Here is a 72089-nt window from a genome sequence, read left to right as displayed (position 1 = left end):
ATAGTCTCAAAAGCTCCACAGAGATCAAACAGGATGAGAATTGAACCAAAAAATCATTAGATTTGTCCCTTGGAAGAGCATTAGTAACTTTAGAATATGTAATTTGAAAAGAATCATAAAATCAGAAGCCAGACTGTAATGGTATGAAGGAAAAAATGTTAAGGTACATCTTGTAGGGGACCTTTTCAAGGATTTTTGTGACAAAAGGAAGGAAAAATAATGAAACAATAAGAGGGAAGGACAAATCAAATCATAGTATTCTGAGGATAGGGAAGACATGAATACATTTTTAGGCTGCAGGGAAATAGACAATTAATAAGGAAAGATTGAAGATAAATGAGAGAATGGTGATCAGAGAATGGAGCATTAACTGGATAAGACAGAATGGAATGGGATCACTTGTACATGAAGAGGATTGGACTTTGGCAAGGAGAACTTCATTTTATTCTATGAGGCAGGGGTTAAGGAGGCAATAACAGTAAAAAGAATGAGTGAACTGCTAAGGAGGGGAGGAGAAAGGAAAGAAAAGAGGGAGAGTAATCTCTCTTTGACTTTCCTAAACTGATCTCCTTCCATCCTAGTCTGAGGTAGCAACACTGCCTCTTCCTCAACCTGTCTCACATTCCCAAATCTCCCCACCAGTCTCATTGTTATGTCCCCACTTTCCCTTCATCCTCTTCCACTCCTGAACCAGCCTCAACTCAGAATTAGAGTCCCTTGGTTTTTTCCTCCCTAGTTGGCTGAAAATATAATTTGTCCTGCTGCTGAATCAAATGCACAGCCTGAAATTACCTTTCTGTTAGATCCAGGGATTGGTTAGGTGTTATGATGGTGTCTTTGTTGCCAGAAGTATTTTAGTTGTAGTATAATGGGAATGATAATTGTAACTATCAGCAAAGAAATTAATATCCCAATTCTCCAAAGTGATGTTTCAACATAATCAAACCCTGTGTATGAGGAAGGACCTATGAGCTTTTGTCAAGGAGAAACATTAGATGCCTTCCCATGTCTCCAGGCAAAGAAATGTTGTTTACGATCCCTTGGCAGTCCTGGTCTGATAGGTATCTCCTTATAGGATACAATGTGCCTTAGACACCACACTCTGATTTAATAAATCCTTACTCAGAAGAGTCCCAGGCCTCAATATTTTAGGTAAGGACAGAGAAGAGGGCAGGGGAAACCTAATACTCAAGGAACTAGACACACTTAGGGATTAAAACTTTGTGAACACTAGATTTGGATTCGTTTTTTAAAAAAAGAGTGAGGAAAAATTTTGAGTCCTGGGCTGCAAAGAACAGATTAAGGGACTCACAGGTGAGAAACACTAAAGTTTGGGTCTGAAGGACAAAAACAGATTAGGCTATGTAGAACAAGGAAGGTTAAGGATTGCACAAAGACTGAGGGACACTCAGGTTCTATGCTGTTAAGGAACTGCGCAATTAAAATTTTATTATTGTTACATGACTCGATCCCATTTGTGCCCACCTCTTCTTTCTTACCTCTGCATCTGTGCCTCATCCAAAAGTTAAAAAGGGCCATTTCAATCTCCATTGTAGAAGTCAGAACAAAACTCCCACCACTCTCACTTATCTAGGGCTTTGACCTGTGAAATAGACTGACAGGAGAAGCCACCCCCCCCCAACACTGAGAACATACTTGTGATCTTGTTTTCTCTACTTTCCACTTCCCCAGCAAGATTCAAATATAACCTGGTTGTTCTCATGGATATAGTATCCTTTTGCAACTGCTCCTCACCTAGGAGAATGGATGAATGGCCCTTGTGGCCAAACCAAAATTCTTGTATATGAATGATCTGTTTATCTTTCCATTGTGCCCTTTAGAATGCTAGCTCCTTAATAACAAATGTTCCTTCATTTTAAACCTCTTTCTAGCTTCCTGCTCCTTAATTCACAAAATAGTTTTCATTTTAGACCTTTTTCTCTCTTATTCCTTCTAACTTCTGGCACTTAGTTGGACAAGTCCACCCCACAGGTATATTTCATCTTTTGAATGTCCTTTCCAATATTTATTGTACTTTTCCTCATGTCCCCCAACACCATAGCCCTTAAGAGAAACTCAGAAACCTATTCACTTCCCATAGTTGTCACTTCTACACTCCAGCTGTGTTGCCATCACTCAGTAATCCTTGCTTTCTTTGAGACTCAACTCTGTCTAAATACACAAACCTATTAGATGACAGTTTCCTATTGGCCTCCAGATTATTATTTATTTATCAAATGATGAAGTACCTGGCTCATAGTATTTGTTTCCACTTCAAATTTTGTCATACAAGAACATATCTATTTCTGTTTTGATATTCCTTCAAATACTCACTTAATCTATAGAGGTCCCATGATTTAATACTCCATTCCAATTCAGCCAGATAGTTAAACACTTGACTCTTCCAAAACCCACAAATTTCTCATTTTAGTTTTCCCTTTGACTCATTCCTTCTAAAAACCTAATCTTTTTCTTCAAAATGAATTTCTATCTTTGTAACCTTTAGTACATTTTCCAGACCATCATCTCTGACATTATTTCTCTTCCCTCTATTCCCAATATTGATCGATCTTATATTAAGCCTGTTAAATATTAAATACTAAATTACCCTCAGAGAACAGCTCTCTTTTAAATTGCCCTAATTAGGGAATGGAGCCAAGGTGGCATGAGAACAGCCTTTCCTAGGAGCTCTCTCAAAAAAATTCCCAAAACTTTGAAATTATAACTCTAACTAAATTTTCAAAACACAGAACTCATAGAAAGATCCTGTGAGGCAATTCTCCAGCCTAAGGTAACCTGGAAGATCATGGGAAAGCTCTGTTCCATGGGGGGTGGATGGAACAGCCAGAGGGAAGGAGCTCCAGTCTTCTAGGAACAGTCCACTGGGCTTCTAAGTGCCTGGGTCCCAGGGATCCTGGAAACAGAAGCAGTTCCCTGACATGGCAGCCCAGGGAACATCAAGAACAGCTTGGAAGATCAGCAGGGAAACCTCCACCAGAGTGAGTGAGAACCAGCATGGCCCTTAGTGCAGCTGAGGCCATAAGTAAGCTGTGACCATCAGCATAGCTGTGGTCCTCAGAATAACCCAGATTCCAGGGAAATGGAAGCAGGCCTGCAGAGCCTCTCAGCAGCAAGCTGCCTGGCAGCTGCTTCTAGAGTGCTCAGCCCATGGAAGGTAAGGGGGTGGGGGGAGAATGTCAAGGTCTGTCCTCTGGCCCTGGGACAGGGCTCTTGTGCTTTGTACATATTCAGACCCTGGTCGCAGTCTGGGGGCCCCCATTACCATAGAGCAGATACCCTTCTCCAGGTCAGAGGGGCATGATTGTAGTCATCCACAGAGCAGAGCACAGGCCAGGAGAGCAATCAGAGCCTCTCATAAGTCTTTGAAGAAACTGAGGTCCTTGTGGGGGTGTCCCAATAATACTCAAAAGTTCAGGAAGCACCCCAAACCAGGCACAGACTGAGGAAATGAGTAAACAGAAAAAAGGAACCTGACTATAGACAATTACTTTGATCCCATGGAGGACCAAAACCCACACTCAGAAGATGAGAAAGTTCCAGCTTCTGCATCTAAATCCTCCAAGAAATATAGAAATTGGTCTCAGGCTATTTCAGAGCTCAAAAAGGATTTTGAAAATCATGTAAGAGAGGTAGAGGAAAAAATTGGGAAGAGAAATGAAGGAGATAAGAAAAAGATGAAAACCAAGTCAACAGCTTCAAATGAAAAATGGAATTAAAGGAAGCTGATGACTTTGCAAAAAATCAGGAAGAAATAAAACTCTTCCAAAGAAGCCAAAAATTAGAAGAAAATGTGAAATATCTCATTGGAAAAACAACTGACCTTGCAAACAGAACCAGAAGAAATAATTTAAAAATTATTGGGCTATCTGAAAGCCACGACCAGGAGAAGAGCCTAGACTTCATTTTTCAAGAAATAATAACAGAAAAATTGCCCTGAGATCCTAGAAGCTGAGGGTAAAATAGAAATTGAGAGAATTCACCAGTCACCCCCTGAAAGGGATCCCAAAAGAAAAACTTCCAGGAATATTATACCAAATTCCAAAACTCCCAAATCAAAGAGAAAATTCTAAAAGCTTCCAGAAACAGACAATTCAACTACTGAGGCTCCATAGTCAGGATTACACAGGATCTGGCAGCATCTACATTAAGAGCTCGTAGGGATTGGAATATGATATTCCAGAAGGCAAAAGATCTTGGTTTACAACTGAGAATCAACTACCAAGCAAAACTGAACATCCTCTTTCAGTGGAAAAGACGGACTTTCAAAGAAACAGGGGACTTTCAAACTTTCCTATCTAGACCAGAGCTGAACAAAAAGTTTGATCTCCAAGTACAGGACTCTGGTGAACCATAGAGGGAATGGAAAAGTGGCACTAACTATGAGGAACTTGATGATGTTGAACTGTTTGTATTCCTGCATGGGAAGAAGATATTGATAACTCATATGAACTTTCTCATTTATAAGAGCTGTTAGAAGGAGCATATATAGACAAGACATAGGAAGGAGCGGAATATAATGGTATGATGTGGTAAAGGGATGGAGTCAATGGGTGATAGGGGAAAGTACTAGAAGGAAGGAAAAGGAGATGAAGAAGAAGCTAAGAGATTTCACATAAGACTCAAGAAAAAGATTTTTCAATGGAGTGGGGGAGGGAAAGCAAGGGGGAATGAGGAGCCTTCATTCTCATTAGAAATGGCTCAGGGAGGAAATGACATACACACTTAATAGGGTGAGGAAATCTGTCTTGCCCTGGAGAAGGATGGAAAGAAAGGGTTGAGATGAGGGGGAATGGGAAGAGGGAAGGTGGAATTAGGTGATAGAAGAGAGGGAAGATCGAGGGATAAGGTACTCAGATTCAACACAGTTTTGGACAGGGTCAGGATGAAAGGAGAGAGAGAATAGAATAAATGGGAGTGGGGAGAAATAGAATAGAGGTACAGTTAGTAATATCAACTGAGGGAAAAATATTGAAGCAACTTTTCTGGTAGACTTATGATAAAGAAAGCAACTCATCCCAGAGACAGAGCCATTGAAATTGGAACACAGACTGAAGAACATTCTCTCTCTCTCTCTCTCTCTCTCTCTCTCTCTCTCTCTCTCTCTCTCTCTCCTTGAGGTTTCTCATCTTCTGGGGGGAGAGGGTTGATGTTTATTCTTATGTTTACTCTTATAACATTAAATTTACATCAATGTATGGCATGGAAACAATGTAGAGACTGCCAGACGCCCTTCTGTGGGGGGGAGGAAGGGAGGGGGCGGAAATTGTAGAATTCAGAGCCTTGCAAAAAATGATGGGTACATATTACTATTGTATATAATGGGAAAAACAAGTAAAATGTTAAAATGTTAAAAATAGTTCTATCTCATTTGACTATTGTAAAATGATAAGACAGATGTTAGTACTGTGGCCATTTTATAGATAAAAAAATTAAAGGGCAGCTAGGTGGCGCAGTGAATAGAGCACCAGTCCTGGAGTCAGGAGTACCTGAGTTCAAATCCAGTCTCAGACACTTAATAATTACCTAGCTGTGTGGCATTGGGTAAGCCACTTAACCCCATTGCCTTGGCAAAACCTAAAAAAAAACCAAGAAATTAAGTCTGGAAGAAGTTAAGTGACCTATCCAGAGACTCATAGCTAGCAAGTAAAAAGCCTCTTGATTTCAAATTCAAAGTTATATCCACTATGCCATTCAACCTTTATTTTTTTAACTCTAGTTACAGTGATAGCATTACTGTTATAGTATTCAAGGTTTAATTCTTTTTTTTTTAGTTTTTTGCAAGGCAGTGGGGTTAAGTGGCTTGCCCAAGGCCACTTAGGTAATTACAAAGTGTCTGAGGCTGGATTTGAACTCAGGTACTCCTGATTCCAGGGACAGTGCTCTATCCACTACACCACCTAGCTGCCCCTCAAGGTTTAATTCTTTAGCCATTCTTTGCTTTGTTGTTTATGATTATTTGATGTGTGCTGTGAATATCTATGTTCTGTCAAGCAGTACATGTATTATATTCTGTTTATGACTTAAGTATGTTGTCATTGCAGGCTTTAGTGCCATTTTATTGAATGTATTGTTAATTCACATTGATTTTAATGAGGGTTTTCAATAAAACTGGAAGCATTCTAGGGTGTCATAGAAATTACCTTTATTGTTTAAGCACTAATATTGCATTTCTCCAGTAGAGTTATAGGTTTCCAATTTTACACTGGCTGATTTTTTTCAAATGTTAATATTAAATTTCATCCCAAGGAAGTTATCTAGCCCCTTCTGCACCATCACTACTTCAATGATGAGTTTGGCAGTCCCCAGGAGAGCAATCCTGTGGTTCTGCCTACGTAGAGAAATGTGACCCTTGATTGGTGGAATGACTTCTGAGAGAAAGAAGCAGAGAATGATGTGAGCCAGAATTAGAAGAAAGAATAATGACTGGAGACCTTCTGGAGCCTCTTGTGAGTAATGGGCTAATGGAAACTGATACATACATTGATGATACAAAGTGAAACAGAAGACACAGAGTCAAAGTGTGAGAGAGAAAAAAAAAGGTTAAAATGCAGAGGGTGAAAGCAGAAGATAGATGGTACAGGGACATAGAATAAACCAGTTTGGCTAGACTGTAAAATGTATGGAGAATAAGAGGATGTCAGACTATAATCAGGCCTTATTGATAAAGACAATTCAATACCAGTTAAAGGAGTTGACAGTCTGGTCCTTAGTCAATAACCCATCCAAAGATGACCGTAAAGTTTACTGCCTTCAATGAAGTAGGGACTCTCCTCACAGTTACAGGACAGAAAGAAGTACCTGTGGTCATCCACAGACCAAAGCATAGACCAGGAGAGCAGTCATAAGACCTGGGAAAACTGAAAACTTGCAGGTCCCTGGGGGGATCCCTGAAAGCAGCTTGAAAAACCATCAAAAGCTTGGGACCCTTGGGACCTTTCCACACTTGAAAAAGATTCCCTACTCAGCAAATAGTTAAAATCAAGTTGGGGAGATGAGCAAACAACAGAAGAAAAAATATTGACCATAGACAATTACTTTGGTCCTATGGAGGATCCAAACACACACTCAGAAGTTAACAAAGTCAAAGTTTCTGCATCTAAAGCCTCCAAGAAAAATAGGAATTGGTTTTATGTTGTGGAAGAACTCAAAAAAGAATTTGAAAATCAGAAATGGAGGTAGAGGAAAAATTGGGAAGAGAAATGAGAGTGATGCAGGAAAATCAGGAAAACCAAGTCAGTAGTTTGGTGATACAAAAGAATACCTAAGAAAATAACATCTTAAAAACCAGTTTGGGTCAAATGGGGAAAAAAAGCATTCCAAAAGATCAATGAGGAGAAAAATAACTTAAAAATCAGAACTGGTTAAATGGAAAAGTAAATATAAAAGCTCTCTGAAGAAAATAATATCTTTAAATGTAGAATGGTGCTAAGGGAAGCTGATGATTTTGTGAGAAATGAAGAAGCAATAAAACAAAACCAAAAGAATGAAAAACTAGAAAAAATTGTAAAATATGTCATTAAAAAAAATAATTGAACTGGAAAACAGATCCAGAAGAGATAATTTAAAAATTATTTAGCTACTTGAAAGTCATGACCGGGGGCGGCTAGGTGGCGTAGTGGATAAAGCACTGGCCTTGGAGTCAGGAGTACCTGGGTTCAAATCCGGTCTCAGACACTTAATAATTACCTAGCTGTGTGGCCTTGGGCAAGCCACTTAACCCCATTTGCCTTGCAAAAAAACCTAAAAAAAAGATAAAAGAAAGTCATGACCAAGAAAAAGAGTCTAGATTTCATTTTTAAAGAAATTCTCTATGAAAATTATCCCAATATCCTAGAAGCAGAGGGTAAGATAGAAATTGAGGGAACTCTGATCACTTTCTGAAAGATATCCCCAAATAAAAACTTCCAGAATATTATAAGTAAAATTCCAGAACTCTCAAGTCAAAGACAAAATATTACAAAAGCAGCTAGAAAGAAACAATTCAAATATCATGGAGCTACAGTCAGGATTACATAGGATTTAGCAAAGTCTATATTAAGGGCTTGGACTATGATATTCTGGAAGGCAAAAGACCTTGGAATACAACTGATAATCAACTACCTAGCAAAACCGAACATCCTCTTTCAGGGGGAAAAGATGGGTATTCAATGAACAGGGAAACTTCAGACTTTCCTGTTGAAACAATGAGAGCTGAACAGAAAGTTCAAAGTCTAAGTAAAGGACTCAGGTGAAGCATGTAGAGGGTATAAGGGAAGGGCAACGTATTAGGAAGGATTTAATGATGTTGAACTACTTGTATTCCTGCATGGGAAGATGACACTGATAATTCATATAAACATTCTCATTTATTAGGGCAATTAGATAAAATGATAAAATGTAGAAATCTATCTTACCCTAGAGGAAAAAGGAAAGGAAAGGGGATATAGATGGCACCAGAGAACAATAAGTTCAGACTGCTCTGTGTGCAAAACAGGAGGCTTTATCTCCTCTCCAATCAGGACAGCATTGGAAGAGCCTTCTTCAATGATTCAGACTTTCTTTAACCAATCAAAAAGATGCTGCTGCTCTTCCAATCGGCTCCTATCAAAGCTACTGTAGAACCTTCCTACCATCTTCTTATAATGAATTATCACCTCCTCTTAAGTGGTGATTTATGTTTAGCATAGGATGTAAAACTCAAAAATTCTACCTCTCTCAAGAATGACCCCTGTGGTCCTTATGCAGTCTTCCCACTGTCCACATATTTACAATTTTGTAATTTCTAAGTATCAACCTTTACTATTCAAAAGTCAAAAGTTGAAGGAGCTCCATGTTTTTTGATAATATGATCTAAATCAATTCTCTCTGATTTCAAAAAGGGTTTCTCACTCTTTTAAACTGAATGTTATCTATTTGTTCCTTAAAACAGTCTGCCTCCCTAAATCATTTTATTTGAAATGTCATTTCTTTTCTACTTGTTTTTTTAATCAGTCTTCTTTCTATAAATATTTTCCCTGCCTTTTAACCAATCAAATGTCTTCATATCAAATGTTGTTGTTGTTTGTCTTTCATTTTTTAAGAAAACCATAACATCAGGAAGATGATACTATGACATGCAAGTGAAGTCCCTAACCTCACTTTCTCCTCCCCAGTCATCTCGATCCAGTGGCCAAATAAGGATCAGGATCACTGGAGATGGCCTTTGATGTTGAGGCAATCAAAAGTGAGTGACATACTCAAAGACACACAACTAGTAAGTATCAAATGTAAAAGTCCAGTTTTGAATTCAGGTCCTCCTGACTTTCAGGGCTGATTCTCTATCCACTCTACTGTCTAACTGCCCCATATATAAAATGGAAAATAAATAGGATATAAAGAGATAGAAAAGACTTCAGATGACCCTTACTCCAGAAGTGTCAAGTATGTGGCCCCATAACATTTCCCAATATAATCAGAACCAGATTAAAGTGTAAGTGGAAAATATTCAACAAAATAAATACAAAACATAATAGATCAAGGATAATGTTAATGTATGCTGTTCTAAGTCAATATTTAGTCACAGAGATGCTTATATGTAGTTGTTTATTTTAAGTTGGACATCACTGACCTACTCCAACTGCTTAATTTTGTCATTGAGAAAACTGGAACCTTGAGAATTTTTAACCTGTCCAAGATCACCCAGGAGATATGTCAAAGACAAGATTGGAATACAGATACTCTGATCTTCCCATTCATTTCCATCTCCTTCCCTTTCCTTTAAGTCACAAATAAAAGCCCAACTTCCAAAAAAAGCCTCTCCTGTTCTAGCTTATTGATAGTGCCATCTTTCTCTTGATTATCTATAATTTAATCTGTTTATTTATTTACAGAGTGTTTATTGTCTCTCCCTTTAGACTCTGAATTCATTGAGAACAGAACTATTCTTTAACCTTTTTTGCATTTCTAGAACTTAGAAGGGCATCTGGCACAAGGCAGGTTCTTAATAAGTGTTTGATGGTTTGACTTAAATACTCTCATTTTAAATACAGTTCTCAGTCCTTTATAACATGATGCCTTCCAAACTTAGAGTCGATTTCACCAAAAAATAAGACAAATTAGCAATGCATAAAGTGAAAATTCTTTCCTTTGTTTTTGTTTGATACTTTGATCTTCATCAAGTTAAGAAATACCTAGTTCATAAACTAGGCTAATTCAATGAAATTAGAGATTGACCTGGGGCACTGAGTGGTAAAACAACCAGCCCATGGTCACATAACTAATGTGTGTGAGTATTTGAATCCAAATTTTCCTGACTCTAGTCACTATATATCATTGCTCTTTAGAATTTTTATAACATTCAGTTATACAAGAACTGAACATATCAGTTCCCAAAAACTTTTCAGTATGACAAAATTCTGTAATAAAAAACACAAAACTTAAGGGGGAAATGGAGTTAACAAAGGACATGATGCTAAAAACTTCATTAGAGAGGAATCAAATAAAAATGGCAGCAGGAATTTATATATATATATATATATATATATATAAGTGGTTAAAGGAAGTAAATACTACATTAACTATGACAGCTGCTAAAAGCACAGGTTATTCTGTTCAGGCTAAACCCTAGGTGACAGGCTAGTAAAGTACTAAGCAAGAAGGGCAAGAAGACCCTGGGGCTAGAGATCATGACTAAAAGGGGGAGAGAGTGGACCAAATCTCCTCTGTCACAGAAGATATAACCAGAAGATCTGCAATGAATATTGCACTTTGACAAGTCCAAATTTTTACTTTAAGAATCCTTGTCAGAAGGATTACAGCTTAAAAGCAATCATGAAGAATCATAGTTTCCTGAATTCTTGCTATTTCTCATGGAAAAAATCTCTTATAAACAAACACAAAATTCTTGTTATATTCAAAATGTTCCCTAATATAATCATTGCATGCAAACAAATTCACATTTTTTGAAACAGGTGTTATAGTAGAACTGTCTGTATTTTATTTTTGTCTTAAAAAGGGAGGAATGACACCTAAAATGAATAGGCATGAGTATGGAGGACCAGAGGCAATAAGAGAAGGATATAACAAATACAGTCACAGTGAGACTAGGACTGAGATTAGGAGTGCTAGTCTTAAGGTTACTATAACACAAAAAAGGGCAGTGGGAGAGAAGGTAGCACTCATTCTTAAGGGAGGCAGTTAGACATGCTTAATTCCCTTCATTATTCCAAGTTACTGGTTTGCAGTGATGGTCACAGCAGGATAGCTCACTGATTGGACAACGGTAATGAGATTTATGAGAACATTGTCCCATCCCTAGGATTGGTTTCCCTTCTCTGAAACATAGGAATGGAGAAGTTAAGCTGGATCTAGATGTATTGGCTCAAAACACAGGAATGGAGACACTTAACCCACTCTTCTATACTTATGTTTTGGGGATGAGTACAGTGCAAGTTGGTCTCTTGTGAGAGGATGATTGCTATTTTTTCCCACATACATTGCTCATTTAAAAAAAGCTTCACCCTATTTAAACAAAGACTAAAGATTATTACCCTCAATTTAAAAACAGTTGTCTTTTGTACCACACAATTTTGCTATCTCTAATATTTTTTTCCTCAACGATATGATTTTTGTCTCAACAAATTCAATTTTGATCAATGTATAACATCAGATTGTCTTCTGGAGGGAAGGGGGGAAATGTGTAAATGTGTAAAATTCAAAACCTTACCAAAAATAACAGGTAGAAAATATTATTTTATATAATTGAAAAGCAAATAAAATTTTTATATTAAAAAACCTTCACCCTGAGGGTTATAAAAAATGTGATTTTTTTTACAATTTTGTGCTCCCTTAAAGGGCAAAGTAACAAAGGTATTCTAGATACAGTATGAATCAAGAATAGGACAAGCAATTTATTCCTCCTCAAAAAAATGAATGTTAAGTTTAGACAAATCATAATATGTATTAATTAGATTCAGTATCTTATTATTACTGGTACATAATCCAGAATGCTAATATTTATTTATAATGGTTGGATTTCTTTTTAATAATAATATTAATAATAATTAATAGTATTTTATTTAATAATTTATTTAATAATAATTTAATAGTATTTATTTAATAATACTTTATTTTCCCATTTACATGTAAAGACAATTTTTAGCATTCACCTTCTTATTTAACATTTTATTTTTCCCAAAATACATACATATACATACAATTTTTTCAAATTTTGTGTACTGTATCGTCTCCCTCCCCTCTGCTTCTCCTTGAGAAAGCAAGTCATTTGATCTTATGTATGCAATCATGCAAAACAGATTTCCATGAGTCATGCTGTGAAATAAAACACAGACAAAATAAAACTTAAGAAAAATAAAGAAAAAGCATCTTTATTCTGTATTCAGTTCTCACTAGCTCTTTCTTTGAAGATGGAGATCATATTTCACTAACAATCCCTCATAACTGTTTTGAATTGTATTGCTGAATTATTCACAAAAGATCTTCATACAGTATTGCTGTTTCTATGTACAATGTTCTCCTGTTTCTGCTTATTACACTTTGCATCAGTTCATCTAAGTCTTTCCAGATTTTTCTGTGATCATCCTGCTTTGTAATTTCTAAAAGTACATAGTATTCCATCAAAATTGTACATTACAACTTGTTCAGTAATTCCCCAGTCGGTGGGCATGTCCTCAATTTCCATTTCTTTGGCATTACAAAATGAGCTTAATAGAGTTTTTTTTTTCATATAGGTCTTTTTAGTTTTTTTTAAATCTCTTTGGAACATAGACCTAGTAGTAGTATTGATTGATCAAAAGGTATGCATTATTTTGTAACCCTTTTTCATAGTTTGGCGTATGGTTCCAAATTGCTCTCCAGAATGGTCAAATTGATTCATGACTCCATTAATAGTGAATTAATGTTTTAATTTTCCCTCATCTCCCCCAATATTTGTCATTTTTATTTTCTGTTCAATTAGTCAGTCTAGTAGATGTGAGGGAGTACCTCAGACATATTTTAATTTGAATTTCTCTAATCAATCATATTTATAGCATTTTTGCATATAATTAGGTAGCTTTGGTTACTTTTTCCAAAAAATACCAGATCATATCCTTTGATCATTTATCAATAACTTACTTTCTATGCAATTTAGAGATGAGGGCTTTTTCAGAGAATCTTCCTTTAATTTTTTCACAATAATGATTAATAACTATGTGTTCCCTCCATTTTACATTTCCCTGTATATTTCTCTGTATTCTAATCTCTCTTCTTTCACCCTGTCCATCCTCAAAAGTGCTTTGTTTCTGATTTTTATTCCCCCAATCTGCCTTCCCTTTTTTGGCCTCCCATTCCTCTACATCCTCTATCTCCAAGTAGTGTATAATATTATCTCTGAGTCAAATCCGAGGAAAGTAAGTTTCATGTACTCACTTCCCCCCATTACCCAACTTTCCTCCATTGTAAAATCTCCTTTTATCCTCTTCCATGTCCTTATAGTCTCCCTATTCTCCCTATTCTACCTCTCCATTTCCCCTTCTCCCATTGCATTCTTCTTTTTACTCCCTTATTTTTAATTCTCAGATAAACATCCCAATATATTCAACTTATTCCTGTGCTTCCTCTTTATATATACTCCTTCTAACTACCCTATTAATGAGAAGTATAAAAATACTAAAAAATAGTTACAAGTATCATTTTCCAAATTAGCAAGATAAACACTTTAACTTTATTGAATTCCTCATGGTATTGCTTTCCTATATATCTTTTTATGTTTGTTGTTGGGTCTTGTTTATAAAAGTGAAATTTTCTATTCTGCTCTGGGTTTTTCATCTAGAAGTTTGAAAGTCCATCCAGTCTTCATGCTTCAAAACTAGAATGGATGAGAAAGTAAAGAAGGTCATTAGCTTGCTTTTCTTCATCCAGAGGAGTGATCAGCTCTTCTGACTCCACAGTCAGAGGACTCCCATTCTCATTTACCATAGCAAGCCCTGCAGTGATGATGAGTCAACCAAAGCTTGATGCAACATGGTTCCACGAACTTCCATGTGATCACTTAGGAACAAGAATCATTACTGAACTTGCTACATGGTGGGAGATGGGGAACCTGTGCAAACTATAGGTCTCATGTACCTTTATTCACTTCTTCTCTATATTCCAGACAAACTGAACTACAACCTGCTCTCTGGACCTGATTCAGGAAGAACCTGCTCTTCCATTGTCAAGATTTTATTTATTCTATCCACTATGGATGGAATGCACCTTTTTTCCTTCTGTGCCTCTCAGAATGCTTAGTTTTCTTTAAGTCTCAGTTCAAATAACAATACCTGTGACACTACTCTGATCCCTCCAGTGTTTACTCCTCTCCCTCTCAAATTGTTTTTTATCCATGTCATGGCAAAGAGTGTCAAGGAGTTATTCTACCTTTCTTGACCTAAGAGAAGCCCTAATAGAATAAACCTACATTTTATTATAAATAAGTAGTTACATATAATTCCAGTTTTTTTCTTTGGCAAGACTTACCAGCACATTAGGAAATCTTTATCTCCCCTGAAAAACAATAAATTACCCCAAGGTCAGTGACTAACCAAGTTTTAAGAAAACCAAAAGACAGAGCCAAGTTATCAGAGTAAAGACAGGAACTCAGCTGAACTCTTCCCCCAACCCCATCTAAATACTTTTTAAAAAGATTCTAAACAAATTCTAGAGCTACAGAATGCAAAACAAAGATGGAGTGAAACAATTTTTCAGGCCAGATCCACTTGGAATGTTTGCAGGAAGGTCTGTTGCAACAGGGAAAAATAACAACTCAGTCCAGGGCAGGTAGGTCTCACCACTGCAGACTGGCCCCAAAAAACTAGGCACAGTCCTCTGGGAGATTAATCAATGGCAGCAGTAGCAGTTTCCACACTTCTTAACCCAGAAACACAAAAGACAACTTAGAAGATCTTCAGTAATGGTCTGTAGCTCCTGGGTGAGAGAGGAACACAGTTCATTTCAGGTCAAGTCAATGTACCAACAAATCAGCACCAGGCAACCAGAAGCAGGCCCTGGGAGTCACTGAATCAACAGTGGCAGCAGTTGGTTCTGGATCTCTTAGTCCACAGATGGTAAGGGGGTCAGAAGTAGATTACACAGATCTCTTTACTAGCATTAAGGCAGGACTCTGTTGTTTTACCCATGCTCAGATCCTAGTATTGAAGGAGGAGCACCAGAATACCAGAATTTATGGCCGTAGGGGAGCAGGGCACCCTTCTCTTAGGTTCAGGGCAGAAACAAGTGTATGGAGTCTCTCACCAACCAGAACATAGGCCAGGAGAGTACTAAACACCTCTTCTTAGATCATATCAACTTGAATGAACTGTAAATTCCCTGGTCCCCAGAAATATATCTAAAAACAGCTACACCAAACCCCTGAAGTTTGAGACAATGCATCCTCCACCCTGAAAACAAGAATCCTACTTTAACAAAGTTAAAATCAAGTCATAGCGTGAGAAAAGAGAAACAAGAAAAAATCTGACCAGAGAAAGTGACTGTGGTAACAAAATATACTCAGAAGAAGATAAAGTCAAAGGAAATTCAAAGGCTCCAATAAAAATATGAATTGGTCTTAGGTCATTGAAAAGTTCAAAAAGGATTTTTGAAAGTACATTAAGAGTAAGTAGTAAGAAAAATTGGGAAGAGAAATGAGAATGATGCAAGAAAATCATGGAAAAACAAGTGAGAAAACTTGTAAAGGAGACAAAAAAATTACTGAAGAAAATAATGCCTTAAAAGTAGACTAGATCAAATAGAAAAAGAGGCTCAAAAAAGTCAATAAGTAGAATGCTTTAAAAAACAGAATTAGCAAAGGAAAAAGGAGGCACAAAAATTCACTAAAAAATGCTTTAAAAGTTAGAATGGAAAAGAAAGAGCAAAAGCTTACTGAAAGAAATAATTCCTTAAAAATTAGAATTGAATAAATGGAAGAAAATGTCTTTCAGGAAATCAAGAAACAAAAAAGAAAAATAAAAAATGAAAAATGGAATACAAAGTGAAATATCTCGTTGGAAAACAACTGACAGGGGCGGCTAGGTGGCGTAGTGGATAGAGCACCAGTCCTGGAGTCAGGAGTACCTGAGCTCAAATCTGGCCTCAGACACTTAATAATCACCTAGCTGTGTGGCCTTGGGCAAGCCACTTAACCTCATTGCCTTGCAAAAACCTAAAAAAAAAAAAAAAGGAAAAACAACTGACCAAGAAAATAGATCCAGGAGAGATAATTTAATAATTATTGAACTACATAAAAGCCATGATAAAAAAAAAACCTAGACATAACCTCTAAAAAGCCATCAAATTGCTAACATACACATTCAATTGAGTATAGAAATATATCTTATCTTACCAGAAAGTAGGAGGTATAGGGAATAAATGGAGTGATGAAAGGGAGGGGAGATTGGGGAAGATGGCAGCCTTTGAGGAGGGACAGGTTGAAAAGAGAGAAAGAATAGAATAAACAAAAGTAGGGCAATAGGATTAAAGGAAATGTAGTTAGCAATAGTAACTGTGGGAAAAAATTGGGAAATAAGTTTCTCTGATGAAGTCTTTTTTCTCATACATAGAGATCTGAGTCAAATTTATATGAGCCATTCTTCAATTGATGAATGATCAAAGGATATGAACAGTTTTCAGATGAAGTTATCAATTCTGTCTATAGCCATATAAAAATATCCTAAGTCACTATTGACTGGAAAAGTACAGATGAAAATTATTCTGAGATATGGCCTTATACATATTGAATCAGATAATAGGACAGAAAAGAAAACTGACAAATGTTGGATAGGATATCGGGAAAATTAGATACTAATGCATTATTGATGGAGTTGTAAATGTTTTCAATCATTCTGGTGAGCAATTTGGAACTATAGATAAAGGGTTATAAAAACAAGTATGCCCTTCAACCTAGCAATGACATACTAGGTCAGTGTCCCAAAAGAGTTGAAAAACAATAAGGAAAAAGATCTATATGTACCATGATATTGTGGTAACTCATTTTCTGGTGGCAAGAAAGTGAAAACTGAGGGGATGCCCATCAGGTGGGGAATAACTGAACAAATTTTGGAATGTGATTATGTCAGAAAGCTATTTCTGCTATACGGGCAGATAGGTGGCACAGTAGCTAGTCACTGACTTTGAAAGCATGAGGACTGGAGTTTGTATCTGGTCTCACACATTTGACTCTTACTAGGAGTAAGACCTTGAGCAAGTCAGTTAACCCTGATAGTCTCACAATCAGGGCTATCTTCAGTTTTCCTGATTCCATATCTGACCATTGGATCCATATGGCTTTGGAGGAAAAAGTGAGATTAATATCTTAGCACAACACTCTCTAACTCAAGTCCAGTTTAGGTATTTATCATGGCATCACCTGCCTGATGTCTTGGTCATCTCCAAAAATGAAGGACAAAAAAAATTCTTCTATAAGAGATAATGAGCACGATGCTCTAAGGAAAAACCTGGAAAGATTTATATGAGCTGATGCAAAGTGAATGTACTGTGAACAAAGTGATAGCTGTGAATAAGTTAGCTTTTCTCAACAATACAATAACCCAAGAAAACTCTGAAGGACTTCTGAAGAAAAATGCTATCCATCCCCAGAGAAAGAGTTGAGAGTTTTCAGAATACAAATTAAAGCATATTATTTTTCTTTTTTATTGAGATTTCTTTTTATGGTAGAAGATATTCTGTTTTCTTTCACAACATGAATATCATGGAAATGTTTTACATGACTATACATTTATAACCTTTATCAAATTGTTTGCTTTTAAAATGAGGGGGGATAGATAGGGAGGAAGAATGAGAACTTGGAATTTAAAGGTTTAAATAAGAAAGTTGTTATATGTAACTGGGGAAAATAAAATTAAAAAAGAAATTTTAAAAAAGAAAAAGATTGTTTTTCCAGCTGAGTGGAGGAAAGGTTGGGGAGGGGGAGTTGAAGAGAGAAGACCAACCAGCAGAATATTTTCCTAGTGTGGCCACTCCAGGATAGTAGTCTTGTCAGAGGCAAGAAAATATAATATTGGACAGATAGTATAAATGTAACATAGACAAGCCTCAACAACAAATCAGATAACATTGGTGGTTAGAAGAATGAGAGAGAGAAAAGAGATGATGACACTTGGTTTGTGAGTCTGGATGACTAAGAACTTGGTGGTACTTTCCAAAGTAATAGGGATGTTAAGGAAGGATTTTGGAGGCAAAGATAATGAGTTTAATTTTGGATGTTCTGAAATTAAGATATCTATAGGACATACACGTATTTCTGATGTTCAATATGCAATTGGAGATGAGTTACTGGGGGAGAGCTGGTTGGACTGGAAAAGCAGATTTGAGAATCATTAGCATTGAATTCAGGGGAACTAATGAGATTATCAAGTGAAATAATAAAAAAGAAGAAGAAAAGGTCAGGGTCCCAGAATAGTATCTATGGATGCTCACAATTCTCAGGCATGACCCAAATTAAGATGCAGCAATGGGAACTGACAAGGAGCTTTCTCAAAGTTAAGAGGAGAACCAGGACAGTGTGTCCTGAAAATGTAGAAAGAATAGAGTATGGGGGGGGGGGGGGTGATAGTATCCAAAACTGCAGAGAAATCAATCAAGAGGATTGAGGAAAAAATCATTAGATTTGTCCATTGAAAGAGTAACTTTAGAATAGTTTCAGTTGAGTCATTAAATCAGAAGCCAGGTAAGAAGAGAATTAAAGAAAAAGATGTGGAGGCATCTCTTGTAGGTGACCTTCTCAAGGAATTTAGTGACAAAAAGAACAGTTACTAGAAGGGATGGACAGATCAAGTGAGAGTATTTTGAATACAGAGTTAGAAGTATGTCTGTAGCAAAACATCCAATAGACAAGAAAAGATTGAAGATAAGTGAGAGAATGGTGATCTGTGAAGGTAATTCTCTGGATGTGGGCATAGAATGGGATCACTTGTACATGAAGAGGGATTGGTCTTGAAAAAGGAGGCCACTTTATTATATGAGACAGGGGTTAAAAGGAGATGTGATACAAAATGTATGTGAGCAAGTTGATAAGGAGTAGAGAATGGAAGAAAAGAGGGAGAGTGATCTCTCTTTGCCTTCCCTATACTGTCTTCCTCCCAGTTCACTCTGAGGCAGGTTCATTGTCTCCCTCAACATGTCTCATACTCCCAAGACTCCCACTATGTCCATTGTTAAGTCTCCAGTTTCCTTTCACTCCCTTCTACTCCTATACCACCCTCAATTCAGAATTAGTTTCCTTCACTCTTTGGTTGAAAATATATTTCTGTCTATCATTAAATCAAATGCAGACCGTGTATGAAATTACCTTATAGTCAGATCCAGACATTGATTGGGTGTTGTGATGGTGCCTTTGTTGACAGAAATATTTTAGGTGAAGCATAATTGGAATGATATTTACAATTATCAGCAAAAAAGATTGCCATCGTAACTTTCGATTCTTTCCAAAGTGATGTTTCATCAAAAATAAGTCCTATATATGAGAAAAGAGTTATGAGCTAATATTTAGGAGTTACAAGATATCCCTTCCTAGGTCTCCTGGGAAAGAGGGTCTGCAGCTATCTGTTTCTGGTCCTTTGGCAACCCTGGACTCTTAGGCCTCTCCATATGGGAGTACAAATATGTTTTATATTCCACAAGCTATTTTACTTAATTCTTTCTCTAGGCTTCTAGACTTTAGGTAAAGACATAGAAGAGGGCAGAGAGACCTAGCACTCAAGGTTACATAGGAACTAGCTACACTGAGGGAGTCAAAATATTTGATTACCAGGAGATTTTGATAAGTTTTTTTTTTAAGGAGTGAGGGAAAATTCAAGGTCTGGGCTGCAAAGAAAGTGGTTCACACTTAGAATAGATGGCACACTAAGAAGAATGATTATTTGTAGATTAGGGACACAAAATTATCAGAGAAGTGCAGATATTGGGGCACAATTAAGGGTCAGGGTAGTCCACAGTTGAAAAATACTCAAAACTGGAGACTGAAGAACAAATACAGATCAGGCTATACTGACCAAGGAGGGATAAGGGTTGCACAAAGACTGAGGGACATTCAGATTCTATACTGCTTAGACTGTAAAGTGGAGTTTTCTTAGCTTCCAGTGATTCAATTACATTACTGCCCACCCTACCCACTTCTTACCTCTACATCTGTGTTGTATCCACAAATAAAAAATGGTCACTTCCATTTCCAATGTAGAAACCAGAACTAAAATCCCACTAATCTCATTCATCCAGGGACTTGACCTGTGAAAATATACTGACAGAAGGTCCCAACCTGAGAGCATGACTGTGATCTTATTTTTTCTGCTGTCCCCTCCCTATAGCAAGGTTAAAGTATAACCTGGTTGATCTCATGGATATAGGTAGCATCCTTAGAAGCTGTGTCTCACCTAGGATAATAGAAATAACATGGTTCCCTATGAACAAAAATAAACTTCATGTATGTATATATATGAATAATGGTCTGTTCACCTTTCCATTATGCTCTCTAGAATTCCTTCTCCTTAGTAACAAATATTTCTTCATTTTAAACCTCTTTCTTGTTTTCTGTTCCTTAATTAATTCACAAAATTGTTTTCATTTTAGACCTTACTCTCTCTCTCTCTTACTCTATCTTCTTTCCAGCTTCTGCTACTCAACAAGACCTGGATACCTTTCAGAGATGCTTCATTCTTTGGATAGGTTTTCTAAAATTTGTTTTATCTTCCCTCATGATCCCCAGCACATTGTTCCATAAGAGGGACTAAGAAAACTACTCACTTCCATTGTCATTTCCAAACTCCAACTCTGTTGTTATCACTCATTAATTCTTTTACCCTTTGAGGCTCACTCTATCTAAATACACAACCCAATTAGTTGATAATTTTCTATTGGTCTACAGATCATTCTCCCTTTCTCAGTGATAAAGGACCTGGCTCATAATATTTCTTTCTACTCCAATCTTTTCATATAAGAACCTCAAACACATTACTTCAAAAACTGAGTCTCTTAATCTTCTCAGGTCCCATGACTTAGTTCACTACTCTTTTTCAGTCACATAGTCACACCATCGACTTGCCCAGTACGCACTAGTTTTTACTCATACTATCTTTCCCTGTGCCTCATGCTTTTGAACCTAAACTTTTTCTTCACCACCACCTCCCAACTTTCCATCTCTTGATACTTTTTAAACCAACACCCCTGGCATGATTTCACTGTTTTCTATTCTTAATATTGACTTTAGTTAACCAGTTTAAATATTAAATTGTTGTCTTCCACCCCCCAAAATACAACTCTCTTTCAAATTGCACTAATCAACTCAAGAATACTACCATTCTTCCAGTAACATAAATTCAAGATTAAACCCCCTTACTTCCTGGCTCCATAGTTAAAGTCACATTCTATTTAAGTTCAAACATTCTAAGGCCTATTCATTTCACCTTCCTATTGTTCTATCTAGTCCATTTTCCAACAATCTGCCTTACCTTTGCTGCAGTGCACTAGCTCCTAAACCTTACCTATTAGAATCCCTTGGGATTTTTTTTTCAAATATCAACTGAACTGACATCTTCCCTATGTCCTCTATTCAGATGATATCTAAAAGATTCTGGGATCATCCCTTCCTAATTATTATGTATTTGTTACTCAGATTTTTAGATGCATTTTGCCTCCATGATGGAATGAAATCTCCTTCAAAGCAAAGATTTTCCTTTATTCTTTGTATCTCCAGTACCTACTAGAGTGCCTAGCAAACTTTGAGTACTTAATAAACATTTCTTCTTTCTTGATATAAATATTTCTTTCTTGATTGATTGATTCAGGTATGATAAATTTTAGCCATAAAATACTAGTCTTTGTCTTTTCTCCTCATCCAGTCCTCTCCCCTTTCCTTACTTTACTCCCTAGGCAAGAATTATCTCTAACCAACCCCCATTTCCATCTAAATCCTTTCTTCCTTCAAGACTTTTCAGGGGCCAACTCCTCATTAGGACCTTTCTTAACTCCTTCCTATCATCAGGTAAAATTGATTTCTCTCTCTTCATATTTCTCATGGTACATTTCCCAGATCTTGTCTTTGTACTTATCTTAGTTTTATAGTGATGACTCATTGACACAGAGATTGTTAGCTCTATGAAAACAAGTACAAAGGTGTGTACCAAGTGATAAAAATGTCAACTTCATCCTTCTTTCCATACTACAAAGTAAAGCATTAGCCAGCTCATAATAATACTGATTAATGTAAACTTTTCTCAATTACTTTATAAGTTAAAGATGACCTTTATTCAGACCCTAACATATACCCTACACAGGGGCAGGAATTGGAACTGAGATAGTGGGAGGAAATAGACTTTTTGTAATTCCATAAAGTCTAGCACATGTTTTGCATGCATTAAATTGATCAACATATGATGAATGAATGGTGAAGGAAAGAAGACCATGGATAGATATGACTATTTCCTTTCAGAGGACCCCAGAAAAGTATAGAGAAGGGTTTGAGATGAGGAAGGAAATTCTAGTGATCACATATCTACAAAGTCAATTGGGAGGAGCAGAGTTTCTTGGGAGGACAAAGAGTGTCCTGAGGGAAGGATTACCCTTGGTGAGTGAATGGGGACTATGTAAAAGACTCTCTAGTCTCCAAGTTCCAAAATCCTTGTTCTCTCCCTGGTCAGATATGCATGATGAACCCAAAGGAAACCCTTGCCCCATATGGCCCGTATAATTACCTTGGAATAGCAGCACGTATTTCAAAAATATTACATACAATATAATCCAAAAAGTACTGAGGAAGAAAAAATATATTGGTGGCAACATCTTTTTCACAGTTTCTTCACCTAAAACAATTACACAAGAGTCTCAGGACCATAGAAGTAATGTACTAATCTGTGTACCATCTTCACTCCCTACCTCCCACCCTCACACCCTTATTGAACAGAGGGCAAGGCAGTCTCTATGCCCAAATTCTGGCCCCTGCTATTCCTTTCCCAACTTTATCTTCCACAAGACTCTCCCTTCCAACAATAACATCGTCATGCCTATAGCCCCATCTATTTGTGAGATACATCAATAGGCTAAATTGATTATACCATGAAATACAAGGAGGATTAGACTTCAACTTTCTATTCTTTTGAATGGTTGCAAGATCTCATGGTTTGAGGATAACTCAATGGTCCATATTGTTGAATACACATTTGAATCAGACTCTGTCTTAAGACTTCCTACAAGTGGATATACAACCTTGGTTTAAAGTTTTAAAGAGAGGGGTAGTCAGTCAGTTCATCTGTTGGTCCCTTTCATATTAGTATTGTACCAATTGTTAAAATAATTTCCATTTATCAAGTCTAAATATGTTCTTTTGAATTTGATATTCAAAGAGGACAAGCTGCTATGAAACCCAACTTCTGTGGGCATCTGAGTGGGAAGAGTGACCTTCAATTCTCTTTCACAGAGTCAGCTTGAAACTGAGAAAATATGGCCAAGTCATTACTTCTATCTCTGGTGTAGGCATTTTTTCTGTTTTCCAGTAAGGAATCTTTGCAAAAGATGGCTATGATTTTGTGAGCTTCAAGAGACAGAGAGAATCTGGGGACTGAGGACATTTGAAGGTTTAACTTATGGCCAGACAGCAAAAACTAAAGACCCAATGAACCTAAAGAATTCAGTGCAGTAGAAGTATTGAGGTGGACTCTTCCATTCACAGTTTAAGTCACATTTGGTAGTCAATTTCATTGGATCAGTACTATATAGAAATTTCTCTTGTTTTGAACCTACTTGTCCTACACTTCCCTAGGACTGGGAATATTTCCAAATCCCAAAGAGGAAATACTTGCAATGATGTTCTTCCAACATTTTAGCAAACATCTCTGTTTCAAAGCTAACATATTAATTGATTATAAAACTGGGGTAATAATGACTGATAGTTAATAATGGAGGAGGCACAATAGTATGGTTCTTCTGAAAGCCTTAGAGAAAAGTAACTCCACTGTTCCTCAAAGGTACCCTAGTCTCCCAAGAGGAGAATAGCCAGCCTCACACTGGAAGACTAAGATTAGAAAATCACTACATATTTATCCTAATATCATAGATTTAAAACTAAAAGAGGCAAACAAGGCTATAAAGTCTAACCCTCTTATATTACAGATGAGGCAATTTAGGAGCATAAAATAAAAATGATTTGACCAGATTTACACAGACAGTAAAATTGGAAAATAGATTAGACTTGCTTCATTTGTGCCTCTGGTACAAAATTAGTAACAACTAGCGAAAGCTTCAGAGAGGATGATTTAAATTTGATATCAACAAACAATTCTTAATGATTAAATTTATTCATAAATGGAAAGGGCCCCACCCACAGGGAAGCAAAAGGATTGCTCATTCGAAGTCTTTCAGCAAAGATTGGAAAATCTATCAAATGCAACAAGCATCCAATAAGTATTATCCATGTGCAAGGCACCAGTTTAGGAGCCAAGGATATAGATCAAATAAACATAGGGGTCTGCAGGACATATAGAAAGAAGTTTTTTATTTAAAGAAGTGTTGAATTATGTGAACTTTGAGCTCCCTTCCAACTAGACAATCCTATGATTCTGTTCACAACAGTGCTTGGAAGACAACTCTCCACCCCCAACACAGATGCAAACACATATCTAATCCAGGTCCCTTATACTCACCTAAGACCTTCAGTTCCATATCAGCTTCATCTTTTTGAAAACCATCTCGAAAGAGACAGTTGTACCTTCCTGCATCCAAAAGTCTCACGTCCTGGATCTTCAGGGTGACACTCCCATTTATGATACCATCTCTCACCAGTTCAGTCCTCCCTTGGTAATTAGAGTCCTGGTCTCCAAACTAATCCTTCCCATTTCGATAGAGATGAACAACCCAGGTAGATTGGAACCAGATTACCTCCATATGCTGAGCACTCTGAGGTAGGGACAAGTAACATGGTAACTCTGCCTTTCACTCAAGTGAGGCTTGGATGGATATTACAGGTCCAATCACTGAGAACTGTTCTGTTCAGGTAGGAAGAAGACAGAAGGTTAGAGAAAAGAATAGCAGAAGATGGAAGGTTATACAAGGTTTATGCAAGAAAGGTGTGAAGGAAAAATATTAAAATTGGATGGTGGAGAAGGAAAATCGAGTGTAAGTTTAGATGGGAAAATGTTAAAGAAGAAAGTAATGCAAGGGACAGTATTTCAAGACAAAGAGACCAGGAGAGTATTAAGGAATGGTACTAAGTTGAGATAGAATCTCTATATGTTCAACCCTCAATCTCTACTCCCTGAGAGTTGAAGAAAAGCAAATACTCTTACCTGAGACCAATGTTGGCACCTTGAGAAGGAGAATGAAGAAAATCACAAAATTAGAGAATAAGGAGCCTGAGAGATTGAGAATCTCCATCACACCTGAGAAAGGACACAGAAAGGGAGGAGATATTCATGATTTATGTGAATTTTGACATGTGATATTGCAAGGAAACAAGAAGTCAATGTTTAATTTTGATCAGTATTTCTGCTAGAAACAAAGAAAATAGGACTAGGTCAAGAACAATCACAGTTATGAAAAGGACAAGGAACATCAGTGTGATAATTGTCAAAAACCTCTATTTTTCCCATTCTAGCTGCAAAGACTATCTACTCCAAAGACTATCCAAAAAATCCTCTATCAACCTTGGATCTAGAATCAAAACTGTGGTCTCATTCTTCTCCCCAGAGCTTTCAACAGTGCTTCAGAGCATTTTTTCTCAGATCACATGAACCTCATATTTCCAATTCTTGCCTTCTGTATAGAATCCCCAGGTCACACCTACTGCTCTTGCCTGGTTTGAGGTAAACCTTGTGAATCTCTCAGGACTGATACTCTCACTTCTTATAAGGTTGGACTTAAAGGAAAAAGCTTAAGTGGAATCTTCTGTCTGCCTTAGCAGATTTCCCTCAAGTCACTGATACTCAGTTCAGGTTCATTTTTCAGTGATTAGCAGAATCCCACTCCCTCACTCTCTCCAGTCTAGTGATTCTGAAATCCTGTCTGCCAATATACAAACTCTATTATACATCCCTTACTTCTAACTTCCTTATTCCTATTGTCTTCAACACTCACCCCAAAATGGCATACCCCAGATCTACCTGTTCTTTCCACTCTCCTGCATAGATTTGCTCTATAGGTATTTTCTCTCCTTGATATATTTCTAATATATTATATCAATAATATAATTAATAATTAATATATTTTCTAAAATCTGAATGTCTAACTGGTTGTAAGGTTGCTCATAGCATCTCAGTGGCTACTGCACAGGTGAAAATGTTGGAAACTCTGAGAAAAAAGGAAAAGTCAAGGGAATCCACATCTGTCATTTCTAGTATATGCAATTCCACTGGGAATGATAATATATATTTACACCATCTTTGCTCATGTTTGAATAATAAGAACAGTAACCTGTTGACTTTTGTTTTATTACCTCAAATGAAAGAGGTACTGCAACTACTCAATATCAACATATCTTTTATTGAAGAGAAAAGTCAATTAGCCATGACTGCAGCTCAGAAAATGTATGAAAGAAGGAAAAGGTAGTTGATTATAAATATATTGTGAAGACCTTAAACAATAAGATGGAATTCTGTTGAGAAGTTTTGGCATCCAGGGACTCACAAGTTAGCTGACTGATAGCAACCTAACCCATATTAAGTTTTTGAGAGATTGGGCAGTTTGCCTTTTTTACAGCATAATCCCAGAAAATAGAGAAGGACCTGTCAAAACTGTTTACCACAAGTACCTATTTCCATAGGAGAGTTAATTGGATTACATTGAGCAAATGGAGACTAATGATAAACAATCATCCCAGTGACTAACTTAAAGAACCTAAGGAAATTGTTAGACATTTATTCAGATAAAAATACTAAAGAGATGCCCATGAGAAATGTGTTTTGAATATAATTGTATATATTCATTGCTACACATGTTGATTACTGCATATTTGAGTGTGCTTTTTTTCTTTAGTTGTTCTGTTCATATGACTTTTGGTTTATGTTCCTAAAAGAGCAATGCCTTCTAGTTTTGGTAATTATTCTTCATTTGCATATATATGCTAATATTTATTGTTAATATTAGTAGCAATAATAATAACTAGCATTCAGATAGAACTTTAATTTTTGGTAAGTAGTATATATATTTTTATATATGTATATATACATATATATATGTATATATATATATATATATATATATATATATATATATATATTAAACTCATTTGACTCTACTAACAATCTGGTAAGCCAGGTGCTATTATTATAGGCATTTTATAAATAAGGAAATTAAAATCAAAAAAGGCTAAATGACTTGCCCAAAGTCACATAGCTAGCAAGTGAAAATCTTCTTGATTCCAAATCCAATATTCTGTCCACTATGCCATATAATTTTTTTTTATGTAGCACTCTTGTTAAAATATGCAAGGTTTAATCTTTTAGTCATTCTTGGACTCAATGACTATGATTATTGGAGGTGCCAACATTGGTCTCCGGTAAGAGTATTTCCTTTTTTTTTGACTCTCAGGGAGTAGAGATTGAGGGTTGAACATATAGAGATTCTATCTCAACTTATTACCTTTGCAAACCATTCCCTAATACTCTCCTTTGTACATATATCACACTCTGCATATAACCTAATTATGTTGCCACTTGATGCTTTAGAGCAATTCAATTGCATGAGCAATTCACAATGATTTTCTATATAGGTTTTCAACAATATTGGAAGCATTCTTGGATGTCATGGAAATTACCCTTATAATTTCAAAGAATTGGCATTATGTTTGTTCTGAAGAGTTACAAGTTTCAAACAAACATTGGTTGACTTTTTTTTCAAAGGTTGGCATCAAATTTCCTGCCAAGGGAGATAAATAGCCCCTTCTGCACTATCACTACCTCATTTATGAGTTTGGCAGTTCCCTAAAGCATAGTCCTCTTGTGCAGCCTATGTAGAAGGATGTGACTCTATACTGGTGGACTCACTTCTGAGAGAAAGAAGCAGAGTAAAGTCCTACTTGCATGAGCCAGAATTTGAAAAGAACAGTGGCTGGAGACCTCCTAGACCCTCTTGTGGGTAAGTGACTAGTGAAAAGATCTGACACATAAGCAGATAATACAAAGTCAAGCAGAAATGACAGATAATACATAAGGGATAGAAAATAAAAAGGGCAAAAGTCACTGAAGTAGGAAAGCACAGGATACAGGATACAGGGACAGAGAATAGACCAGTTTGGGCAGACTGTAGAATGTGTGGAGAATAAAAGAATATCAGATAAGAAGGGTGTCTGATTATGGAGGACATTCAAAGTTAGATAAAGGGGCTGACATTTAGGTCCCTAGTTAATAGATTACCCAAAAATGACCTTCTAACAACTCTAGGTCATTATTTTGGTGAACTTTAGAAAGAACTTTGAGTGGCAGAAAATCACCTCTACACCATACTTGCAAAGGAAATATTTAGCATTTTCTTAAATATTTCTTGGGAGAGAGAACCTACTACCTTCAGAGCAGCCTAATATACCCTCAGATAACTCTAATTGTGAAGAAATGTCTTCCTTTCATTGACTGAACTGAAATAGCTTCTGCTACTTTTTCCCTTTGCTTCTTGTTCTAAATTTCTTGGCTTAGTGTCAAACATATATTTTAATTTCTTTTTTGATCTGGAAGTCTGGCAAATTCTTGAGGATGTGTGGGATAAATGTCACTTAAATAAATTTCAAAGATTTCTCAAGGTATGGAGGTATTATTCATTTCTGGAGAAATGGGCTACAATCAATTAGAGAGATCGAGGCAAAAGCAAAAGGCCTAAGAATCACATTTATCCTAACTCAATTCCACACCCCCCCCACAACTGACCCACCTTCCTTAATGAAGAATGTGGTCTTACAATCTAAACAGAAAACTACCCTAGGGAAAGGGGCATAGAATTCAAACAAAGCAAACTAATCTAGGGAAAAGAACATAATATTCAAACCAAAACCAGATTATCTCTTTAGTCCCAGGAAATTGAATGATTCTCCAGACATCAACAGATGAGATGAAGTCAGTTGACTCTTCAACAACATCCCAGAAGTTTGCTTTGTCAAGGGAGGAGGGACACATAGCTAACCAGATTCAATCTATAATATTTTACTGAAGAAATCTCAAAACTTTATCCCACACAAGGATATCTAACCCCACAACACAAATTTCCTTTTCTTCAGGTAAAATTTAATTCAACTCAATAAATATTTTCTCCATTTATTTACATTTAGAAACATTTAATGATTTTTATTTACCAGACACTGTGCTAAATTGTGGGATTAAAAATAGAGTTCCTGCCCTTAGAAAGATTTCATTCTATTTGCTACCCCCTATTTTGTAGGGGGAAGTATTTGCAAGCTGCTGTCCTGGCCTGGGGATAAGTAAACTGAATATTCCCACTTCCTAAATCTCTGGATTCTTCATTTATCCAGTCATTATCTGCTTTAGTTTTAACTTGACTAAGGCCCATCTGGAATATAGCACCCAGAACAATAGATAGTGTTCTATACATTGTCTGAATCAGGCAAGTTACAATGACCCAATCCTTTCCCATCCTTGAGGAACAATGCCTTCAACGTAGCCAGATTCCATTCCAACCACTCTCTTCTCTCCCCCTCCTTTATCTTTTCTGGTTACTTTATCCTGTCAATTTTATAATGTTCAGGGCACTTCGTCTAGTCCACCCCATTCATAAACCCTATCTACTCTACCCTACCACATTTAGTCTACCTCATTTAGCCTGCCCTGTCTGTGCCAGGCTACAATTATCTCATCCACTTCTGCCCCATATCTAACAAATGAGAACCAACATGACTAGAACAGTCACTTGGGCTTAGGGAATATGCAAACCTTGATTGCTTTCTGATTCCTGCCAGATTATGCCAGATTAGAAGGAAGGGACTCTCATTCCTCAGGGGCTAGGGACTGAGAAAGAGAAAGAATCAGTGGGAGCTGAGATTGATTGGGGCTGTGGGGGGGGGGGGAGAAGCAGGGATTTATAGAGGAAGAATCAGGCTAAGGATAGAAGACAGACTTACTTCCTAACCTGAGCTGAGCTAAGTACCTGTGGAGGCTGACTTGTGTGCAGAGTATCTTTGCTGAGTATCTTCACTATTCAGGTAGAGAATCCTAGATGCCCTCTGAGAGAGGTAGCCAATCCTAAAAAGGGAATAAAATCTCTTCTCCACTTCTGTCTCTTCTATATACTGCCCATGACCTCCTCCTTTCCCCCAGGCAAGGCATGTCAAGACAAATTTATTCTCTAAAGGAGAGATACCCTACAATAGATCCCAGATCTCTCCAGTTTCCACGCCACCTTCTGAAACCTGTTCTCTTCCTTTGGCATAAGTATAATGTAATGCCAACCACTTCCACCCCAAATACACAAATCCACACACACTCCTTCCAGGGCTTATGTCCTATGACTTCTACTCTCCACTATTATATCTGTCTGTTCAGGAGATATTGCATTAAACTGTGAGGTTTTTTTATCCCTAGTCCTTAGTAGGATGCCTGGTACATATTAGATACTTAATAATATGGTGCTTTCCAAATTTAGAGCAAATTTCACAAAAGAATAAAATAGGCTATTCATGCTGAATTTATTTTTTAGTTTTTGCAAGACAATGGGGTTAAGTGGCATGCCCAAGGCTACGCAGCTAGTCAATTATTAAGTGTATGAGGCCAGATTTGAACTCAGGTACTTCTGACTCCAGGGCCAGTGCTCTATCCACTGTACCACCTAGCCTCCCCAAAATAGGCTCTTCATGTATCAGGTAAGGACTTTTTCTTTTATTTTGGTCTAGAAGTACTATTTCATTGTTCAAGAAAAAACTAATATGAAAACTCCCTCTGCTAGTGTAATTACTTTAGAGAGTGGCTTGGGGCAATGAGAGGTTAAATGAATTGCCTTTGGACACATAGCAGGTATGCATCAGAGGTAGGACTTTCTGAGTCCAAGGCTTGCCTCTGGCCACTACTTTATGTTGTCTCTTTGATTTATGAATGTAATGGAATACTACTGTGTCATGAGAAATGATAAAGCTGATAATTTCAGAAGAAACTGAGTAGATCTCTATAAATTGATACATAGAACAATGAATATAACTAGGAGAATAATTCATTCCGTATTATAGAAAGGAATAACTTTTGAAAAACTTTAGAACTCTGATTAAGTCAATGATAAATCACGCATCAAAAGAATAAAAATGAAGCACACCAATCACCATATCACAAAGAAGTGAAAGACTTAAAAGGCAGGGAGTGTTGCTGATTATTAAAGATATAAAGATTGAAGACAGAAGATTTAAGGCCACTGAAAAGGTGAAGAAATTCTCAGCTCTCTGGAATATTAAAGGATGATCAGGATTTTATTATGGCAAAATATTGTTATAAAGTACATTGGGGCTCTTGCCGCGAGGCCCTGGGACAGGCCGGTCGTGCTTCTGGAGAAGGCGCCAAGGCCCAGAGGGTTAAAGTGACGTGGCCAAACACAGCCATTAAGTAGTCCCCGACCCTACCTGCAGTCGAGTAAACTTCCTGCTTTATCCCAGATTTAGTGTAGCCATGGCTCGTGGTCCCAACTAACATCTGAAACGTGTAGCAGCTCCAAAGCACTGGATGCTGGATAAGTTAACAGGAATATTTGCTCCAAGACCATCTACAGGTCCCCACAAGTTGAGAGAATGTCTCCCCCTCATCATCTTCCTGAGAAACAGGCTCAAGTATGCCCTTACTGGAGATGAAGTAAAGAAGATCTGCATGCAGCGATTCATCAAGATTGATGACAAAGTTTGCACTGATAGCACATATCCTGCTGGTTTTATGGATGTCATTAGCATTGAGAAGACAGGGGAACATTTCCGTTTGGTATATGACACAAAGGGACGCTTTGCTGTTCATCGTATCACAGCTGAGGAGGCTAAACATAAGTTATGCAAAGTGAGAAAAATCTTTGTGGGTACAAAGGGTATTCCCCATCTGGTGACCCATGATGCCCGTACTATCAGTTATCCAGATCCCCTCATCAAAGTGAATGATACAGTTCAGATTGATTCAGAAGCTGGCAAAATAACTGATTTCATCAAGTTTGATACTGGAAACCTATGTATGGTGACCGGTGGAGCCAACTTGGGTCGAATTGGTGTGATTACAAATAGGGAGAAACATCCTGGCTCTTTTGATGTTGTTCATGTAAAAGATGCCAATGGCAATAGTTTTGCCACTAAGCTTTTAAACATTTTTGTTATTGGCAAAAGTAATAAGCCTTGGATCTCTCTTCCCAGAGGAAAGGGTATCCGTCTTACAATTGCTGAGGAGAGAGATAAGAGATTGGCAGCTAAACAGAGCAGTGGCTAAATGATTGTAAATCATGAGAGAATTTGTAGGTTTTCAATCAAATTAAGAGTTTAAATTCAGTTTTTAAAATGATTATCCTACAAATACATAAATTACACCAAAAAATAAGAATCTTAAACAGCTCATTTTTATAAAACAATATTGAACAAGCCATAATGCTTTTCTCTTCTTTCCTTGAATTAGAGTACTTTGTGTATGACTGTTGCATAAAATGGAGTGGAAGTTGTACCTCTATTGGTTTTGCTTAACTTGTTACATGGGAAGTCTCACTGTGATTGAAGGATGGGGAGAGGAATATTGCAAAATGGCTGATGTTAAAACAAAAGATACTGATAAAACTTAAAGAAAAAAAAATAAAGTACATTGGCCAAAATTAGTAAGAAAAGCAGTAAGTATCCTTGAGTACAGGCCAGGTGAAGTCTGAGAGAGAGAGAGAGAGAGAGAGAGAGAGAGAGAGAGAGAGAGAGAGAGAGAGAGAGAAGCAGTCATGGGGCCTGGTTTAACCAGGCCACATAGTAAGGCCCATGGTGTTCCATATGAATTAAGGAAGAGCAAGAGAAAGCCCAACCTTCTGAATAGAAGGATGGAAGAAGCAAGAATACCCTTCCATGGTCGGTTGGACAGAGGGTAGCGCTTGGAGTGTGATCTTATACCTTAGCACAGGTATCTTCCAATGGCAAGCTACACTGCTCCTTCCTGTCCCAAGGTGCTTGACCCCCAAATTTAATATGTCATTTCCTATTGCCCCAACTTGCAGGACAGAGCTAAGTGAAATGGGGACAAGGTACAAAACAACAGGGTCAAGGGGAGATAGGATACAGTCAAGATCAGTTTACATCTCAGGGGCAAACAACTTTCTACAATTAACAAGATTTTAACATCATTAAAGCTATATTCATAATTCTCTACATCATTTCCCTGCATCAAAGGTACAATTTGAACATAGCTAATTTTGTAGTTTGTTTCACTGGACAATGTGGCTGTATATCGATGATTTTAAAAATTGTTTGGAAGGTACTGGAAAGGATAGATTAATTTTTAAAATGTCAGTTGCAAAAAAAAATTTAAGAAAGGAGGTAGAGGGAATGGGAAAAACACAAAGTAGGAGAAGGAGGGGCTAATAATGTTTACTGTTCTGGTGATGGGAGAACAGATTATTGTGATGGAGAATAATGCTTCACATAAGGATACAGTAAATCAGTGACTATTATAAGGAAGCAAGTCAGTAACATTGTGACAAGGATGGGGGTACGCCTGGTTGTAAAGAAGTGACACATGTGCATCTGAAATGGGTTTAATAATATACCCTATGATAATTCCATCAGGAGACTCTGTTCTGGAAGGAACCAACCTTAATACCAAGGTAGAGATGACATCCCAAAGTGCAGAAAGGTGCAGTCATTTTAGGGCTTATGCTCATACTGCAGAGCCTCCACTGACAACATGAAAAATAAAAAATATAAAATAAAATAAATCTTAATAATGATCTGTGTTACACATGTGATTTCTCTATGATTCCAGGCATTTTCATAGACAAAAACATCTGAATTTGCATGTTTTAGAGATAATACAGGGAATCAATTCAGGGAAAGATGTGAGGGGAGGCAGCAGCAAGCTGTGTTTCACCTCAGATTGGGCAATCCTTCACAAACTGGGTTGAATAAATACACTGATGCCTGTAGTTATTTCTCTGTAATGTTTGTTGACTCTTTTATTATATATGCTCATTTTCCATAATCTAGATGATGCATTTCACATATATGTATGAAATATTTAGTATTGCTGACCTTGATTTTAACTGCCTTAGAAACCACCTGGTGAGGTCGTCAGTACATCTGCCTCACTGAAGGGAGCATGTGTGTGTGCTACCTCTATTAGTAAATTGTGACTGATACTATTCCTGCCTCCTCAGGCATGGACCCCACCACACCTCCCTGAATGGAGGCTTCTGTCTGGGGTAGAAATGATCTGGTTGAGCTGCTTGTTTTGTTTAGAGCTCCCTTTGCTTCCTTGGCAAAGAGGTTCCTCTGAAAATGGATCCCCCTCCCTAAAGAGGGAGAAAAGGACCTCTACTTCATTTTGACATAATTTACATGAAAGTGGAAGAGCTGCCTGGGATCCAAAAACTGAAAGTGAGAGGGGATTGAGAAAGAGTCTCCTTGGGAACATGGACAGATTTTAGGGCAGGATTCCTGCCCCAAGAGTGCAGCCCCCCAAGGTCATTCTTACTTCACTTTCTCCTTTCCCAATTCCTTAGTGACTATTCCCACACCTTCTAGTAGGCTAAAACTTCTTTAACAATAAGCACAGTTCATAAAAAAGAGATGCAAAGCCTGTGTCCGTTTGTTTCTCAAATCATACAAAGTCCCCTGCAGTTTCTAATTTTCAGAATGTAGATGGCACTACAGAGTAATAGGCTCAGAAGGCTCTGCACACAGCAGGTTTTTATCTCCCCTCCAATCAGCATAGCCTCTGAAAAACCCTCAACCTTTTCTCTAGCCAATCATCAAAGCAATGCTGCTCTTACAATCAACAGATTCCTAGCAAAGCATCTCTGGAACCTTCCCCATTATCTGTCACCATCTCTTAAGAGATAGAAGGAAATGGAGGAAGCTTCTCTCCTTACCTTCTCTGTCTTCTGTCCCTGACTTTTTATGATCCTCCTACACTCAGCTTATTTTCCTGCTTCTTTTTGATCCATCTCTTCTTATAATGAATTGTCACTTCCTCATAAGTAATGATTTATTTCAAACATAACATGTGAAGTTCAAAAATTCTATCTCAGGATTGACGCTGGTAGTCCTTATATAGTCTTTCCATAGCCCCCAGATTAACTATTCTGTAATTTCCAATTATCAACCTATAATTCTCAAAAAACAGTCACATACAAATGAGTTGATGACCACAATTTCTTTCTGGTAGCATTACCTAAATCTAGTCCATGGGACATCTCAATATATTCATCTGAAAGTTCTCTGATTCCCAAAAAGGTCTGTTCATTTTCAGCCTTTTTCAAATGCCTTCCTATGAAATGTATGATACCTTACAATAGGATATAAAGAGATAGAAAAGACCTCAGATGTCACCTGCTCTAGAGGTATCAAACATGTGGCCCTTAACCTGAACTGAATTAAAATGTAATTGGGGAATATTTAACAAAATAGGGTTAGGGTTAGGGTTAGGGTTATGTGGTTTTCTATATCAATATGTGGTCACATGGATTTGGTTGTTTTCATTTGAAATGAACCCCACTGACCTACTCTGACTGTCTTATTCTGTCATTGAGGAACCTGGAACCCTGAAAGATTTAATAATCTGTTCAAGATCATCCCAGTGATATGTCAAAGGCAGGATCTGAACACTTATATTCTGTTCTTACCACTCATTTATTTCATAGCTTCCCTGGGTTCTTTCAAATCAGTATTAAAATCCCATTTATTAGAAGAAGCCTTTTTTGATTTAACTTGATACTAGTGACTTTTTTCTCTTGATTAACCACAATTTACCTCTCTTATGGCATGTTTGTCAGATTTGTTTATATATTTATTAGGCTATGAGTTTTCTGGGAGCAGGACCAGTACTTAGAAGGGTACCTCACAAACAGTAGCTTCTTCATAAAGTGTTTTATGTCTTCACTTAGTCTCTTTTTCCAAATATAATTCTCTTTCCATCTTTACACAATACCTTCAAAACTTAGACAAGATTTAACAAAAAAATAAGATAGACTAGCAATACATAAGGACATAAGGTGAGAACAATTCCCTTTATTTTTGTTTGGAAATTTTCATCAGCCTAGGGACTGCCTGATATGGAAACTCCCTCTAATAATTTAATGAATTTAGAGAGTGACCTGGGTACTGAAAGGTTAAATAACTTGCCTGTGATCACATAACTAGTCTGTTAGTATCTTGAATCCAAGTCTCCCTGACTTTAAGGGAGGTCCTCTAACCACTATATCCCATAATTTCTTAGATATTTATTATGGTCAGTTCTTCAACATATCAATTCCCCAAAAACTTCACTAATGTAAAATTCTGCAATAAAAACCATAAAATATAAGGGAGGAAATGAAGTTAATGGCCACAATGCTAAAAACTTCATCAGAGAAGAGCTTAATAAAATGACAGCAGAGCTTTGTATATATTAATTAGTTAAAATATATAAATATTTACATAAATTGTGACAGCATCCATAATCTTAGGATGTTCAGTTCAACCTAAACCCCAGGTGGCAGCCTGGCAAAGTATGGAGCAAGATGGGCAAGAAAACCCTGGATCTAGAGACCATGGCTAAAAAAGGAGACCATAGCTAAAAAGGAGAGGAGGTTGACCCAGGCTCCTCTGTCACAATTCCATTAAAATACACACAATAAATATTGCACTTAGACAAAGAAAATAGTCTTCTTGTAAGAGTGCTTGCAAGAAGGCTTGAAGTTTGTAAGTAATCATGAAGGCACATAGTTTCCTAAATTCTTACTATTTCTCATGCAAGAAATCTCCTATAAGCAAACTCAAAATTCTTGTTGTGATCCCTAATTTATTTATTTCATGGAAACAAATTCACATTTTTTTTGAAACAGATTTTATAGCAGAACAGAATATATTTGTCTTGGAAAGCTAGGAATGGGGTTGCAAATGAATGGTCAAGAGCATGACAGATCAGAGGCAATAAGAGTAGGATACAACAAGGGCAGTCACAATGAGACTAAAAATGCTAATCTTAGGGTCACTGTAAAAAAAAAAGAAGGGTATTGGGGAAAGCAGGTAGCAATGATTCTTAAGAGAGGCACTTCTAGGTCTGCTGGGTTCTCCTTCATTCCTCCAGGTTACTGGATTACAGTAACTGTCGCAGCAGGATAGTTCACTGAGGAAGCAATGGTCATGATATTTAAGGGAATGTTCTCCCACAGATGCCTATGATTGATTTCCCATCTCTGATAAAACAGGAAGGGAGAACAAGGAAGGATCTAGATTCATTGACTCAGACCACAGGTGCAGAAGCACTCAGACCTCTCTGTCCTGAACCTAACTATATTGTTAGGTTGATTTCAGTCCTGTGCAAGTTGGCCTCTAGTGAGAGGAAGCTTGCTATTTTTTCCTCCACCTGTATTGATTAACATTCACCCTGAGTACTATACGAAATGTAATTATTTGTTAAACATTTGGTGCTGCCTAAGATGACAAGGTAATAAAGATATTCAAGGTACAATAAAAATCAGGCATGGAAAAGCAATTTATTGCTTCTCAAAAATGAATGCTAAGTAGAAACAGATTATATTATGTATTAATTGATTAGAACAGAATCTATTAACATTATAATGGTATAATAGGCTGGGAGGCATATTTTAAAAGTTGATTTTTTAAAATAATTTTTCCAATGTAGTTTCCCAAATTTACAAAAAGGTAATTTTAATATTCATTTTTCTTATTAATTTATTATATTATTTTTCCAAAATACATATAAAATAAATTTAACATTTTTTTTAAATTTTGAGTTCCAAATTCTCTTCCTTTCCCTTCTTCTCTCCCATTGAAAAGGCAAGCAATTTGATTATAACTGTGTAGTCATGCCATATAGACTTCCATGTAATACTGTGAAAGAAAACTCAGAAAAAGAAAACTCAAGAAAAATAGAATAAAGAAAAAGTATCATTGATCTATATTCAAGTCTCAATAGTTCATTCTCTGTATATGAAGATCCTTTTTCATTACAAATCCTTCAAAATTTTCTTGTATCAGTGTATTGATGAGAATAGCTGAGCTATTCTTATTAGTTCATCATCTAATACTGCTGTTACTATGCCCAATGTTCTGCTTCTGCTATTTCCAGTTTTCATCAGTTCATGTAAGTCTTCCAGATTTTTCTGAGACCATTCTTTAATCATTTCTTATAACAAAATAACATTCCATCATAATCTTACAGCACTGCTTGTTCAGCCATTTCCCAAATCATGGACATCCCCTTAATTTCCAATTCTTTGTTACCCTAAAATGAGCTTTAAACAGATATTTTTTTATATAACCCCTTTTCCTTTTTTTAAATCTCTTTGGGATATAGACTTAATAGTGGCACTGCTTGGTTAAAGGATATGCATGGTTTTTTAGCCCTTTTATAGTTTGGGACATAGTTCTAAATTGCTTTTGAGAATCTTTGAATCCATTCATTATTCCATTAACAGCACATTAATTTATTAATTTTCTCACATCTCCTCCAATACTTTTGATTTTCCTTTACTGTTCTATACATTAATCTAATAAGTGTCAGGAAGTACTTCAGAATTGTTTTAATTTTCATTTCTCTAATCAATTGTGATTTATAGCATTTCTCATAAGACTATAGATAAGATTATAAAGCATTTTCCATAAGACTTTAAGACTAAAGATTACTTTGCCTGAAAACTGCCTGTTCCTATCCATTCACTATCAATTGAGGAATGGTTTTTATTTCTATAGATTTAACTCTTTTCTACATATTTGAGAAATGAATCTTTTATCAGAGAATTTTCCTTTAATTTTTTTACAATAACAATGATCAATTGTGTATTTCTCTGCATTCTAAATTTTTCTTGTTTATTACACTCTCTCTCCTTTCATCCTGTCCATTCTCAAAAGGTTTTTGCTTCTGACATTTACTTCTCCAATCTACCTTCCCTTTTGTGTCTTCTCATTCCTCTTATGCACTTCCCCCTCCTACATTCCTTTATGGCAAGATAGATTTTTACACCCAATGGAGTGTGTATGTTATTCCCTCTGAGTGAATTCCAATGAGAGTAAGTTTCTTGAACTCACCTCCCCTCTTCCTCTATGTTTCCCTCCATTATAAAATCTCTTTTTATGTTAGAAAATTCTTCGCATTCTATCTGTTCCTTTCTTCTTTTTCCAATGCATTCTTTTTCTACTTCCTTGATTTTATTTTTTCAGACAAGCATTCCAATCATATTCAGCTTACACTTGTGCTTTCTTTCTATCTAATTTTTTAATAAATTATTTTCTTCACTGAATTTTTGTAACTCCTTTTCCATTTGGTCAGTTCTACTTTTCAAGGCATTATTCTTTTCATTGGATTTTTGTTCCTCTTTTACCATTTGACCTATTCTGTTTTTTGACATGTTCAGTAGTTTTCCAGCCTAAGACAACTTGGCAGGTCATCAGGAACATCTGTTGAACCATGGTGAGAGAGAAATGTAATCAGGACAAACCTCATCAATGCAGACCAGTCCCAGCAAACAAGGAACAGACACTGGGAGACTGAATCAATGGAAGCAAAGGCAGTTTCTATATCTCCTAGCCCAGAGACACGAAAGACAACTTAGAAGTTCATCGGGAATAGTCTGTTGCACCTGAGTGAGAGAGGAACAAAGTCCAGCTGTGGAGCCAACCCTATAGTAAACCAACCCCAGCAAACCAGGAACAGACCTTAGGAGTCACTGAATAAGAAGCAGCTGCAGCTGCTACTAGAGACCTCGGCCCACAGATAGTAAGGGGATCAGAAGGAGATTACAGGTCTTTTTTGCTAACATAGAGGCTATTGTTGCTTTCCCCATATTCAGATCCTGGTTGCAATCTTGGATAGAAGTCTGAGGGCAAGGAGGACCACTAGTCCATCAGAGCTTATGGCCATATTGGATCAGGGTTCCATCCTCTCCATCCAAGGTTCTATCCAGGACAGAAAAGAGTGCATGTGGTCACTCATAGGCCAGAGCATAGGCCAAGAGAGTGCTAGACACTTCTCCTTGGATCATACTATCTTGGAAGAATTGAAAGTTTACAGATCCCAGAAGAAAACATCAGTCCCCAAACTCAGAAACTTGAGATAGTGCACCCTCTACCATAGAAGCAGTGTCCTACCTTAACAGAATAAAAATCAAGTCATAGGAAAGGAAAATGAGCAAATAACAGAAAACAATTTGACCAGAAAACATTACTGTTGTGACAGTGAAGGTCAAAACACACACTCAGAAGAAGATAACAAAGTCAAAGCTCCTACATCCAAAGGCTTCAAGAAAAAATTGAATTGGTCAAAGAACAATGAAGAGTTCAAAACTGATTTTGGAAATCAAATAAGAGAGGTAGAAGAAAAATTAGGAAAAGAAATGAGAGTGATGCAAAAAAAATTATGAAAAACAAAACACCAGTTTGATAAAGGAGACACAAAAAATACTGAAGAAAATAGAACCTTAAAAAACAGACAAGGCCAAATAGAGAAAGAGGTCCAAAAAGACAATTAGAAGAAAAATGCCTTAAAAAGCAGGATTGACCTAATGGAAAAGGAAGCACAAAATCTTACTGAAGAAAAAATTCCATAAGAATTAGAATTGAGCAAATAAAAGCTAATGACTTTATTAGAAATCTAGAAACAATAAAGCAAAATGAACAAATGAAAAAATAGAAGACTGTGAAATATCTCATTGGAAAAACAACTGACATGGAAAATAGATCCAGAAAAGGTAATTTTTAAATAATGGACTACCTGAAAATCATGATAATAAAACTTAGATATCATCTCCAAAAAAAATCATCAAGGAAAACTGCCTTAATATTCAAGAACCAGAGGATAAAATAAGAATTGAAAGAATCCACCAATAATCTCCTGAAATAAATCTCAAAATGAAAAATCTAAAGAATATTAGAACCAAATTCCAGAGCTCCTAGGAAAAGGGGAAAATATTACAAGCAGAAAAAACAATTCAAGTAATGAAGTCACAGTCAAGATAGCAAAAGATTTAGTAGCTTCTACATTAAAGAATCATACAGCATGGAATATAATATTCTGAAAGTCAAAAGAGCTTGAATTCAACTCCCCAGCAAAACTGAGCATGCTCTTTCAGGGGAAAAGAAGACCATTCAATGAAATAGAGGACTTTCAAACTCTCCTGCTGAAAAGACCAGAGCTGAACAGAAAATATGATCTTCAAATATAAGACTCAAGAGAAGCATAACAAGGTAAACAGAAAAGGAAAATCATAAGGGACTTAATGATGTGGAACTGTTTTTATGTCTATATGGTAAAATGATACTGATAACTCGAGAACTTTCTTATTGCTAGTTAGTAGTGGGTGGGGAGAGAGAGAGAGAGAGAGAGAGAGAGAGAGAGAGAGAGAGAGAGAGAGATGTTTGTTTTTCATTCTCAAAGAAGACATGATTTTAGGGAGGTGATGCCATGACATTCATGTGAATTGGATTGGGTGGGGGGGGTGCTGTACTAAGTCATCAGCTTCACTTTCTCCTCCAGAATCATCTGGGTCCAGTGGCCAGATATGGATCAGGACAACTAGAGACATCCCTGGATACAATGCAACCAGGGTTAAGTGCCCAAGGTTACAAAGATAGTAAATATCAAGTGTCTGAGGTCCTATTTGAATTCAGTTGCTCCTGACACCAGTTTTGTTGCTCTCTCCAGTGCTGTAGCTGCTGAGAGAGAGAGAGAGAGAGAGAGAGAGAGAGAGAGAGAGAGAGAGAAAGCATAGGTGTGAATTGAATATGAAAGGATGCTATGTAAATAAAATTAAGGGTGAAAGAAGAATATAATGGGAGAAAAGGAAGGGAAAAGGTAGAATAGGGTAAATTATCTCACATAAAAGAGACAAGGAAAAATTTTTTACAGTTGAAGGGCAAGAAGGGGGGATTTGAGGGGGAGTAATTGAACTTTCCATAAATCAGAATTTGATCAAAGAGGAAATAACTTACACAGACAATTGGGTATGGAAAACTATCTTATCCTATGGGAAAGTAGAAGGGGAAAGGGATAAAGTATGGAGATTAAGTGAGGGAAGACAGATTGGGGAAGGAGGTAGTCAAAAGCAAAACACTTTAGATAAGGGACAGGGTGAAATGAGAGAGAATAGAATAAACAGGCAATAGGATGGAAGAAAATTAAGTTAGTAATAATAGTAATTGAGAAAAGTTTTTCTAATAGTCTTTATTTCTCAAATATATAGAGAACGGAACCAAATTTATAAAAATTAAAGCCATTCCCCAATTGATGAATGATCAAAGTATATGAACAGTTTTAAAATGAGGTTTTCAATGCTATCTATAGCCACATAATATTTTTCTAACTAACCATTGATTAGAGAAATGAAAATTTTTAAAAAATTCTGAGCTATTACTGTAAACCTATTAGATTGGTTATTGGGACAGAAAAAAATGCTGGAGGAAATCTTGGGAAAATGAGAAATTAATTATGCATTCAACCAGTCTGGAGAGCAAGTTGGAAGTATGCCCAAAGGGCTATAACATCATGCATGCCATTTGATCTAGCACTGTCACAACTAGATCTGTATCCAAAAAAAAGATGAAAAGCAAAAAGGAAACGGGACCAATATGTACAAGGATCTATGTGGCAGTTCTTTTCTGGTGGCAAAGAACTGGAAATTAAAGGAATGTCCATCATTTGGGAATGGTTGAACAAATTGTGGTGTGTGATTAAGATGGAATTTCTATTGTAAGAAATAAGTAAAGGACTCTCAGATAAACCTGGCAATGCTTATATGAACTGATGCAAAGTCAAGCTGTACAAAGTAACAGCATCTGTAAATTTCACTTTTCTTAGCAATACAATGACACATGACAACTCTGAAGGACTTATGGTGAAGAATGTTGTTCATCCCTAGAGAAAGAGTTAATAGTTTTCAGAGTACAGATTGAAGTATGCTTTTTTTAATTTTATTTTTCTTGAAGTTTCTTTTTTTGGGGGGGGGGGATAAGTCTATGTTTTCTTTGACAATGTGAATATTATATAAATGTTTTACATGTTTAGACATTTTTGACCTATATCACATTGCTTGTTTTCACAATGATGGCAGATGAGGAGGGGGAAAAAGAGAGGAATTTGGAACTTAGTGTTTTAAAAATGAATGTGAAAAATAGTTTTTACTAGTAACTTTAGAGAAATAAAATAATAAATAAAATTTTAAAAATATATTATTTGGGGGCAGCTAGGTGGTGTAGCAGATAGAGCACCAAGTCTGGAGTCAGGAGGACCTGAGTTCAAATCCAGCTTTAGACCCGACCCTTAATAATTACCTAGGTGTGACCTTGGGCAAATCACTTAACTCCATTGCCTTACCATATATATATATACATATATATGCATATACATATATATGTGTGTGTGTGTGTGTGTGATTTTTTGCCAGTTGAGTGGAGAATGGACTGGAATGGGGCGGGGGGAGAAATATAGGGAAAAGAGCAACCAACAGGCTATTGTAACAGTCCTGGTTTGAGATAATTAGAATCTGATCCAGAATAGTAACCATGTCAGAGCAGAAAAGAGGTTATATAAGATAGACATAAAATTTAAAAAGACAAGCCTTGGCAACAAATCAGAGTATGTAAATGTTTAGAGGGATGAGTGAGAGAAAAAAAAGAATGACGCATTGTTTATAAGACTGAATGATGGGGAGTATGGTGGTACCTTCCAGAGTAATAGAAAAGTTAGGAAAAGGGAAGAATTTGTGGGCAGAGATTATGAATTAAATTTTGGATGTATAAAGATTTCAATGTTTATAGGATTTATACATTTCAGAGATGAGGGACAGAGAAGTAGATCTGAGAAAATTAACTTAGAGATGATAATTGAATTCATAGGAGCTGATGAGATATCAAGTGATATAGAAAAGAAAAGGAGAAATGATCAAGATTCCAGAACAGAACCCCAGGAGAAAGCCATAATTATTAGGCATGGTCTGAATGAAAATCCAGTAACAGGAACCAAGAAGAAGCTTTTTCACAGGTAAGAGGAGAACCAGGTAAGAGTGTCCTGAAAATGTTGAAAGAATAGAGTACAAAAAAGAAGAGAGTGAGAATCTCAAAGGCTGCAGACAGGTAATCAGGTTGAAGGTTGAAAAAAGTCATTAGATTTGTCCTTTGAAAGAGCATCAGTAACTTTAAAATAAGTAGTTTCATTTGAATCATAAAGTCAGAAGTCAGACTGTAAAGATCTCAAGGATTTAAGTGACAAAAGGAAGGAAAGACATGGCAAGGGATGAAAAAACTAAGTGAGGGTTTTTTGAGAATAAGAAACAAACATGTTTGTAGGGAAGCAGACAATCAATGGGAATAATTGAAGATAAGTGAGAGAATGATAATCAGAGGAGGTAATTCACTGGATAAGACAAAATAATTGAGATCATTTGTGAATGAAGAGGAGTTGGCCTTGGCAAAAAGGCCATTTTGTTATATGATTAAGGAGGAAATAGCAGTCAAAAGCATGTGAATGAGTTGCTAAGGAGAGGAGGAGAATGGGAAGAAAAGAGGGAGATTGATTTTTCTTTGACTTTCCTAAACTGGCCACCTCCCAACCCACTCTGAGATTCACTTCCTTCCTCAGCCTGTCTCATGCATCCAAACCTCCCACCAAGCTCACTGTTGTGAGTTTCCCCTTTCCTTTCATCTTCTTTTACTCTTGAACCACTCTCAACTCAGAATTGATTTGTCCCTCTCTAGTTGACAGCAAAGATAATTTTACCTGTAAATGAGTCAAATATAAATGCTGCCTGAAATTACCTCATTGTGGGGTCCATGCACTAGTTGGGAGCTTTGTTGGAAGAAGTATTTCATATGTAAAAAAATGGGAATGACAGTTGTAAATGCCAGGAATAAGATTGCTGTTACAAGTTTCCATTCTTTGCTACTTGATGTTTCATCAAAAACAATTCCTGCATATGAGAAAGGAGTTATAAGCTTATGAGAAGAAACAAGATATACCTTCCCAAGTCTTTTGAGGAAGAAGGACTGAAACTATATGTTTCTGGTCCCTTGGCAGTCCTGGGCTGTTAGGCCTCTCCATATGGGATACAAATGTGCTTTAATGCACCACATTCTATTCTAGTAAATCCATACTCAGGATGGTGCCAGGACTCTATATTTTGGGTACGGACATAGAAGTAACATAGGGAACTAGTCACACTTAAGGGATAAGACTGCTTGGACTCCAGGAGAGCTGGATTTTAAAAAAAAGAAAGAAAATTCAGGTTCTGGGCTGCAAAGAAAAATGGGTCACATTCAGAATTCAGGACAAATTCAGAAGTATAACTGAATGTGGATTGGTGGGCACTCTTGGGTCAGAGCAGTGATAAAATTTGGCCCAAATAATGGGTCAGGGCAGTATGTGAACTAAAAGGTACCCAGTTGAGAAATACTCAAGATTAGGGACTGAGGAATAAATAAGGAATAAATGAAAAATGAATTAATGAACACTGAGATATACTCAGAGTCTATAGTGTTACTGAAGTTTTATTATCATTTCATGATTTTGTCACATTGCTGCTCCATCCCTCCCTTCTTTTTTTTTAACAAGGCAAACAGGGTTAAGTGGCTTGCCCAAGGCCACACAGCTAGGTAATTATTAAGTGTCTGAGACCGGATTGGAACCCAGGTACGCCTGACTCCAGGGCCAGTGCTTTATCCACTATGCCACCTAGCCGCCCCTCATCCCTTCCTTCTTACCTCTGCATCTGTGCCGCATCCACAAGTAAAAAAGGCCCATTTCAATTTCCAATGTAGTAGTCAGAACGAAAATTCCACTAATCTCACCCATCCAGGGATATGACCTGCGAAAATATACTGACAGAAATCCCCAACTCTAAGAAAATGATTTTGATCTTGTTTTCTTTGCTGTCTCCTCCCCATAGCAAGGTTCAAGTACAACTAGGTTGCTCATATGATAGCTGCACCTCACAATAATAAATGGTCCTTGTGGTACTCAAAACTAAACTTTATATGTAAGAGTGATCTTTTCACCTTTCTATTGTGCCCTCTGGAATTCCTACTCCTTAATAACAAATGTTCCTTTACTTCAAATCTCTTTCTTGTTTTCTAGTCCTTAATTAATTTACAAAACTGTCTTCATTTTAAATTTCTCTCTCTCTCTCTCTCTCTCTCTCTCTCTCTCTCTCTCTCTCTCTCTCTCTCTCTCTCTCTCTCCCTCATTTCCTCCATTTTTTGGCACTCAGTGAGACTTGGCTGCCCCGCAAGAATATTTCATCTTTTGGATGGTCTTTCCACTATTTTTTGTTCCTTTCTTCATATCCCCCAACACAATGGTCTTTGAGAGGGACTCAGAAAGTTATTCATTTCCATTACCACTCCCAGACTTCCAATTTATTTCTATAATTTAGTAATCCTTCTTTCCTTTCAAGCTCATTCTGTCAAAAAAAAACCCTAACCCAATTATTTGACTGTTTCCTATTGACCTCCAGATAATTCTACTTTTCTCAGTGTGAAAGTACCTGTCTCATTGTATTTCTTTCCACTCTAAATCTTGTCATAAGATGACTTATCTATTCTTGTGTTGATATTCCTTCAAAAATTCAATCTCTTAATCTCCTCAGGTTCCATGACTTTAGTTCTCCAGTCTAGCTCAGTCTGATAGTCATACCCTTGACTTTCCGAATACCCATAAATTTCCACCCATACTTTCCCTTTGCCTCATTCCTTCTAAACCTAATCTTTTTCTCCACAATTTCTTCCCATCTTTTCGCCCCTCAATACTTTTTCCAACTATCATTCCTGACATTATTTCATGTTCCTCTGTTCCTAATATTGCCTTTATAATTAATCAGTATAAATGTTAAATTTTGACTTACCTTCATAGTAAAACTGCCCTAATCCTCTCAAAAATATGTCTAGATTCAAAATGGTAATGTATTAAGTTACCAAATCTTGTTAATTCAACTTCCAACATGTCTCTTGCATTATTAGTCTCCTCCTCTGCTCATGTGGCCAACTTCTAAAATGGAACTTAATCAGTTCAACAGATTTCCTTGCTTCAAAAGTTTCCTCTTTCCAAATTCATCTTCCTTTCAGCTACCAAAGTGATTTTTTGTTAAAGAATTCTATGTCTCTCTTCTGCACAACAAACAGCAGTGCTACTCTATTCCCCCTAGAGTCTAATATGAACTTTTTTGTCATTAAACACCTTTATGACCTGGTCCCACATGTAAAGCCCTATCCTACATGACTTCTCTTCAAACATTCTAAGGCCTACTATTCTACCTGCTGTCTCACCCAGCCCATTTTCCAACTCTTATGTTTTTCTACAGGCTGTCACCTTTGTCTGCTATGCACTCACTCCTAAACTTTACTTCTTAGAATCCTCCTTGTTTTTTTTCAAATAACAGCTCAATTGCCACCTTCCACAAGTCATGTTGCCAGATAACATTTAAAGATGCTGGTATAATCCCTCCTTAATTATTTTATATTTTTTATTCAGATTTAAAGATGCATTTTGCCTCCTCTGATAGAATGCAATTAATAAATACTTCTTTCTGGATTGATTGATTCAAGTATGATAAAATCTAGCCAAACTATATCAGTCTCTATCTTTTCTTCAGATTTCTCACAACATGTTATTCATATCTCCCCTTTATACTTATATCAATTTTGTGTCCTTGGCTCACTCTCACAGATACTATTAGTTCTATGAGGGCAAGCACAAGTTATTGAGTTAGCAAGGGCATGTACCAAGTTATAAAGATGCTAAATTCTTTCTTCAGTCAATATTCTGAACAGATATGCTGATAAGCCAGATAGGAAGCCCTTGACCCATTTCCCATTATACTTACCTTTGTATAGCAGCATATATAATAAAAATATTACATACAGCACAAACCACAGAACAATGAGGAAGAAAAAGTATAGTGGTGGCAACATCTGTGACACAGTTTCTTTACCTAAAACACAATTAATTGCACATAAGTCTCAGGACCCACATAGTAAAGTACTAATCCTTGCACCATCTTCCCTCCAAACCTTCCACTTATACACTCCACTGAACAGAGGGCAAGGCCATCTTTATGGTCATATTCTAGGTCCCACTAGGCCCTGCTACTTCCTACCCCAGCTTTGTATCCCATAAGAGATATTCTTCCCCTTCCACCAATAGCATTATCATGCCTAAATCCCCTTTCTCCTTACTCAGCTCAGGTATTTTACCAGATTTTAGATCCATCTATTTGTGTAATACATCATTAGGCATACCAGGACTATAAGAAGGACTAGGGGCCAGTTTTGTGTACTGTTAGTTGGATATTATACACATAGATTTCAGAGTTGGAAGGGAACTCAGTGGCACATCTCATTGCACTTAAATCAGATTCTGCCTTGAGACTCTCTCTACAAGTGGTCATTCAGTCTTGCTTAAAGTCTCATAGAGAGAGATAGTTAATTAATTCTAGTAGGGATTCCTTTCCCTTTGGTGTGGCTCTAATTATAAGATAGTTTTTTTCCCCATACATCAAGTCTAAACTTGTTCTTCTGAATTTGGTGTTTAAAAAAGACAAGCTGCTATGATACATGGCTTCTGGGGACCTCTGAGTGGGCACAGGAATTTTGATCATCTTTCAGAGTGAGGTTGAACCTGAGACAACATGGCCATGTCATCACTTTTGTCTCTAGTGTAGACATTTTTCCAGCTTTTAGCCTTTCATATGGCTAAGCTCTTATGTGCTTCAAAAGACACAATCAGAGCATCTGGGGCCTAAGATCATTATAAGGATTTGCTTGTAGCCAGACAGTGAAAACCAAAGTCCCATGGAACCTAAAGAACTCATTCCAGTAGATATATGGAGGTATACATCTTTTCATAGACTTAAGTCACATTTGGAAGTCAATTTGATTAGATCTAGGCTACATAGAAACTTTCATTGGTCTGAGCACACCCTCTCCCTACAATCTACAGGGACTGAAGTGGTATAGGAAAGAGAGTATCCCTAGGAAAACTATTTGTAATTCTCTTCTTACAATGTCAGTGAATATTCCTATGTAAAAGCTAACTGACATCAATTTTTAAATAGAATAGGGGTGGTAATCACTGGCAGTCAATAAGGAAAGAGACATAATAGAATGCTGCCTTTGAAAGATTAGAGAAAGGTAACCCCACTATTCCTCAAAAGTACCCTAGTCTACTGAAAAGAGATGTAGCCAGCCTCACTCTGGAAGACAAAGATGAGAAATTAGTTGTGTACTTGCCATAAGATCATAGATTTAAAGCTAAAAAACAAACAGGATTGTGGAGCCCAAACCACCTCTATTACCAAAGATGAAACTTAGGATCACAGAAGCAAAATGATTTGTCCGGATTTTACAAAGACAGAAAAAATGGAAAATAAATCAGACTTGTTCCACTTTGGCATAGAATAAGTAACAATGGTGAAAGCTACAGAAGATGATTTAAGTTTGATGTCAGCAAAAAATTCTTAATAACTGAATTCATCCATAAATGGAAAGGGCCCCCTTCACCAAGAAAGCATAAGGACTGCTCATTAGAAGTCTTGGAGCAAAGGTTGGAAGCTCTATCAAATACAACAAGCATCCATTGGGCATCTTCCATGTGCAAGGCACCAGGCTAGGTGGCCAATGATACAAGCCAAATGAAAATAGGGACCTGCAGGGCATGGTTTCTTGCAAAGGTTTTTTGTTCAGAAAAGTGGTGGAGTATATTACCTTTTAGTTCCCTTCCAACTAGGTTATCCTGTGATTCTGCTAATAGCAGTTAATAACAGGAAGATATTTTTTCTCCCTCCACACAGTTTCATAAACTTATCTAGTCCAGTCTCAAATCCTCACCTAAAACCTTCAGCTCCAAATCAGCTTCCCCTTGGTAAAAACCATTCTCAATGAGACACTTGTAGCTTCCTGCATCCAAGAGTCTCACATTGTGGATCTTCAGAGTGATATTCCCATTTGCCATACCATCTCTCACTAGTTCAGTCCTCCCTTGGTAATTGGGGTCCTGGTCTCCAAAACGATCCTCACCATCTTGATAGAGATGTACCACCCTACTGGATTGCAACCAGACCACCTCCATGTGCTGAGCACTCTGAGGTGGGGACAGGTAACATGGTAACTCTACTTCATCCCCAAATGAGGTCTGAAGGGGACCTGCAGGTCCAATAACTGAAAATTGTCCTGTTAATCAGGCAGGAAGAAGAAACAGAGGGTTAGAGTAAAGAACAGTAGAAGATGGAAGGATATACAAAATTTATTCAAGAAGGGTAAGAAGGGGACAGCTAAGTGGCACAGTGGATAGAGCACCGGTCCTGACTGAGTTCGAATCTGAACTCAAACACTTAATAATTATCTAGCTGTGTGACCTTGGCCAAATCATTTAACCCTATGGCCTTACAAAAAAAAAGCAAAAAAAAAAGGTATGAAGGACAGAATGCTAAAATTATATGAGGAGGAGGGAAAAAATTAAAGAAGAGAATGAGGGAAGCTGAGAAACATTTTTAAAAAGCAATTAATGGAGGTGACAGTATATATCAGGACAATGAGTAGACTATAGCAGAGAGGAAAGAGAAAAATTGAGAAAATCTCCAGAAAAGACTAAGAGAATAAGAGGGAATGGTTTGTAAGGATAGTAAGTAGGGATAGAATCTCTCTCTCTCTCTCTCTCTCTCTATATATATATATATATATATATATATATATATATATATATATATATATATATATATATATATATAACCCTCACTGTTTAGAATCCCATTCCTAGTCTCTGAAAGTCAAAATGAAGAAAAGATTCTTACCTGAGGCCAATGTTGACTTCTTGAGAAGGAGGATGAAAGCAATGACAAAATGAGAAAGAAAGGAGCCTGAAAGATTGAGACTCTCCATCACACCTGGGAGAGGACACAGGAAGGGAGGAGATTTTAGTGATTGATGTGAATTTTGGCATTTGACAGTAAATGATTATGAAAAAGATAATGGGGACATGTCTATGACAAGGAAACAGGAAGCCAATGGATAATTGGATTCAGTATCTCTACCAAAAAGACAAAAAGATTATGATTGATAAGAACATGGAGATTATTGACTAGGACTAGAATACAGGACACAAGCACTTATGAAAAGAACATAAGAAATCATTACATAATGACTGTCACTGACTTCTGTCAATCCCATTCAAGGCTGCCTGCCTGTGATCCTTAACTGCAAAGACTATTCAAAAAATCCTCTATCAGCACTGGACCCAGAACAAAAGCCTATGTCCTCATTTTTTCTCCAAGACTTCATCAGGGCCTCAGAGGATTTTCTCAGATCACATGACCCTCATATTTCCAATTCTTGCCTCCTGTCTAGACTCCCCCAAGTCATTCATTTTTCTGCTCTTGCCTGCTCTGATGAAGTCCTTCTGAGCCTCACTGTACTGAACCACTCCACCTTTTATAAGATTGAACTTAAAGGAAAGATCTTAAATGTAATCATCAGTTATTCTCAGCAGATCTGTCTCCAATCATTGCTACTTGGCATGGACTCAGTTTTCAGTTATTAACAGTCACACTCTCTGTCTTTCCAGTCTAGTGACTCTGAAACTCTGTTTATTACAATACAGCTTCTATTATTCATACTTTACTACTGACTACTTTATTCCTAATGTCTTCAATACTAACTCATAAATGCCCTACCCAAGATGTAGAGAAGAAAAGGGAAAGGTTTAAATTAATTTAATTAAATTTAATTCTTAATTTAAATTAATTTAAACCTTTTTTTCCCTACATCTTTTGATTCTCATTAAGACTGGAATCCCTCTTGTTTACATCATTTCCCTAGTCAACCTTTCTCTTACTGGTGGTAAGGTCACTCACACTGTCCCTCATGCACTAATGAAAATATAGGAAACTCTGAAGCAAGAAGAAAGGTCAGAAGAATCAATATGTATCATTTCCAGACATGTATACAATTCAACATGGAATGATAACATAGTATTTACACAATCCTTGCTCATTTTGACTTGTTTTTAGAGAACCTCAGATTTGAGTGTTACAACATTCAGAATCGGATTGGTTGCAGCTCAGAATACAATGGAATAAAAAGACAATGTGATGTGAGAAACCCATGTGAAGGACTTCAACAAAGAGATAGACTTCTGTTGAGAAGCCTTTGCGTTCCAGGGACTTACAAGTTAGCTGATTCATGGAAGGGTAACCCATACTAAATTGTTAAAAATTTACATTTTTAAAGAATGGCTGAAGTGACCACGAGTGACACAGTGAATAGAGCACTAGCCCTGGAGTCTGGATGAATTCAAATTCAGTCTCAGATATTGACACTCACTAGCTCTGTGACCTGGGCAAGTCATTTAACCCTGACTCCTCAACAACAACACAAAAAAAAAAAGCATAACCTCAGAAAATAGAGCAGAATCTATCAAGACTTGACCACAACTACCTATTACCTACAGGAGAGTTAATTGGACTTTCAATGAGCAGGAGGCAAATGTTCAACAATCACTTCAGGGATCACTGGGCAAAAAAAGATTATCCACCAGTGGTACAAAGACTGTCTGTCCCACATAGGGAAATGAAAGTGATGTTTCTAATGAAGAAGACTGTGTACTCCTATAGAGCAAGATGATTGAAGGTCAAAGGCAAGTTCCTTGCAAATAGCAAGAATTGCTACATAAAGACTTTTAAAGCACCAATATAGCCCATAAGACACAAACCTACTGATAGCTACCCTGCCCTTGTTGTTAGCCCGAGTATACTCAAACTAATCCATAATGATCCTGATTGTCAGTCTATACCTTTTACTAGCTCAGGTATAGAGGCATCAAGATCAGTTACTAGAAAAGAACTAGACCCAGGCAAATAATGACATTAACATGTAGGTAAACCTAAAGAAATGGTTACATACTTATCCAGATTAAAAAATAGAGATTGCCTATGAGAAATGTGCCTTGCATTTAAATGTATATATTCATTGCTACATATATTGATTACTGCATATTTGAATCATCCTGGTCATGCTTTTTAACTTGGCTACAGTCTTCCCAGGATGTAGCATCCAGATCCAGTAATGATGCTTTAGATATTGTCTGATTTAAGCAGCTTACAATGAACCAATCCCTTCTATCCTCTAGGTAAAATGCTGTTCAGTGAAGGCTGGCACCATTTCATCCACTCTATACCATGCGATTTTTTTCTGGTTACTTTATCTTCTCAATTTTGTAATGTTCACAGCCCTTCTTCTAGTCTACCCTAACCACAACCTGCATTTGCTCTACTCCCAGTACAGTTATTCCTTCTCACTCAGCACCCTCCCCCCACTTACTTTGCCAACATGTAATGAATTGTTCCCCATCTGTCTCCTTAGGCCTCATCCAGTCCATGAAAATCAGGGTGGCTGGAACAGCTGTTCAGGCTCAGGCTGATCCCTTTTATTATGCCAATTATTGCCTCCTTCCCTATAGAGTATAGACTCAGAAAAGAAAGAGCTGAAGTGGAGGTAGGTTGTGGAAGTGGTGAAATGGAGGTTGGCCAGTGGTAGCGGTGAAAAAGGAGGAAGAATGAGGCTGAGGATAGAAACCAGACTTACCTCCTAACCTGTGCTGAGCCAAGCTAAACTGTGCTGAGGGACAATGTTGAAAACCTGTGTTGGCTGACCTGTGTGTAATATCTCCTTTAAGTTTCTTCACACAAGAGGAGGATTTCTCCTATGTGTTACCTAGACTAGGAGCCAGTGTGATAGTATGTAATCAAATTTCTTCTCCACCCATTCTTCCATGACCTCTCCTTTCCCCCAGGCAAGGTAGGAGCAGTCATGTATTCATTCTTAAAAAGGGGGATCCTCTGCAACAGAGCTCAGATCTATCCAGGTCCCACTCCACCTTAAGAAACTTGTTCCACTACACTCTTGGTGTCAGTATGAGGTAACCCAGACCACCCCCCCCAAATACACTCCTTCCTGGGCTTATATCCTATGACTGCTCCTCTCCATTATTATATCTGACTGCCTCTTTATGCTGTGACTTATGCTGTGAATCCCTATATTTAATTTATTTATTTATTTTTGGTATATCCCTAGTACTCATCAGGGTGCCAGAAACAGACAAAATGCTTAATAAATTCTTGATAACTCTACTTAACTAGACTTCTACTCCAAATATAATCTTCTTTCCACTATAATATGGTGCCTTCCAAACCTAGAGAAGATTTTACAAAAGAGTAAGAGAAACTATTCCTGTATCAAGTGAAGAGTCTGTCCTTTATTTTAGATTGGAATTATGATTTCATCCATTTATAGAAAGTTCTGCTAATTCACTGACCTTAGAGAGTGACTTAGGGCAATAAAAGGTTAACTGTCTTGCTTAGGGTTACACAGTTTGATATGTCAGTGGCAGGACTTTCTGAACCCAAGTCTGGCCTCCTGATCATTCTTATTCTTAAATCTTTTATCTTTGCATATTAATGTCTTACTCTTAGAGGCATGATTGCAACCTCTCAGGTTCAATGTTGGTATAATATGAGGCACCTGCACATCACTAATACTTAGCATTTGAAACAATTGCCCTAAAATAGCAAGAATATATAATAAAGGTTCAGTGGCTTTTGGCTCCCCTGGATGCAGTTCCCTTTATCTTCTCTGGAAATGTATCTGATCTATGAGTTGGCAAGATCTGATGACTCACATGGCCTCAGATACCTACCAACTCTGAAAGGAATCTACATATGTTTGGGACTTCTTGTGCCCCAAGACCAGGCGATATACTGGGAAGTGGGGGAATCGATATTTGTACAGGGGAGAAAGCTAGATCATGAAGTTGAGAAAGTTGGATCAGAAAACTCCAGGTCCTATCACAGTTACAGAGGAAAGACGGAAAACTAAAATGAAACATGTATGGACCTGAGCAAGGGTAAGCAGGTACATCAAGAGATGAATAGTATCAGAGCTCTTACTGTGAGATAAGGTGTTAAGTTCTTAGGGTTAACTTAGAAAGAAGGAAAGTGGGAGATGGGGTTAAAAATGATTCATATTAAGAGGTATACCCAACTCCATTCAGTTCTCTTCCCTCCTTCTAAGTCAATGGGTCACTGACATATGCACTAGAGGGTAGTTACCTGAGCAGTCAAAGGTCATGAGCTTTATGGGGCTGTTCCCACCTCGGGTGACTTTACTGGTTTCCTTTCTCTGCTGGAGAGTTGCTAGTTGAAATCTAGAAGTACTATTAACTGAAACTACAGGTGCTGAGGCCCTCACCCCTTTCTGTCTTGTACTCAGTATGTGGTTGACTTGGGTTTAGTTCTATGTAGCCTGGCCTCTGAAAAGTAGAAGTTCCCTTTTTTCACATGCATTGACTGGCTTACAAATCCCTACTAGTCTCAGTTTTCCTCCAAAAGGTGAAAATAACAAGGTCATTAAAGTACAATATGAATCAGGAATGGGACAAATGGTTTATTCCTATTCATCATAAGAAATGCTAAATGTAGACAAATCATAATATTCTTTAACAATGTGATAACACGGCCTAGCAAACATACCTAATAAGATTTTGTGTTGTTTTTTTTCTCTCTACTTATCTTTTTCCCACCTTAGTTCTAATTCTTCTTTCATAACATGCCTAATACGGAAATATGTAAAAAAATTATATATACATATAATTATATATATATATATATATATATATATATTCAACCTATATCAGTTATTAACTGCCATGGGAAGGATGGGGTAAAGGGAGAGTAGTAGAAAAATATAGAATTCAAAAGTTTCCAAAGCATGCATGTTGAAAACTATCTTTGCATGTAATTAGAAAAAAAGGAGAAAAAGAAAAAATCTGGAAAGATTTAATATGAGCTGATGCAATATAAAACTGTGCAAAATGAACAGAAACTAAAGGATATTGTTTCCAGAAACAATAATGTTGTAAAATGATCTACTGTGAATAACTGAGCTGTTCTTAGCAATACAATGATCCAAGAAAATTCTGATGAACTAATGAAGAAAAATCCTATGCATCTCCAGAGATAGAACTGATAAAGTCTAAATGCAATTTTTTTTTACTTTGTTATTTTCTTGGAGATTTTTTATTTGTTTTCTTTCATAGAATGACTTACATGGAAATGTGCTTCTCACAAGTATACATGTATAATCTATGTCAAATTGCTTGCTTTCTCAATAGAAAAGGAAGGAGAAAGAGAATTTGGCATCAAGATTTGGAAAAAATATTAAAATTGTTTTTACATGAATTTTAAGAAAAATATTAAAGAATAAAAAAGAGCAAATTAAAAATCTTCAATTATATACCAAATTAGAAATTCTGAAAATCTAAGGAAAAAATCAATACAACTGAAATTAAGAAAACTGTTGAACTAATAAATAAAGGTAAAATTTGGATTTATGAAAAAAGTAATGAAATAGACAAACCATTGGTTAGTTTAATTAAAAAGAAAAAAGAAAACAATTATCAGTATAAAAATATAATATAACAAATTTATGGCATGTTTTTGTAATTTTCTTCAGTTCTTGTATGCTGTAGATATATAGGAGAAAAGGCAGTAGAAGGTGGGTATGATCAATGCTGAGACATTGCAAGGCAAATTATGAACTAAGGTATGATTGCAAGGATTCAAGAAAAGAGGAAAGTGTGAAGTTAGATTGATTTTCCAAGGGGTCAGCATAGTGTAGGAAAGGCTAGTAAAGGAATGATGGCCTGGATGGAGGTGATGGTAAGAATGAATAGCAGTTTCAGGTGAAAAGAAGATCAAATATAAACTCTACTGTTTGGAATTCAAAGACCTTTATAACTTGCCAAACTGCCAAAGAGCTGGAAATAACTTTCCAACAATAGACAAAAGAAAAGGTGCCAAAATTGTCAAAGACCACAGAGAGATCAAGAAGCATCATGTCTGATTTTTTTAAAAGACTGTCAGATCTGACAATTGAAAGATTGCTAGTAATTTTGAAAAGAAGTCCAGTCTTTTTACAACTTCTACCCTCCACTCAGTATACTCTGGGATCCAATATACTGACCTTGCTGTCCTTGAAAAAGACACTCCATATCCCAACTCCAGGAATTTTCACTGGCTGCCTCTCATGTCTGGAATTCTCTCCCTCTTCATCTAAACAACCCAATTTCCCTGGCTTTCTTCAAATGCTTACTTATTCCTTAATTCTATTTAACTCTAGTGACTTTTCTGTGCTGGCTGTGTCCAATTGTTTTGTACATACAACTTTTTTATACTTAATGGTTTCCATATTGCCTCCTGTTTTAGATAGTGAGCCCTTTAAGAAAAAAGGATAGTTTTATATCATTCTTTGTATTTCCAGTGCTTAGCAGAGAGACTGGAATATAGTATATGCTTCATAAATATTTCCTGAGAGACTAAACACCATGAACCGTGAAACTTGACCCACAGGGAGAAGATACAGAGAGGATGTGACTGAAAGGGTTGGAGGTGACTGTCAAGGGCTTCAAGCAGAACAAGGACTTGGGGAGCCTGACAGAGGAAAGTGGTCCTCAGCCACTAGGCTTGGAAATATATCTCCAACTCCAATTTCCCTACAACTTAGAGACTAGAGAAGGCATCAGCCTCCTTGCTTATTGGGGGACGATGGAGGGAAACAAGCCTGTGTGTCAGATAAGGTTAATGTTTTTGTCCTTCATTTCTGAGAAAGATCATGTCATCAGGAAGGTGATGCCATGAATTGGACTTGAGTGAAGGGGTACTTTACTAAGTCATCAGCCTCACTTTCTCCTCCAGCACCATCTGGGTCCAGTGGCCAGATATGAATCAGATCAACTGGAGATGACCTTGGATGTGAGGCAGAGTTAAGTGACTTGCCCAAGGTCACACAACTAGTAAGAGTCAAGTGTCTGAGGTCAGATTCAAACTTCTATCCTCCTGACTCCAAGACCAGTACTCTATACACTGTGCCACCCAGCTGCCCTTACCTCAGTGATTCAATACCTCTTAGAAGAGGATGCATTCAGAAAAGGGGAGAGGAATGAGGAAGGAGAGGGGAACAAAAATAATAAAGAGAGAGAGACACCAGAAGGAAGCAGAGGAGAGAAGAGGGAGAAGGCAGGGAAAAGAAGGGTCAAAGGGCCTAAGGTAACTAGGAAGAAAAAAAGAGCATGAAGAAAAGGAGAGTGACCTTTCTTACCTCTCCCCTACTCATCTCTTCCTAGCCCATTCAGAGGTTAATTCATTGCCTTCTTCATCCAATCCCACTTCCCCAAACTTCCCACTGATCTTGTGATGATTCTTTCCCTTACATCCTATTTAACTCCTACACCAACCCTACCCTCTCCCCATCCCAACTGAGTATGTTTTCCCTAGGCACAATTTGGTTTCTCAATAACTGTCTGAAAGGATATTCACCTGTAATTAAGTCAAATGCAGGCATACTTGAAATTACTTTATTTTAGTTTAGGGGTCTGATAGGGTAGGGTGAGAGTTCCCAAGGTGGTGCTTTTTAATATGCATTTTCCATTTTAGAGTTCCTGATTCCTCCTGATGACTTCTTCCTAAGAAGTATGTATATCTTTCTGTTTCCTTCTCTATTTCTGTTTCTCAACAAACTTTTAACTTTCCTCATTTTTTCTATCTTGTACTTGAGGTTACTTGACTTACTTAAGCCAAATGTAAGACTGCTTGAAGAGCTCAGGTATGAAGGCAGGAACAAATGAGACTTCGGGTATGTCTGGGACATCCATGAAAGAGGGAAATGGTACAAAAAGGAGGATGATTGAGCCTCTTGGGGCATTTTCTCACTTCACATGAATCTAGGGATATAAACTTCCTCACAGAAATAAAGATTTCTTCATGATCTAGATAATCAGTTTTTTTTTATTGACAGATGTATAGAGGAGTTAGGTTGAGCTATCAAGAGAAGATGATAGAGCTAAAGAAAAGAGAGAAGTATAGAGAGATCTTGGAAATAGTAATTCTGGGGTGGGGCGTGTTAAGGAGGAGAGGGAAATTCAGGGTCCAGGCTGGAAAGAAAGTGGGTACAGATCAGGTTATATTGAACAAGGAGGGGGTAAGAATTGTACACTGAAGGACACTCAGATTCTAGGCTGTTAGAGATTACACAATTGGAGGTTTATTATCTTTCTATGATTTGATCACATTGCTGCCCATCCCTCCCTTCTTACCTCTGCATCTGTGCTGTATCCACAAGTAAAAAAGAGCCATTTCAATTTCCAATGCAGAAGCCAGAACCAAAATTCCACTAATCTCACCCATCCAGGGATTTGACCTGTGAAAATAGAATGACAGAAGTCCCCAACCCTGAGAGCATGATTTCAGTCTTGTTTTCTCTGCTGCCCCCTCCTCACAGAAAGTTCCAAATATAATCTAATTGCTCTCATGGATATATCATTAGCAGCTGCACCTTAGCTAGGATAATAGATGAAACATGTTCCCTGTTTCCAAAACTAAACTTTACATATATATAGCGAGAGAGAGAGAGAGAGTGAGAGAGAGAGAGAGAGAGAGAGAGAGAGAGAGAGAGAGAGAGAGAGAGAGAGAGAGAGAGAGAGAGAGAGAGAGATGAAGAATAGTTTATTCAACATTCTATTGTGGCTCTGGCATTCCTGCTCCTTAAAAACAAATGCTCCTTTATTTTATTTTATTTTTTGGTTTTTTCCAGGCAAACGGGGTTAAGTGGCTTTCCCAAGGCCACACAGCTAGGTAATTATTAAGTGTCTGAGACCTCTTTCTTGCATTGTGCTCCTTAATTCAAAAAAATTGTTTTCATTGTGGTCCTTTCTCTCTCTTATTCCTTCCAGTTTCTGGTACTCAGTGAGATCTGTCTGGCCTTCAGGGACACTTCATCCTTTGAATGGGCTTTCCAATATTTGTTGTACTTTCTTTCAGGTCCCCAACACATTGGTCCTTGAGAGGGAGAGGGACTTAGAAAGCTATTCACTTCCACTGCCACTTTCTGACTTCAACTCTATTGCTATCACTCAGTAATCTTTTCTTCCTTTGAGGCAAACTATAGCTAAATACACAACTGAATTAGTTGACAGTTTTTATTGCCCTCCATATCATTCTTCCTTTTTCATTGAGAAGGCTCATAGTATTTCTTTCCACTCCGAATCTTATCATATATACAAAGACATATGTTTTTCTGTTGATATTCCTACAAAAATATTCATTCAAAAACTCAGTCTCTTAATCTTCTCAAGTCACAGGTCTTAGTCCTCTATTCCAACTCAGTCAGATAGTCATACTTTTGACTTTTCCAAAACCTACAAATTTCTACTCATACTATCTTCCCTGTGCCTCATTCTTTTTCAACCTACTCTTTTTGTTCACCATGAACTCCCATCTTTTGGCCTCTTCATACTTTTTCCAGACCACCACCCTTGACATAACTTCACTCTCTTCTATTCCTAATACTGAGTTTATAATAAGTATAAATATTAAATGATTGTCTTAGCCACAAAATACAACTCTCTTCCAAACTTTCATGATCATCTCAAGATTTTTACCCTTCTTTGAGTTGCCTAAATTCAAAATTAAAGCCCTTTACAGTCTGGCCCCACATTTAGAACACTATTCCACATGACTTCAAATATTCTAAGATCTATGCTTTGCACTTTCTTGCTTTTCTTCCCCATCTATTTTCCAACTCTCAATCTTTGTACAGGCTATTTCCTGTTCTAGTGTGCACTCACTCCTAAACTTTACCTCTTAGAATCTCTAGGGCTTTTTCCCCCCAAAATATCAGTTCAATTCACACTTTCCACATGCTAGATGAAACCTAAAGGATGCTAAAAGCACCTCTCTGTAATTATTCTGTATTTCTAATTCAGATATATAAGTGCATTTTGTCTCCTCTGATAGAATGTAAGCTCCTTCAAAGCAAGAATTTTCCCCTTTAGTCTTTGTATCCCCAATGACTAGTACAGGGTCGAGTGTACTGTGAATTCTCAATAAATACTTCTTTCTTGATTGATCCAAGTATTTTAAATTTTAGTCAAGCAGTACTGGTCTCTGTCTTTCCTCTTCATGCAGTCCTTTCCCCTTTCCTTCTATACTCCCAAGGCAAGAATTATCTCCAACCCACCCCCACTTTCATCTAAGTTCGTTCTTCCTTCAACATACTTCTTAGGGGTAGTTAGATGGTACAGTGATTAGAGCACTGACCCTGTTGTCAGGAGTATCTAAGTTCAAATCTGGCCTCAGACACTTAATAATTACTTAGCTGTATGACCTTGGGCAAGTCACTTAACCCCATTGCCTTTCAAAAATAAAAACAAAAACAAACAAAAAAAGATACTTCTCAGCCATTGTCTCATTGGAATCTTTCTTGACCCCTTCTTATTACCAGTAAAATTGATTTCTCCCTTTCTCATTCAGAGCTCCACTTTGAACTTAACTCAGTTTTGTATCTGACTTACTCTCACAGACATTGTTTGCTCTCTGAGGGCAAGTACAAGTTATTGAATTATAAAGGGCATGTACCAAGTTATGAAAATGTCAACTTCCTTCCCCACTACAAAATGTGAGCCAGCTAACAAAAATACTGGTTAATTTAAACTTTTAAAAATTCCTTTAAAAGTCAAAGGTGATCTTTATTTGTACCCTTATCTTACCTATCCTAAACAGGGGCAGGGATTGGGACTGAGGGGCAGAGAGGAAAAGAGGAAATAGACATTTTGTAACTTCATGAAGTCTAACATGCTTTGGATATAGTATATTGATGAACATATGATGAATGAATTTAGTGAAAGAAGGCCATAATAGATAGGTAGGACTAATAAGTCTCAAAGGACCCTAGAGGAATATAGAATATGCTATGTGATGATGAGGGAATGGAAATTAAAGTAATCACATAATTACAAGGGTTCTTGGGAAGAACAAGGTTCTATGAGTGGACATTGAAGAACATGGACCATAGAGTGTCCTGGGAGGACAAGGGATAAGCCTTGACAAGTGAATGGGGACTAGGCAAAAGATTCCCAAAACTTCAAATTCCTTGTCAGACAGGCCTGTTGAGACAGATAGGAAGCTTTTGCCCCATATTCCCCTCATAATTACCTTGGATTAGCAGCATGTAGAATAAAAATATTACATACAAAATAAACCAAAATATACCAAGGAAGAAAAAGTATCTTTGTAGCAACATCTGTGACACAGTTTCTTCACCTAAAACAAAATTGCATATAAGTCTCAATAGTAATGTACCAATCCTTGTAGCAACTTCGTCCCTAGCTCCCACTCTCACACCCTGACTAAGCAGAGCACAAGAGTATTTCTATGGCCCATTAGCCCCTGCTATTCTTGCCCCATCTTTGCATCACAAAAGAGGCACTCCTCCCCCTTCCAACAATATTACCATGCCTATATCCTTTCTCCATCCCAAGCTCAGGCCACATCACCTGGTTTTATCCCCACTTATTTGTGATATATATCATTAAGCTGCACTTATCACACCAGAGAGTATAAGAAGGATTGGGGCGCAATTTTGTGTTCTTTTTTGGATGATTACAAGATCTAACGATTAGAAGAAAACTCAGCAGTCTCTCTTCTTCAACACACATTTATATCAGATTCTACCTTGAGATTATCCTACAAGTAGTTATCCAGTCTCACAGAGAGGGACAATTAGGTGATATAGTAGATAGAGCTTTGGAGTTAAGAGGATGGGAGTTCTAATTCTGCCTCAGATTATTGCCACTTACAAGCTGAGTTATCATGGACAAGTCACTTAACCCTGATTGCCTCACATTCAGAGCCATCTCTGGTTGTCCTGATTCATATCTGACTCCAAAGGAGAAAGTGAGACTGGTGACTTAGCACAGCGCCCCCTCACTAAAATCCAATTCATGTGCTTGTCATGGTATCACCTCCCTGATGTCATGGTCCTCTTCAAGAAAGAAGGACAAACATTATCATCATCTTGGGGATTCCTTTCACTTTGGTATTGTTCCATATGTTAGAAAATTTCTCCATACATCAATCCTAAATTTGCTCTTCTGGACTTGGTGTTCAAAGAGAACAAGATGCTATGAAATACAACTTTGTGGGCCTCTGAGTGGGAAGAGGATCCTTGAATTCTCTTTCACCTAGAGCCAGCTTGAAACTAAGAACACATGGCCATGTTGTTCCTTCTGTCTGTAGTGTAAGCATTTTTCCTGTTTTTTGGTAAAGAGTCTTTGAGATGGCTAGCACCTTGAGAGCTTCAAAAGACACCATCAGGGCATCTGGAGCCTGAGGTGCTTCCAGGAATTTGCTTGTAGCCAAACAGAAAAAAATAAAGTCCCAAGGAATCTAAAGAACTAAGTACAATGGAAGTATGGAGATAGACTTAACCATTCTTAGACTAAGTTACTTTTGGAAGTCAGTTTGATTGGATCAGTGTTATATAGAAACTTCCATTAGCTTGAACCTACTTCTACAATCCATTTGGACTCTGGTGATATAGGGAAGAGCTTGCTCCAAAGAGGAAATATTTGTAATTCTATTCTTGCAATATTTTAGTAGATATTCTGATATTAATTCATTAAAGAGAACTAGGGTGCTAATCATGACAGTGAATAATGGAAGAGTTACAATAAAATGGTAACTCTGAAAGCATTAGAGAAAGGTAACTCCACTGTTCCTCAAAGTCTCCTAGTCTCCTCAAGGGTGATATAGCCAGCCTCACTCTGAAAGACTAAGGTGATAAAATCATTATGTAATTATCATAAGATCATAGATAATGATAGACAATAAAATAGATGAACAAGACTATCAAGGCCAACCCTCTCCTATTATAAATGAGGAAACTAAGGAACAAAAAAGAAAAATTATTGATTCAGTTTTACATAGATAATAAAAATGGAAAATGAATTAGACCTGTTCCACTTGTTCCTCTGATATAGAATTAGTAACAATGGGTGAAAACTTCAGAGAGGATGATTTAAACTTAATGTCAACAAAAACATCTTAATGACTAAGTTTAACCAGAAATGCAACTGGCTCCTTCCTTAGGTAGACAAAAGGTCTTCTCATGAGAAGTCTTTGAGCAGAGGTCAGAAGTTCTATAAAATGCAACAAGAACTTCTTAAGCATCTTCTAAGTGTAAGACATCAGACTAGAGGTCAAGGATATAAGCCAAATAGAAATAGGGACTTTTAGGGCATGTAGAGAGAGTTTTCTTGTTTGGAAAAATGTTAGAATACATGATCTTTAAGTTCCCTTCCAACTAGGCTATCCTGTGATTCTATTAATAATAGTACTGGTAAAATATGTCTTCTCCTCCTCCCACACAGTTGCATAAACATGTCCAATCCAGGCCCCAGCTCCTCACCTAAGACCTTCAGCTCCATTATCAGCTTCCCCTTGGTAAAAACCATCCTCGACAAGACACTTATAGCTTCCTGCATCCAAGAGTCTCACATCCCGGATCTTCAGGGTGACATTCCCATTTGTAATAGCATCTCTCACTAGTTCTGTTCTCCCTTTGTAATTAGAATCCTGATCTCCAAAATGATCCTCCCCATCTCTATAGAGATGTACCACCCTTGTGGATTGCAACCAGATCACCTCCATGTACTGAGCACTCTGAGGTGGGGACAGGTAACATGGTAACTCTGCTTCTCCCCCAAGTGAGGCCTGGATGGGTCTTGTAGGTCCAATCACTGAGAACTGTCCTGTTCAATTAGGCAGGAAGAAGAGAAAGAAGATCAGAGAAAAGAACGACAGAAGGTGGAAGGTTATACAAGGTTTTTGCAAGAAATGTGTGAAAGACAGAAAACTAAAATTGGATGGTGGGGAAGGAAAGTAAAGTGTAAGGAAGCATGGGGAAAATGTTAAGGAAGCAACCAATGGAGTAGGCTATAGGATAGAAAAAAGAAGAAAGTTGAGAAAATCTCCAGAAAGCACTAGGAGGGTGTGAGGGAATGGTTTTGGAGGGGAATGAATTGGGATAGAATCTCTATATGTTCAACCCTCAGTGTTTAGTATTCCTTGTCCCTGAGAGTCAAAGAGAAGCAAATACACTTACCTGAAGTCAATGTTAACTTCTTGAAGAGGATGAAGACATTCACAAAATGAGAGAGAAAAAAATCTGAGAGATTAAGAATCTCCATCACACCTGGGAGAAGATAGAGGATGGAGAGGTTGTAGTGATTGATGTGTATTTGGGTATGTGAGGATAAATGACTATGACAGAGAGAGTAGGGACACTGTCTGTGACAAGGAAAGAGGAAATAAATGATTGTGATCAGTATCTCTGCCAGGGTAACAGAAAGACTGACTAATAAGAATGCTGGAGAGGTTCTAGCACTAGGTCACAAGACAGCAATAGTTATGAAAAGGACATAAGGAATCACTAGTGTGATAATTATCAATGACCTCTATTTGTCCCTTTCAAGGCTGTATAAGACTCCACTCCAAAGATAACCCCAAAATTCCTCTATCAGCCCTTGGACCCAGGACCAAACTCATGGCTTCATTCTTTTCCCTGAGACTTCACCAGTGCTTCAGCAGATTTTCTCAGATCACATGAACTCCATATTTCCAGTTCTTGCCTCCTGTCTAGTTCCCCCAGGTCACACCCACTCTTGCTCTTGCCTGCTCTGAGGTAACCCTTCTGAGTCTCAAAGGGCTGAAACTCTCAATTGCCAGAAGGTTGGACTTAAAGAAAAGATCTTAAATGGAAGCATCTGTCTGCCTCAACAGACCTCTCTCCAGTCACTGACACTTAGTTTGGACTCATTTTTCAGTGATTAGCATAGTCCCATTCTCTCTCTCTCTCTCTCTCTCTCTCTCTCTCTCTCTCTCTCTCCAGTCTAATGATTCAATAATCTGTTCCTGCTCCATAGTTAATTTTTTCTCTCTCTGCCTATAGTTTGAACTCTCACTAAAATCTGAAAGTCTTCTGATGATACCATTTCACTAGTCCTCATTGTCAGGTAACTCATAGTATCTCCCTGTACTGATGAACATGTTGGAAACTCTGAGATAAAAAGAAAGGGAATCAAAATCTATCTTTTCTAGAATACAATTCCACTGGGAATGATAATATATGTTTACACCATCCTTTTTCATGCTTGAGTGATAAGCACACCTCCCTACTGACTTGTATTTTATAACTTCAAATGAAAGACTTGTTGCAAATACTCACTATCAATGTGTTTCATTGATGAGAAAAACTAAGACACCTCCCAATTATCCATGACTGCAGCTCAGGAAATCTGTGAAAGAAAGTAAAGACAATATGATATTAGTACATTGGGAAGACCTTCAAAAATGAGATAGCATTCTATCGAGACATCTTGGCACTCAAGTGACTCACAAGGTAGCTGACTGATGGAAGGCTGACCACTAAGTTGTTGCAAGATTGGCAGTTTGCCCTTTTACAGAATAGCTCCAGAAAATAGAGGAGGACCCATCAAGATCATTTACCACAACTATTTCCCATAGCAGAGTTAATTGTATTTTCAATAAATAAATATAGGGGCAGCTAGGTAGTGCAGTGGATAGAGCATCAGTCCTGGAGTCAAGAGTACCTGAGTTCAAATCTGACCTCAGACACTTAATAATTACCTAGCTGGGTGGCCTTGGGCAAGCCACTTAACCCCATTGCCTTGAAAAATAAATAAATGTAGATAAATGATGAGCAACCTCTTCAGTGAACACTGAGCAAAAGAGATTATCCACTAGTGATATATAGACTGTATGGCCCAATTATAGGCAATGAAAGGGATGTTCCTTTAAATAAGACTGTGTATACTATTAAGGAGCAAGAGGACTGAATTCCAAAGGCAATTCCTTTCTAAGCAAGAACTGCTACCATAGAGACTCCAAGGGTACAGATATACCCCATAGTACACAAACACTGACAGTTAACTTACCCCTACTATTAGCCAAAGTGTAAACAAACAAGTCTATAATGATCCTGATGGTCATACATTGCTAACTAAGTATAGTGGCAAAGATTTTAGCCACTCAGAAGAGAACTAGCCTCATCAGACAGACAAATCACGACACTAATTTACAGGTGAACCTAAAGAATTAACTATACACTTATTCTGCTAAGAATGCTAGAAATTGCCCATAAGAAACGTGTCTTGCCTATAATTGAATATATTCATTGCTACACATGTTGATTCCTGCATGTTTGAGTATACTTGCTTATTATCTAGCTGTTCTGTTCATGTGATTACTGGATTATGTTCCTTTTAATGCAATGCCTTCAAGTTGTTGTGATCATTCTTTATTTGCATATATATATATTAATGATTACTGTCATTGTAATATCAATAACTGGCTTTTATACAGCACTTTAAGTTTTATTAAGTTTAAATAGAGATAGAAAGATAGAGATAGAAGTAGACATAGAGAGAGAGAGAGGCTAGAGATATTATCTTATTTGAATCTCCTAACAATGTGGTGAAGTAGGTGCTATTATTAGGACCATTTTTTAGATAAGGAAATTAAAATTGAAGAGTTAAATGACTTGACCAGAGTCACATGGTTAGCAAGTGAAAATCCTCCTGATTACAAATCAAGTGTTATGTCCATCAAGCCATTCAACCTTTATTTTTTATGTATGGTATATTGCTAGCATTACTATTATAAAAGCAAGACTTTATCTTTAAGCCATTCTTTGCTTCATTGTTTATTTATTGCAAACTATCTATGGATGGATTTTCTGCCAAATTGTATGTGTATTATATTCTGTTTCTAACTTGACTGTGTGGTCACTGGATGCTTTAGTGCAATTCTATTGCATGAACTATTAATTCACATTCTCTTTTAGATTTCCAACAATATTGGAAGTATTCTGGGATGTCATAGAAATTGCCCCTATTGTTTTAAAAGTGCTAATATTGTGTTTCTCTTGTGGAGTTACTGGTTTCAAACATATGCTGGCTGATTTTTTCAAAGGTCAGCATTGTTTTACTGCAAGGGAGGTATAAAACCCCTTCTGTACCACCACCACCTCATTGGTAGGTTTGGCAGTTCCCTAAAGGACAGTTCTCTGGTGTTGTTGCCTATGCAGAGAGATATAACCCTGTATTGGTAGAATGACTTGTGAGAGAAAGAAAAAGAGAAGGATGTTAGTCAGAATTAGAAGAAAGAATAGTGACAAAAGATTCCCTTAGAACCTCTTGTGCGAACAGATCAGGGGAAAGACCTACACATAAACAGATAATACAAAGTGAAGCAGGAAGGACAGAGAAGACATAAGGCATAGAGAATTAAAAAGCACAAAAGTCACTAAGGTGGGAAAGCAAAGGATACATGTGGCAGGGAAAGAAAATAGGCAAGTATTCCAGACTCTAAAATGTGTGGAGAATAAAAGGATGTCAGGAAAGAAAGTTGTCTGATTGTGGAAGAAATTCAATGCCAGATAACAGAGCTAATACTTTGGTCCCTAATCAATAGCCCACCCAAATATGAACTCCTAGCTCTCTCAATATCACTAGTGGATTTGTGAAAGAGGTTACAGGGAGCAGAAAAATCACCTCCAAACCATCCTTGTAAAGAAACTATCCAGCATTAGCTTGAAAGCCTACTATCTCCAAAGGCAACCTATTTCACCCTCAGCTCTAATTGTGAAGAAATGTCTTCCTTTCATTATTTGAATTAAAATCTGCTTCTGTCACTTTTCCCATTGCTCCTTGTTCTGAACCTTTTGTCTTGGGGGCAAACATATCTTCTCATTTCTTTCCTATATGAGAATCCTTCAAATATTTGAGTATACCCAAAACCAATCACACATTGTCTTTTCTTTGTGTAAAATTTCATGCTACTCAATAAATATTGCAAACATTCATTTATATTTAACAAACATTTATTTAGTGCTTATTATTTTTTTTTAGTTTTCACAAGGCAATGGGGGTTAAGTGGCTTGCCCAAGGCCACACAGCTAGGTAATTATTAAGTGTCTGAGGCTGTATTTGAATTCAGGTACTCCTGACTCCAGGGCCAGTGCTCTATCCACTGTGTCACCTAGCCACCCCATTGCTGCCCCAGTACCTATTATTTATAAAAATTTATGCTAAATTCTGGGATTACATATATAGTTCCTGCCTTTAAGGAAATTCCATTGTATTTGTAACCTACTATTTTGTATAAGATCCCATACAGAAATATGTGCAAGATCCTGTGCTGGCCTGGGGATAAGAAGATTGAATATCCCATTCCAGAATCTCTGAGTTCTTCATAACCCTATCTTCTGCATGCTTTTCAGCTTTGCTTATGGCCTTTCTGTACCAGTGATTATAATCTACACATTGTCTGAATCCAGCAATTTACAGTGTCCCAATCCCTTCCCACCCTATGAGTACAATGCCTCTCAATTTTAGCCAGATTTCATTCCAACCACTCTATCCTGTGCTCTCTATCCTTTGTGGCTACTTTATTCCATCAGTTTTATAATGTTCAAGGCACTTTCTCCAGTCTACCCCATCCATAAGCCCTATCTTCTCTAACCTACCACATTTGCTAAACCTCGTTTATCCTGCTCTATCTACCCAAATACCACACACCCAAAAAATGAGAACCAGTAAGGCCAGAATGATTGCTCAGACTTAGTGACTATACAAGCCATTATTTCTGTCCAATTCCTACTATATGATACCAGGCCAGAAGTGACCCTTATTCCCCAAATCAGTGTAATCTGAAGTTGGTTGGAGGGGGATGAGAGTGGTACAAAAAAGAATAAGGCTAAGGATAAAAGATAGACTTACCTCCTAACCTGAGTTAAGCTGATGGACTATGCTGAGGACCTATGGTGGCTGACTTGTACTCAGGACTCTGCTGAGTATCATTACTCTGAAGGAAGATTTCTCCTGGATGCCATCTGGATTAAGTGTCAGTCCTAATATGGGAAGTAAATGTTTTCTCCTCTTCTCTATCTTCCATAAGCTGCCCATGACTACTCCTTTCCCTAAGGCAAGGCACATTCAGACATAATAATTCTCAAAAATGGAGATACCCTACATCAGAGCCCATATCTCTCCAATTCCCACTCCACCTTCTGAAACCTGCTCCACACTTTCTTTGGCATTAGTATGATGCAACCTCAACCACTCCCACCCCAATACACAAACCCACACATACTTTTCCCAGAGCTTATGAACTATGACTGCTCTTTTCCATTGTTATATCAGTCTATTCAAAAGATGCTCCATTGGGCAGTAAACTCCTTTTTCTGTAAACCCAACCCTTAACCCTGGAGATCTAATGTTTTTTCATGACTACTAGAAAAGATCTGAAGAAAGATCCTGGGACCATGGTTGAGTGATTGAGTGAAACACAAACATCTCTAGGCTAGTTCCCTGAAACAGCAAGAGGCCAGCCATAGGAGAATCTAGTTTGGGAGGTAGATTTGCCTCAGCCACAGGAATTTTCACCTCCAGTGTGAGAAGTGTGACATCTGAGTTAAGGAAGTGAAAGTACCTTTGCTGATCAGGAATGCCAGGCCTCACTGTACAGATGATAGGCAGTCCAGGTCTGGGGAAAACCAGCACACAGCTGTAGTACCAGACTCTTCTAGCTGTCACTACTTATAGGAGAACTGAGTTTTTGGTCTTAATACCAAGCCAGATGGGAGAACTGAAGATTATAGCATTCTCAGGTAGTGAGAGTATTTCCATCACAATGTGACAAGAGTCCCTAGCTGTGGCTTAAAATGGTAAAGGAGAGCAGAGATTGGGCTCAGGACAATGCTCCTGGGACCAGAGATACCACACACACACACACACACACACACACACACACACACACACACACAAACATTGAAAGACTAGAGATGAATATAAGAAAAAGCTGCTATAAAAATCTTATTTTGTTTCTAATGAGCTAAGGAGATTCCATATACACAGTTACTATGGGAATAGAGAAGACCAGAATTTATTTTCAGAAGAAGATGTTAAAGCAAAAAATAAAAAGCCTCTCCTACTCCAAAGAGTAACATCACATGGATGTTACTTAAGGAAGAAAATGATGGAAAATTAGAATGAAACAAGGGGAAATCAGAAGATGTGGAAGGGAATAAGGTATAAGAAGATTAGAAAGGCAAAGAGCCAAGTTACAAATGGTGTTCAAAACCAAGGGTGGATTATATGTTTGATACTGCAAGTAATAGGGAGCCACTAGAATTTATTGAATTTGGTTTCCTATATATTCTAGTGTGCATAGAAAAAAATACTTGTGTCAGAGAGATCCACTAGCAGGCATTTGAAAGAGTTCAAATGTGAGATGATAAAAGCCTACCTCAGGTAGTAGCAGTGTCAGAGAGAAGAATGCATATATGAGAAATGTCACAAAAGTAAAATTGTATATGGGGAAGGGATCAAAGAGAATTAAGATTTAAGGTGAAACCAGATTAGCAACCTAGGCTACCTAGGAAGATAGTGGTATCTGCAAATGGAAGAGGGGAAGTTATGGAAAGGGAGGATTTGAGGGCAGGAAATTAGTTCAGTTTTAAGCATATTGGCCATAAAATGTCTTTGAGACATTGATTTTGAGATGTCTCATGGACTATTGGAAATGCAAGACTAGAAGTCAAGAGAGATGTTAATACTAGACAAAGTTGGGGCAGCTAGGTGGCGTAGTGGGGGTGGCTAGGTGGCGTAGTGAGGGGCGGCTAGGTGGCGTAGCGGATAAAGCACCAGCCCTGGAGTCAGGAGGACCTGGGTTCAAATCCTGTCTCAGACACTTAATAATTACCTAGCCATGTGAACTTGGGCAAGCCACTTAACCCTGTTTGCCTTGCAAAAACCTTAAAAAAAAAGACTAGACAAAGTATTAAGAGAAATATCAGCATAAAAAGGATAATTGAATTCATGTGAGATGGTCAGATCACTGAGTGAAATAATAAAAAGGGGAGAAGAAAAGGTTCACAACAAAAACCTGTAGGACAATCATGGTCAGTAGACCTGGATAAAAACCCAGTGAAGGTGAGTGGTAGATTTGAAGGAGAAACAGGATAGAGCAGTATCACAAAAATCTAGAGG

General features: G+C 37.3%; 2 protein-coding genes and 1 pseudogene across 2 annotated transcripts; 1 reads left to right on the top strand and 2 right to left on the bottom strand.

Annotated features, from left to right (window-relative positions):
- Positions 1–31463: 31463 nt before the first annotated feature.
- On the top strand, positions 31464–32396 carry LOC141496960 (small ribosomal subunit protein eS4-like). The gene has a single exon (XM_074199535.1). The coding sequence runs from the start codon at positions 31659–31661 to the stop codon at positions 32394–32396; it is 738 nt and encodes a 245-aa protein (XP_074055636.1). The 5' UTR covers positions 31464–31658.
- A 5476-nt stretch (positions 32397–37872) lies between these two features.
- Positions 37873–53793, bottom strand: LOC141496958 (myelin-oligodendrocyte glycoprotein-like). Its single transcript, XM_074199534.1, has 7 exons — positions 53714–53793; positions 50926–51018; positions 49964–50305; positions 47962–48069; positions 45845–45961; positions 44903–45054; positions 37873–39735 (listed from the first exon to the last, which is right to left on the bottom strand). The coding sequence occupies exons 2-7, from the start codon at positions 51011–51013 to the stop codon at positions 39649–39651; spliced, it is 894 nt and encodes a 297-aa protein (XP_074055635.1). The 5' UTR covers positions 51014–51018; positions 53714–53793; the 3' UTR covers positions 37873–39648.
- Positions 53794–59235: 5442 nt separating this feature from the next.
- LOC141496956 (myelin-oligodendrocyte glycoprotein-like) lies at positions 59236–65207 on the bottom strand (annotated as a pseudogene).
- Positions 65208–72089: the final 6882 nt, after the last annotated feature.

This window comes from Macrotis lagotis, chromosome X, assembly GCF_037893015.1.
Source record: "Macrotis lagotis isolate mMagLag1 chromosome X, bilby.v1.9.chrom.fasta, whole genome shotgun sequence".
Lineage (NCBI taxonomy): Eukaryota > Metazoa > Chordata > Mammalia > Peramelemorphia > Peramelidae > Macrotis > Macrotis lagotis.
The sequence above is the reverse complement of the archived record's forward strand: the minus strand, read 5'-3'. Positions and strand labels throughout refer to the sequence as shown.

Excerpts from the sequence above, each read along its gene's own strand:
- LOC141496960 (XM_074199535.1), top strand. The coding sequence starts at position 31,659 with ATGCTGGATAAGTTAACAGGAATATTTGCTCCAAGACCATCTACAGGT.
- LOC141496958 (XM_074199534.1), bottom strand. The coding sequence starts at position 51,013 with ATGGAGAGTCTCAATCTTTCAGGCTCCTTTCTTTCTCATTTTGTCATT. Across the intron at positions 50,306-50,925 it reads GAAGTCAACATTGGCCTCAG|GACAATTTTCAGTTATTGGA; the intron begins GTAAGAATCTTT and ends CCTGATTAACAG. Across the intron at positions 39,736-44,902 it reads TGCATGGACCCCACAATGAG|GTGCAACAGACTATTCCCGA; the intron begins GTAATTTCAGGC and ends TCTCTCACTCAG.